At 49.6% G+C, this 69,265-nt stretch overlaps 4 protein-coding genes across 4 annotated transcripts in view; 2 read left to right on the top strand and 2 right to left on the bottom strand.

Annotated features, from left to right (window-relative positions):
- LOC100526784 (keratin 81) overlaps positions 1–4,279 on the bottom strand; it is a 5,908-nt gene extending 1,629 nt beyond the window's left edge. Inside the window, exons 1-6 of the mRNA XM_027967284.3 lie at positions 3,844–4,279; positions 2,423–2,631; positions 1,612–1,672; positions 761–856; positions 370–534; positions 1–110 (exon numbers count right to left, since the gene is read on the bottom strand). The exon at positions 1–110 is cut by the window's left edge and continues 16 nt beyond it. Coding sequence (XP_027823085.1) covers positions 1–110; positions 370–534; positions 761–856; positions 1,612–1,672; positions 2,423–2,631; positions 3,844–4,212 — 1,010 coding nt within the window. The 5' untranslated portion in view covers positions 4,213–4,279. The remainder of the gene's footprint in view (positions 111–369; positions 535–760; positions 857–1,611; positions 1,673–2,422; positions 2,632–3,843) is intronic.
- An 8,744-nt stretch (positions 4,280–13,023) lies between these two features.
- On the top strand, positions 13,024–19,905 carry KRT2.11 (hair keratin type II intermediate filament; the record flags this gene model as incomplete). Its single annotated transcript, NM_001199066.1, is given in 9 exon segments — positions 13,024–13,396; positions 14,140–14,348; positions 15,127–15,187; positions 15,974–16,069; positions 16,299–16,463; positions 16,713–16,838; positions 17,026–17,246; positions 18,998–19,029; positions 19,164–19,905. Coding segments are annotated over 9 exon segments (1,461 nt in total). The 3' UTR covers positions 19,346–19,905.
- Positions 19,906–26,834: 6,929 nt separating this feature from the next.
- Positions 26,835–33,724, bottom strand: LOC100526780 (keratin 83). The gene is made up of 9 exons (NM_001199069.1): positions 33,290–33,724; positions 31,478–31,686; positions 30,377–30,437; positions 30,160–30,255; positions 29,415–29,579; positions 29,021–29,146; positions 28,548–28,768; positions 27,820–27,851; positions 26,835–27,332 (listed from the first exon to the last, which is right to left on the bottom strand). The coding sequence occupies exons 1-9, from the start codon at positions 33,671–33,673 to the stop codon at positions 27,145–27,147; spliced, it is 1,482 nt and encodes a 493-aa protein (NP_001185998.1). The 5' UTR covers positions 33,674–33,724; the 3' UTR covers positions 26,835–27,144.
- Positions 33,725–48,575: 14,851 nt separating this feature from the next.
- LOC101112805 (keratin, type II cuticular Hb5-like) lies at positions 48,576–66,501 on the top strand. Its single transcript, XM_027967283.3, has 9 exons — positions 48,576–48,998; positions 51,600–51,808; positions 53,488–53,548; positions 54,456–54,551; positions 55,457–55,621; positions 55,852–55,977; positions 61,686–61,906; positions 64,946–64,977; positions 65,671–66,501. Exons 1-9 carry the CDS (start codon positions 48,576–48,578, stop codon positions 65,820–65,822), a joined length of 1,485 nt encoding a protein of 494 aa, XP_027823084.2. The 3' UTR covers positions 65,823–66,501.
- Positions 66,502–69,265: the final 2,764 nt, after the last annotated feature.

Raw genomic sequence — 69,265 nt, 5'->3', positions numbered from 1 at the left:
TCGACCTCAGCCGTCAGCCTCTGGATCACGCGATTCAGCTCATTGATCTCCTCCTTGGTGCGACGCAGGGTCTCCCCGTGCCGGATCACTGTGGCCTTGATCTCCTCACACTGGTGGGAAGCAGAGAGGCTCTTATAACTCAGGATGGGATGTACCACCCACTCAGAACAACACGGATGATTTTCAGGTTGCCAGTGCACAGCCTGTGAAACCGTAATGGCAGCCCTGTCCTCCCACTATAACCTGAGAGCGGTCTGTACTTCTTTCACCACCTCTAGGAATCAGAATCCCCAGACAAAAGAAATCTTGGTAATGTATACCTCCATCCCTTCCATAATGTCTAGAAGGCAGGTGTCCTGGACCACTCACCTTGCTGCGGTACCAGCTCTCAGCCTCAGCCCGGCTGCGGCTGGCAATGTCATCATACTGAGCCTTGATCTCAGCAACAATGTTGTCCATGTTCAGGTCCCGGCTGTTGTCCATCTTGACAATGACCGAGGTGTCTGAGATGTGGGCTTGGAGAACTCGGATCTCCTGCAGATGGTGGGGTGGGAGGGTGGAAGGGTCTTGTTTACACTTTGGCTCCCCCCACCACAGCGTGTACCCGCCTTCTCAGCCCTTCCTGGTCTCCAGCCCTGGCCCCCTCTGACAGCCTCATGGACTGTAGCTCCTGCCCCAACCCCTGTCCGACTCTGATCACAGAGCAATGCCCTCTCTTCCAGGCCAGCTGCTGCTTTCTGCCCAGACTACAATCACTCACCTCCTCATACAGTCGCCGAAGGAAGTCAGTCTCCTGAATCAGGGCCTCCACATTGGCCTCAAGGTCTGATTTGCGGAGGTAGGCACAGTCCACATCCTGAGAAGATGAGGAGTCTTTGAGCAAGAGGACCCCTGGTGATGATCACCTGAATTCCTCTCTCTCCTCACACAGTACTTGGAGGTGAGGGGGAAAGGATTCCCTGTGTTCCTCTTCCTGTCTTATCTCCATGCTGCCCTTCCCTGGAGGCATCTCACAACCTTCTCCCCTTTTAAGAACAAATGCCTTGTGCCTTGGAGGTGGACCACTAGCCTTCCACTCCACGTACCTGAGATCTCTTACCTCCCATGTCTCCTTTTACCCTAAGCTTGCCAGACTGGCTCCCTCGCTCAACCACCTTGACCCTTCCCTGTTTTCCTACAGTCCTCCAAAACTCCACCTGGCCACTGTTGGCTCTGCTCCATCCTCCCCCTAGACCCTGGGACTGTGCTCCCCGTCTTAACCAGACTCCTGAGACACTAGAAAGGACACCATCCCTCCAGAGGGAGACTGAAGCTTACAATGCCTCCATGGGACCCCAGGCACAGACTATCAGCTCTGAAGCAGCACAGAACGTCCAGAGATCAGTTCAGTCATTCCCCTGCATCAGGTCAGGGTGCTAGTGAATTTTACAAGGTTACTGCCCTTGTCAAAGCCTTGAATGTGCCTTTGGTGACCTGGTCTATGGGAATTTCCCATCCTGACTTGGCAAGGTCACTGCATCCCACAGGGAGGTTGAGAACATAGATCTCCCCAACAAGAGCATGTCATTCTGATATCCCTCATGTCTAGCTTCCCAATCCCATGTTACTCACCTTCTTCAGAGCCACAAACTCATTCTCGGCTGTTGCTCTCAGAGCAACTTCCTCCTCATACCTGTGGAAAGAGGGCAGAGGGAGGTCACCACCTTACAGGAGTGAAGGGGACAACACTAGGGACCTCCCCACATAGCCAGATCCCTGGCAGCCCTGCTGGGTCCTCTCTGGTTGGACTTGGGGTGTGTCTATGATTCTCTCTCCACTTGGAATTGAGGGATCCAGGGGGTGACTCTTCTGGAACCTCACAGCCCTGCTGCCCAAACTGCTCTGAGGTCACCTCTGGAGGAAAATAAGGACTCAGCACCGGCCAGGAGTGGACAACAGCCCCTCTGGGACACTGCAGCCCCAGCCTCTCCCCACCTGGGTGTCCAACCTAGCTCAGCAGGGGGAGGACCTATGAATCTCAGAGGCCATCAGCATTAGAGCAAGCTAGACAGTGGGACACCCAGAGACCCAGCACCTGGCAGCCCTGAGAGACGCTGAGACTCATATCACATCCAGGTGCTACAGGTGGGAGCCTGAAGGGCCAGGCCTGGGAGAATGCAGAAGCCTCCTCCCCACAGAGCACAGGGCACTGTTGCTGGGTGATCAGGCTTCCAGAAGAGAAGCCTGAAGGAGGAGAGCGCTCCTAGGGAATCATGGCCCTACTCACAGGCGTCTGAGCAATGACTGCCTGATGGGAAGGTCCTGCTGCATACCACCAGCTCGCCCTGCATGGTCACATCCCCTGTGAAATTCTCCAATCTCGTCCAGTGGGTTGAATCCATGTCCAGTTCCTGTGCCCAACATCACCCCCAGCCACACTCACCTCTTCTTGTAGCCCTCCAGCACCTCCTGCAGGCTGTTGAGCTCTGAGGACAGCCTCCCGCTGTCAGCCTCTGCGCACTCAGCCTCCCGCCTCAGCGTCTCGATGTAGCCACTGAACAGGGGCTCGAGGTTGCTCTCGCAGCACTGGCGGTTCTGGTAGAACTGCAGCTTGGTCTCCAGCAGCTTGTTCTGCTGCTCCAGGAAGCGCACCTGCCATTTGGGGTGGGAGAAGGGGTCAGATGGCTCCTACTGCCCCAAAGCCTATTTGGGGGATGGAGGGGCTTGGGGAGGGTCCTGATTGCTTCAAGGTAAACTCCAAAACCATTACTTTTTCTGACAAAGGTCCATATAGTCAAAGCTAAGGTTTTTCCAGTCATCATGTATATATGTGAGAGTTGGACCTTAAAGAAGTCTGAGTGCCAAAGAATTGATGCTTTCTAACTCTGGAGATGGAGACTCTTGAGAGTCCCTTGGACTGCAAGGAGATCAAACCAGTCAATCCTAAAGGAAATCAACCCTGAATATTTATTGGAATGACTGATGCTGAAGCTGAAGCTCCAATACTTTGGCCACTTGTTGTGAAGAGTTGACTCATTGGAAAAGACCCTGATGCTGGGAAAGACTGAGGGCAAGAGAAGGAGGAGACAAAAGATAAGATGGTCGGATTGCATCACTGACTCAATGGACATGAGTTTGAGCAAGCTCTGGGAGATGATGAAGGATAGGGAAGCTGGTTGCTGCAGTCCATGGGGTCGCAAAGAGTTGCACAGGACTGAGTGACTGAACAACAACCCAAACCAAGAGCTCAGCAGAGATTAGACAGAGGGGACTGTGAAAGACAAGGCTACTTCTGGGTTTCAAGATAGTAATCATGTTTGGATTTTCCATATTATTGTGAGAGCAAGGGGTTGGGAAAGATCATTTTCTCCGCAGGATAACTCAACTGAGTTATCCTGACCTGCTGAGTCTAGCTGGCATGCGGTCGGGAGCCAAGTAGAGCTCTTTTTGCATTTGACTGCCCCATCAGTGCCCCTTCCAAGTTTAGTATGGGTGGGTTCAGGAAAGGTGTGATCAAGGACTCCCACTCAAAGGCTGAACTGTGGTCCTGTTCCTGTATCTTAGGTGCATTTCTTGAGTCTTGTTTGCATGTATGCTTTCTTCTCTGACATGTGGTTCCAAGCCTTGTCCTTGTCTGTGGGGACCCTGCCTGTCTGGACAGAGGCTGCATATAATAACAGAACTCTATTCAGGAGCCCCTGCTCTAGACTCATCTCTCTGGTCTGTCTGTGCCCTGGATGTGTGTCCATCTCCTCCATCAGCCTGGGGGCTCACTTGGACCACATATTTCCTGCACCCTGACTAACCCTTGAGTGCCCACCCAGGAAGGGAAGGTTCAGGAAGGGTGTGATCAAGGAGACTCACCTTGTCGATGAAGGCAGCGAACCTGTTGTTGAGACACTTGATCTGCTCCTTCTCCTCTTGCTTCACGCACTGCGCATTGGGGTCGATCTCCAGGTTGAGGGGCGTGAGGAGGCTCTCATTGACTGACACGGTGGTGATGCAGGGAGGGCTGAGGCCGCCCACGCCGCCGGAGCGGTACCCGAAGCTGCGGCCGCAGGAGCCAGCACGGAAGCCCCCGCAGACGCTGCGGCTGCCGAAGCCCCCGGTGAGGCCGCGGTAACAGGAGATGCCGCGGTAGGGGGCGGCCGTGATGCAGCAGCGGCCCGGCCGGGGTCCGCAGGCGGAAACGCAGCTGAAGGCGCGGCCACGGAATCCTGATCCGCAGGTCATGATCCTTCTGGAGGTGTAGGTTGCAGAGTACAGGAGAGGTGAGCTGGAGTCTTGTGGAAACTCCAATGTCCTCCTCAGAGAGCCGGGGTCCTATTTATGCTCAGGTCGGAAGGGGCTTGGCTATGCAGATGCGGTTGTGGCAATGTGTGCTTTATGGGCTTGTGTGGCTAGCTGAGGACAACGCCTCTCTAGAATGTGCTTTAATAGTGGCCCGCACCCTCCTCTATGTAAAAGATGCCAGTCCCTGGGCTGTAAGGGACTCAGCATGTTTCATCTTCAAAGTGCCTTGCCAGCCGGGCATGCAGTCACCTGAGGAGACTGGAAAGAGAAGGGCAGGGCAGGAGAGTGGAGGGAGGAGAACGGAAACCAGAAGTGGTAGAAGCAGGTGACCTGTGTGTGTGCAGGTGTGAGTGGGGGGCCTAGAGAGACTGGGGTGTTAGCAAGTAACTTCTGGAAGTTTGCATCTCAGTAGTGGGCAAGGGTCTACTGTTACAGAAAGCTGTATTTTCCCAATCTCCAGCGAGTCCAGTTGGCTGCTGAAAAACATCTGACTTTTCCTGCCATGACAGCAGTCAGCAGATTATTAAATATTTGTGTTTTATGTTTTCTTTCACTTTTATTATGAGAATTTTCAAAATTAGGAAAGTTGAAGAAATGGTACCTGTATAACAAACACCCTGATGTGTGTTTCTAATTGTAAAGGTACCCAGGTACCCACATTCAAGAGTTATTAACATTATGCCGCATTTGCCTTCACATTTGCCCAGTTATCTGATGATTACAGAAAGCATAGCATGGAACCCTTAAATACTTTAGCATGCATTTCTTAAGAATAGAGACAGTACCATTTTTCACATGCAAGAAGAATAATTCCAAAAAATCATTTACTATCCACTCATATTAAAATTTCCTAACTGTCCTATGATTTTTAAAAATAGGTTTTCTTGATTTAACTTATGGCTCTATCTCTTGTATTTTCTATACACTGAAAATTAACTCTTGAGCTGGGCTGTTCAACATGGTAGCCAACAGACACATGTGGCTATTTAAATTTAAATTAGTTAAAATTAAATAAATTAAAAATCTAATCTTTCAGTCACATGCCATGCATGACTAGAAGCTACATTATTGACAGCACAGAAACAGAGCATTTCCACCATCACACCAGCGTCTTTCGGATAGTGCTGGTCTGGAGGCTTGATTGGGTTTAACTGAAACATTTTTGGGCAGCATACATCATAAACAATGCTTTATAACTCTTACTGTATCACCCCAGAAAGCACAATCAAGTTGTCCTATTACTGGTGATGCTAAATCAGATCACTTGAGTATGTTTTCCCCTTTACAATTAGAAAGATCTCTGTAGGGCAATAGAGGTTCTGTTTTCTTTTTACTGGCCACCTACTCTGTTACCAATACTATATGCCATAAATGATCTCTGATTCTCACGTCCACCATATGAAGTAGGTATCATTATCCCTATTTTACAGATGAGGAAACTGAGGCTTGGAGAGGTTAAATAACTTGCCCCAAACCTCCCAGCTATTAAGAAGTGGAACTGAGGAGATGCCAAGCCTTCCCACCTATAGTTTATGACAACCCTTGGATTTCCTAGTCCTTGGAGACTTTCAAGAGGGTGGAGAAACTTATTGGGAGAGGGTTTCTGTGGAGATAGGGCTCCTCTGGTGGCTCAGTGGTAAGAATCCTCCTGCCAAGGCAGGAGACCTGGGTTCAATTCCTGGGTCAGGAAGATCGCCTGAAGAAGGAATTGGCAACTTACTCCAGTTTTCCTGACTGCAAAACCCAATGGACAGAGGAGCCCTGACGAGTTACAGTTCATGGTGTCACAAAAGAATCGAAAATGACTTAGCAATTAAATAACAACAGCAATCTGTGGATATAGGATTGAGGAGAGTCAGTCTAAGAAAAATAGGCAGAGTCAGGGGGTGCTAGAATGGTCGGAACCAGGAGGGCCAATGGGCATGCATGTGACACAGGGCAATGAGAGGCAGAGGAGAGGAGGTCTGCAGGATCTTGTGGCTGAGAATTGAAGGAAAGGGATGGAGAATAGCAGTTTTAGCTATTTGCTTGCATCTGGTATATTGTAAGTACCTTGATAAGATGATACTGTGTTCTACATACATGAAACACCCCATTCCAATAGAGCAAGACTAGAAAAATGATCCCATAAAAGTACAGGGGTTTGTTTTAAATGGATGGGAAGAAAAGAGAAGAGAAACACTGTAGCTGGCAGCCCCTGGTAGCTGGTGTGCTGTGGGGGAAAGGGCAGGCAAAGCAGCTTAGGGCAAGAGGTGAGGGGTTGGTAGGAAAGAGGAGGAAGGAGGAGAAGAGAATAGTATGTCCATGTAGAACATTCAGGAATGGGGACTTGCAATAGGATGAACATGGGGTCACGGACCATGTCGGCAATCTGGCCATCCCTGAGGAGGGTGTGGCTCCTGATGTCACTTTATGTGTTTGGGGACCTGGGCCGGCTCTTCTGAGGCCCTTTATGCCCTCATCCGCCACTCTGGGCACTGCCCACAATGGAGTTGCGGTGCTTCCAGCCAGCCAGCTGGCTGGGTATTCCAAGGAGAAGCCCTGTGAGTCAGAGTGCAGCTCACACACACTTTGCCTTTTCTACTAGTGTAACTCCCCATAAAAACGACACGCATAAACATAAGCTAATTACTAATGGCTGGTCTTTGCTAAGCAATTTGAAAGAAGCAATTTAAACCAGGATATAAAAAAATTCAAATGTGACACCATTTCATTTAACTCAGGTATTACTAATGGCTGCTAATTTTGAAGACCTAAAAAGACATTGTATCTGTAGGTTTTCTTGGAGTGAAAACAGCTCTTGGTGAGGGAAGGGGAGGGGGGAGGGCAGAACGGTTACTGCGTGGTCTTGGCTCTGGCAACAGGAGATTTTGACCTTTTGGACTGTAGTTCGCCCGGCTCCTCTGTCCATGGAATTTTTTCAGGCAAGGTTACTGGAGTGGGTTGCCATTCCCTTCTTCAGGGGATCTCCCTGACCCAGGGATTGAACCCATATCTCCTGCATCTCCCGAATTGCAGACTGATTCTTTCCCTGCTGAGCCATCAGGAAAGTTAACATTGCTTTTATTGTGAAATATACCACCTCTACAAAAGAATGTATAGGTGGTATGCCTACCACCTGTGGGAAGAAATAGTACATATGTATAACTTAGGAACTTCCTCTGAACCTCATTTTTACTGCACCCCCTTCCTCTCTGAACCAGGATGGTTCTCTGGGATTTTGTGTTGAATGATTCCTTTGCTTTTCTTTAGTTTAAGGACCAAGGAATGCATCTCTAAACCATATATTCCAGTTTTTGAACTTCATATAAATGGAAGCACATTGTGTGTATTCCTTTGTTCAAAGTTGCTTCCTGTAGCTGTATTGTGTTCATGTTCACTGTGGATTGTACTCTCTGTAGGAATATGTCACAGTTTATTCATCTTTCCACCTCCAAGGCCTTGAGGCTGTTCCCAGAGTGTATTATGAACAGATCTGCCATGAACATTATTTCCCATGTCTTCTGGTATATCTGTACAAGTTTTTCTAGGGTATGTGGTTATTTAAAAAAAATTATTCAGGTAGCATATGCTTAGCATAGAAACCTATTTTATGAACAGTCTTCCAAACTTGTAACAACGTCTGTTGATGTTCAACTTATTTCACAGTAGATACTATACTGACTGCCCAACTTGCTTTAACGCATTTAATTTTTACAAATTGTCCTTTGATGCTAGTGTTATTATTCTTGTTTTACAGATGAGGACACTGAGGACTAGAGGGTCAAGAGATTTGCTCAGGTTGTAGTTAGAGGCAGAGCTGGCACTCGTAGCCTGGTGTATTTGATCGCAATGGAAAAGCTTGATTGTAGTCTTGTCCATCCACTGTCTTCCATCACTAAAGCATCACATGGTACATGGTACATTCACACACGCTCACTATTCCTCTCCCTCCAGTACCTCTTTTGGGTCCTTCAGCATGCTCTCAGGGTGCAGGACCAGAGGATGAGGAGAGCTCACTCTTATTTGTTGTGAGCTTCCAAGGGAAAAGCTATACATATACCCAGATCATGAACAAAAATGCAAACCCTGCAGCATACCGATGGGTACAAACATTTGGTTCATGGCTATATTCCAAGGACTTGGCACACAGTAGGTGCTCAGTAAATATTTGTTGCGTGAATGAAATGAATCACAGATGCACATTAGGTGCTGAGTAATGGAGCCATCAAAGCTTGATGTTAATTATGCAAAGCTTGTTCTGGTAAGATGGGGTGGGGACCAGATGAAGCAGACCGGATGGCGGCCATTCCTAAGGGTGGGGGTGGGGTGGGGAGAGGTTCTTGGCTGGGGCCTGAAGGAAAGATGAAGTGAGTGGATGTGTCCTTTACCAAAGCAAACTCCTCAACCTGAGTGATGATGGGAGTGGAAGGGAAAGGCAGACAACAAGGCAAGAATTCTGAAGGCCATGAGCCAGATTAGAGATGGGGTAGGGTTGAGGAGAGAGAAGTGGATGGAAGGTAGTTTTTTAGAGGAAAGGAGGAAGAAAGATGCTTGCTTTTAGATTATTACTCTCCAGGGCCACTTGGAAGAAGGATGGAGACTGACCGGGGTGAGGAGAATGGCATGGACGGAAGACTAGGGGAGACAGAGGGGAGAGGAGGGAAGTGGAGGACAGTGGAGGAAAAAGAAGGGCAAGACCATGGGAGAATAGTGGGGGGACACTCCATGGTGGAAGAGCAAAGGAGGTTCATGGGGGAAGGGGCACAGGTCTAGACCTACCTAAAGGGTAGGCTCCAGCTCTAAAGAAATGAGCCCTTATGGGGCATGGACATGGGCTGGAGGATGTATAGGGGCTCAGCCTGGTTGGTGGGAATGGACCTCACCAAGGATGGAGCTCCTGAGTCAGGCTTCCTCCTCTGCCAGATTCTCCAGGACTGCCTTTGGCCCTCCCTCCTCTGGTGAGCTCTCGTGGACAATTGGTCACTGTCCCAGGCTGTCTTGGCTGAGGGGCAGAGCTCTGGCACACCTCTTGGATACCTGCAAGCCTAGAGCTTTGGTATCTTCCAGATGCAGAGTTCACAGGCTGCTTCCCAGTCTGCAGCCATGCAGCAGAATGACATGGGCCCTGCTTCGGAGGTCTCTGTCTCCACTGGTTCTCCACTGTCACAGCATCTCATGATCCCTTCCTCTTCTGCAAGGGCCCTCAGATTGCCCCCACTGTCTACTCTCTGAAATACCTCCATGCACATCTTTTTACCAACACTGTCCCTCCTGCTGCTTTATGAAGCCTGTCCTCACCCTTTCTAGGGATCCATTCATACCTTTCTCATCAGACTAACTGTATTTCACACTGTCCCAGAATGGGCACTGTCAATAGGCATTGAGCTCCTGAGGATCTGATGGTATAGCTATAAACAAACTCTCTTCAGCCTTCTGCCTTTTCTCATGAACTTCTGAACTTCTGAGTCTGTCTTCCCTGTCAGATCAGGAGTTCCAGAATCCATAGTTCCTTCCTCCTCTTAGTTCTTTCCTCTCTCCTTCCAAACTTAAGATATGGTTCATCATATTGCAGGGATACATCAATCACAAAATTCTTGAATCTAACAACAAGATGTTACCTTGTCTAACCCACTGTCCATCTTGGGGCATCGGCTTTGCAACATCCTTCACAGGAGCAGGATGGACTAGAGGGAGTCTTGAAAAAGAACTTCTCAATGTTAAAATTACCGGATTTACCCCTTCTCTCCAGGCATCCCTTGAAACAAGATCCTCTTGGGCTAAAAGAAGAGGCTCTGATCTCCAGATATAAAGGTCTTTTGGTTCACCCTGTCTCCACAAACATGATGGCCATTCCAGAATAAAGAATGTTTCTCTTTTACATAAAGCTCCCCTAAATGGGAGACATAATGCAAGCTCCTTAGGAAGGCATGACTATTTGCCCTCCTTCTGGCAAGTTTTTCTTCAAATCCAACTTCCATCTGTCCAGCCACAGTGGAAGTCCTGCTCTCTTTAGAGTTCCATCATACTTGGATGGATTGTCAGCCTCAACCCCATGATATCCCTGGGCTACTGATCAATCAGGAGGTTTTGGAATTAGCCCCCCCCCCAAAAAAAAAATCACCATTAGACAAGGTGAATGAGCATGTCATTGATTTGTGGCTAAAGATTTCTGATGGTCTGTTATGGCCAAATAAGGAACACAAATTTATCAATTATAACAGATAAAAGACTTTTTGGACTGTACAAGCTTTTCTTTTCACCCAGTAGTGTAGTAATCTGAGGATTGGTGACACTTTCCCTTTGCCTAAGAAGAGAGATTCTCATTGGGCCTTCCCTCAGGTAGTTGGGCTTGAGGATGGACCTTTGATTTTGTGTTCTTTTTCAGGATAAAGGAAAGGTCTCCAGTTCTACTTGCCCCTAAGACTAACCACATGGTAGAATAAGAGTTGATAACATTTACTGAGCACTTGCTATGTGCCAGCTGTTAAGAATTATCCATGTATTTAAAAATTTAATCTGTCTATTCTGCCTGCAATGTGGGAGAGCTAGGTTTGATCCCTGGGGTGGGAAGATCCCCTGGAGAAGGGAAAAGCTACCTACTCCAGTATTCTGGCCTGGAGAATTCCATGGACTGTATAGACCATGGGGTCACAAAGAGTAGGACATGACTGAGAGACTTTCACTTCATTTCACTTCATTATTCCTTTAAGATAGGCATCATTACCGGGTATTTTACATATGTGGTTTAGTAATGTAGGTAGGTATAATCCATCAAACCTGCTGATATATCCACAGCAGCAGCAGTAGCAACTACAATAATAACACATATCTCTACCTCTCCATCAAACCTGACATTATAACCACAGCAGCAGCGACACCTACCACTAATATGATTACATCCTTAAGAGTGTGTCAGGCTCTATTTTAACTGCTTGACATGGATTAATTCTTTTAATCCTTATAAAAACTATATGAGGTAGGTAGCATTACCCCTGTTTTACAAATCATGAAATGAGATAGGGAGAGGTTAAGAAATTGCCTGAAGTTACATAGCTAGAAACTGGCAAAGGTGGACTTTGAAACTAGGCAGTTTGGACTCTGGGTCTGTATTCTTAACTGATAAGCCATGTATTTAAACTTTTTAGTTCCAATCATAGTAAGAAATAATTTTTCATAGTGATTAAGCGCACACATATGTACATATCACTATTGAAATAAAAGATCCTGAAATGTTTTTATTGCGCATGCTACACTCTGATGTTTCCTACTATATTCTGCTCTACTTGATTTTGTCCTAATCTGTTTCATTAAAACTCTGGTTGCTTCTATCTGTGGGTCATGATGTGAACTCTGAGAAAATGCAGTCCCAGAGCCTCTTGCTTCTTAATGATTACAACAAAGCACATCTGCACAGTGCTCTGGAGTTTACTGAGTGCATGAACATCTCTGTAATTCTCCAAGGCATCCCTGGGAAGAAGACGCTTAATCCATTTCCCGGAGGAGTGAACTACCTTGCCCCCCTAGATCACATAGAGCTAATCATGGAAGAGTCCTGGTTCCTACCCTGCCTTTTAGGGTTCAAGGACCAATCTAACTATGTTGGATGGATGGCTCACACCAATATGGATTTGTTCTGACAATATGGATTAGCATCTTCCAATGCTATTGACAAATTGCTGTAAAGGGAAGGATGTTGCAGGGTTGTTAGAACATGGAAAGCAATACAGGATCGGGGGGTGATGGCAGGGGGCTGGATGCTCCCCCTATATGGTTCTGTCTAGAAAGATTCCCTTGTATTCTGAGCCAAAAGCTATAAAGACGTATAATAGCTGTGTCTACCCCAGTCCTTCTGGGCCCTGGAGAAACCATGGAGCCTGGAGGTGAAATCGAGACAGGCTATCCTTGCTTGGGGCCTTGTTGGAAATGGTTGGGCATTCTTAAGACCACTGAGCCAAGGTGTGCCCCCTTAGGCCTCACGGAAGATCTGTGGGAGGGCATGCCTCCTCTCAGCGCAGGCTGACAAATAAGGTCTAAGAAGCGGACTTGTCAGGTGCAAGTGGAGGTGGATGCAGGTGTGTATGAGCACGTATGAGTATCTGTGAGATTGTTGATGGGAAATCCAGCATGTGTGTGTGTACGTGTGTGTGAGAGAGAAACAGAGAGAGAGACAAGATACAGAGAGGTGGCTGATGGGTGCAGGTGAGGAATCTGGGAGCAGGTGTGTGAGGCTTTGCTGCTGTAAAAACAGCCATCCCTGTGAAGGAAATCACGGAACGATCTCAAGTTGATCTCTGTTGATCTTACGCTCTCCCAGTGTTGCAGTGCCGATGTGATCAGCACCACGGACAGCGGCATGAGCACATCAAATGGGTGGTACGAAAGAAGCCGCAGCCCCGCCTTTCCCCGCCCTCTTTTCCAACGTGAGTCACCGCTCCCCTATCATCAGAAACCTTTCGCCACCTGTGTGTGAGGAGTTTGGGGTGGGGTGAGGAGAGGTGAGCTGGCCCTTTGAGGACAAAAATTGTGCAGTTTAGGGTAAAAGGCCATAAACATCTGGCAGCATCTGGCACCCAATTAAGCACATTAAGGAAGGAGCAACAGCAGCTAAACAACCCAAGCCCATAAACACGTCTAATTGCTGCTAACACGTGGATACATCAGGCTCCAAACATATATAAAGGCCCAATGATGTCCAAGAAGTGAACTCCTCGTCCACTAGCCCTCCATTAGGCCATCTGCCTCCTGAGAGCCTCCTGTGCCCCAAAGCAGCACCATGACTTGTGGATCTTACCGTGCTGTCCCAGCATTCAGCTGCGTCTCCGCCTGCGGACCCCGGCCCGGCCGCTGCTGCATCACGGCCGCCCCCTACCGCGGCATCTCCTGCTACCGCGGCCTCACCGGGGGCTTCGGCAGCCGCAGCGTCTGCGGGGGCTTCCGTGCCGGCTCCTGCGGCCGCAGCTTCGGGTACCGCTCCGGCGGCGTGGGCGGCCTCAGCCCTCCCTGCATCACCACCGTGTCAGTCAATGAGAGCCTCCTCACGCCCCTCAACCTGGAGATCGACCCCAATGCGCAGTGCGTGAAGCAAGAAGAGAAGGAGCAGATCAAGTGTCTCAACAACAGGTTCGCTGCCTTCATCGACAAGGTGGGTGTCCTTGATCACACCCTTCCTGAACCTTCCCTTCCTGGGTGGGCACTCAAGGGTTAGTCAGGGTGCAGGAGATATGTGGTCCAAGTGAGCCCCCAGGCTGATGGAGGAGATGGACACACATCCAGGGCACAGACAGACCAGAGAGATGAGTCTAGAGCAGGGGCTCCTGAATAGAGTCCTGTTATTATATGCAGCCTCTGTCCAGACAGGCAGGGTCCCCAAAGACAAGGACAAGGCTTGGAACCACATGTCAGAGAAGAAAGCATACATGCAAACAAGACTCAAGAAATGCACCTAAGATACAGGAACAGGACCACAGTTCAGCCTTCAAATATTTGTCCTTTATTACACCTGTTCTGAACCTCCACCCCCACACCCCATGCCCAAGTCCCAGCTGGGCACTGATGAGGCAGTCAAATGCAAAAAGAGCTCTACTTAGCTCCTGATCACATGCCATCTAGACTCAGCAGGTCAGGATAACTCAGTTCACCTGAGAAGTGAATGATCTTTCCAAACACCTTGCTCTCACCCTAATATAGAAAATACAAACATGATCACTATCTTGAAATCCAGAAATTGCCTTGTCTCCCACTGCCCCCTCTGTCTAATTTCTGCTGAACTCCTGGTTTTGGAGTTTACTATAAAGCAATCAGCACACTCCCCAATCCCCTCTATCCCCCAAATAGGCTTTGGGGCAGTAGGAGCCATCTGACCCCTTCTCCCACCCCAAATGGCAGGTGCGCTTCCTGGAGCAGCAGAACAAGCTGCTGGAGACCAAGCTGCAGTTCTACCAGAACCGCCAGTGCTGCGAGAGCAACCTCGAGCCCCTGTTCAGTGGCTACATCGAGACGCTGAGGCGGGAGGCTGAGTGCGCAGAGGCTGACAGCGGGAGGCTGTCCTCAGAGCTCAACAGCCTGCAGGAGGTGCTGGAGGGCTACAAGAAGAGGTGAGTGTGGCTGGGGGTGATGTTGGGCACAGGAACTGGACATGGATTCAACCCACTGGACGAGATTGGAGAATTTCACAGGGGATGTGACCATGCAGGGCGAGCTGGTGGTATGCAGCAGGATCTTCCCATCAGGCAGTCATTGCTCAGACGCCTGTGAGTAGGGCCATGATTCCCTAGGAACGCTCTCCTCCTTCAGGCTTCTCTTCTGGAAGCCTGATCACCCAGCAACAGTGCCCTGTGCTCTGTGGGGAGGAGGCTTCTGCATTCTCCCAGGCCTGGCCCTTCAGGCTCCCACCTGTAGCACCTGGATGTGATGAGTCTCAGCGTCTCTCAGGGCTGCCAGGTGCTGGGTCTCTGGGTGTCCCACTGTCTAGCTTGCTCTAATGCTGATGGCCTCTGAGATTCATAGGTCCTCCCCCCGCTGAGCTAGGTTGGACACCCAGGTGGGGAGAGGCTGGGGCTGCAGTGTCCCAGAGGGGCTGTTGTCCACTCCTGGCCGGTGCTGAGTCCTTATTTTCCTCCAGAGGTGACCTCAGAGCAGTTTGGGCAGCAGGGCTGTGAGGTTCTAGAAGAGTCACCCCCTGGATCCCTCAATTCCAAGTGGAGAGAGAATCATAGACACACCCCAAGTCCAACCAGAGAGGACCCAGCAGGGCTGCCAGGGATCTGGCTGTGTGGGAAGGTCCCTAGTGTTGTCCCCTTCACTGGTAAAATGTGGAGGGGGCTCTGGGGAGACCTGCCCTGTCATGATTCCCCTCTCTGCCCTCTTCTCCAGGTACGAGGAGGAAATTGCTTTGAGAGCAACAGCCGAGAATGAGTTTGTGGCTCTGAAGAAGGTGAGTAACATGGGATCAGGAAGCAGAGCCATGAAGGATATCAGAATGACAGGCTCTCATTGTGGAGAACAATGGTCTCATCTTCTTTGGGGAGCAGTGACTTTGCCAAGTCAGGATGGGAAATTCCCATAGACCAGGTCATGAAAGGCACATCCAAGGCTTTGGCCAGGGCAGTAACCTTGGACAATCCACTAACACCTTGCCCTGAAGCCAGGGTATAGCTGAATTGACCTCTGGATGTTCTGTGGTGTTTCAGAAGTAGTAGTCTGTGGCTGGGATTCCGTGGAGGCATGGTAGCTTCAGACTCTCTGTAGCTCACCCCTCTCTCTGAGGGATGGTGTCCTTTCTAGTGTTTCAGGAGTCTGGTTAAGAGGAGGGGCACAGTCCCAGGATCTAAGGGAGGATGGAGCAGAGCCAACAGTGGCCAGGTGGAGTCTTGGTGAACTATAGGGAAACAGGGAAAGGTCAAGGTGGTTGAGCGAGGGAGCCAGTCTGGCAGGCTTTTTGGTGCAGTGAAGGGGAAAAGGAGAGCTGGAAAGTGAGAGGTCTCAGGAAGGAAGGGTGAAAGGTTGGTGGTTCATCTCCAAGGCACAAGGCATTTGTTCTTAGAAGGGGAGGAGGTTATGAGATGCCTTCAGGGAAGGGCAGCATGGAGATGGGACAGGAAGAGGAACACAGGGAATCCTTTCCTCCTCACCTCCTTGTAATGGGTGAGAAGAGAGAGGAATTTGGGGTGATGATGATCACCAGGGGACCCCTTTGCTCAAAGACTCCCCATCTTCCCAGGATGTGGACTGTGCCTACCTCCGCAAATCAGACCTTGAGGCCAATGTGGAGGCCTTGATTCAGGAGACCGACTTCCTTCGGCGACTGTATGAGGAGGTGAGTGATTGTAGCCCTGGCAGAAACCAGGATCCGGAAGAGAGGGTGTTGGTTTGGGGTCGGAGTTGGACAGGAGTTTGAGCAGGAGCTACAGTCCATGAGGCTGTCACAGGGGGGCCTCTGGGAGGCCCAGGGAGATCAGGAGAGCTGAGAAGGCTTGTACACACTGTGGTGGGGGAAGCCAAGGTGTAAACAAGACCCTTCCACCCTCCCGCCCCACCATCTGCAGGAGATCCGAGTTCTCCAAGCCCACATCTCAGACACCTCGGTCATCGTCAAGATGGACAACAGCCGGGATCTGAACATGGACAACATTGTGGCTGAGATCAAGGCTCACTATGATGACATTGCCAGCCGCAGCCGGGCCGAGGCTGAGAGCTGGTACCGCAGCAAGGTGAGTGGTCCAGGACACCTGCCTTCTAGACATGATGGAAGGGATGTGAGGCATACAATAACAAGGCTTCTTTTGTCTGGCAATTTGGATTTCTAGAGATTCTGACAGAAGTGCAGACAGTTCTCAGGTTATAGTGGGAGGACAGGGCTGCATATATGGTTTCACAGGCTGTGCACTGGACATCTGTAGTGTCTTGAATGGGTGGAATGTCCTGTCCTGAGCTTCACAAGCCTCTCTGCTTCCCACCAGTGTGAGGAGATCAAGGCTACAGTGATCCGACATGGGGAGACCTTGCGTCGCACCAAGGAGGAGATCAATGAGCTGAACCGCGTGATCCAGAGGCTGACAGCTGAGGTCGAGAATGCCAAGTGCCAGGTAGGAGCTGTTTGAGGCCCACCCAGGTTCCCACAGGCCCAGCTGGATCTCACCATCGATGTTCCAGTCCATTTGCACGACTTGAGACCAAGGCTGTGGTCACTCTGGGTGATCCAGGTGATGAAGGGGAGAGATTCCTGCTGTGTGGAGAGACCATAACCCACCTTGTTCTCTCCTGGGCCCTTAGAACTCCAAGCTGGAGGCTGCAGTCACCCAGGCTGAGCAGCAGGGCGAGGCAGCCCTCGCTGATGCCAAGTGCAAGCTGGCCGGGCTGGAGGAGGCCCTGCAGAAGGCCAAGCAGGACATGGCCTGCCTGCTCAAGGAGTACCAGGAGGTGATGAACTCCAAGCTGGGCCTGGACATCGAGATCGCCACCTACAGGCGCCTGCTGGAGGGCGAGGAGCAGAGGTGGGTACTGTAGGCAAATTTCTCTCCCAGCCCTGCCTGGGTTCTCATCATGTGGTGTCCCTGACTTTCCTACTTGACAAAGCTCCCCATCCTGCAACTGGACAGGTAATTTGAGTAATTTCTTTAGGTATGTTTCTAGCCCCATTTCAGTTTCTCATGCCCACTTAGGTGCTGATCTGGGATTGGTGCTTTTGCAAATCTGTTTCTCACAGCCCAGAGTCAAGGGCATAGTAATTGCTGTTCCTGAGGAGCCCTGTCTGGGCTAGGTCGCCTTCCTTCAATAGTGATTCTTCTCTCCTGGCCCTCACTGCACATGCCCCTCAGGGTTCCAACTCTATTCTCAAACTTGGCCTTGGCTCCAGCCCTGGGAGTTCAGATTTCCTCCCAATGACAGCGTCAATAGATGATTTTATCAACACACACTTATATATTCTAACTATATAGTGCCTTTGCCTAAGTGTTTGTTCATTGCAGCAAGTGAAATTAAGGGTAGACAGATAACAGGGACTGGTCCCTTGAAGCAGCTGTAGCCTGCTCTGGGCATTTTTCTTGTCGCTTCTTTTGAGCACAAAGGGAGACCCACTGGTCATTAGAAGTCTATGTTCAGGTGGAGGGCGGCTGAACCGCTTCTGGGAGGACAACAGTCACAGGCTGTGCCCTTTGGTTCTTCCCCTGGAAACAGAAGGGTCCATCCCTCTGCCCCAGACACTCTTGGAATGAGCTCAGGAGCTCTGCTGTGGATTCCCTAGGAAACATGGGCCTGGGAAGGTAGATTGTGAGCGGCAGACTGTCCTTGTTTCTGAAGCTGATTAAGACAACCCTTTGCTTTGGTCTCTCAGAGGGTCTTTGTTTTCCTTAAGGAGACAGCATCGCGTAGGAAGGAAACCCAGGTTGGATGGAGTTAGGTGGCTGGAGTGGCACTGGTTATTTCCTCTTTCTGGGCCTCAGTTTATCCATTTGTTAAGTGAGGGACTAGATGTAGCTAATCTCAGAGTCTGCTCTCAATGGGTTCTAACATCCCATTCATTCATGCAAGTTATTTATTGAGCCAAGCATCACCTGGGGGCACTTTCGATTCTGCAGCGGGGGGAAAAAGAATAGACAAAAAAATTCTGTCCTCTGGAAGCCCATGCTTTAGTGATACCAGTCAGACCAGATTCAGGAATTTAAATCTGCTGCTCCTCGAATCCATTTGCAAGTCAATTAGAACGGAAAGAAACAGTAGGAGCTACCATTTCCGAAGCACTACCGTTCCTGATGGCAGGAATCAGGCACTTACAGGCACAGTTTGAGTTCATCCCCGCAAAGTTCAGGGAGTAGATTTTCCCCACGAGGCTGGCTGTGTGTGTGCTAAGTTGCTTCAGTCCTGTCCGACTGTTTCCTACCCAATGGACTGTAGCCTGCCAGGCTTCTCTGTCCATGGGATTCTCCAGGCAAGAATACTGGAGTGGATGGCCATGCCCTGCTTCAGGGCATCTTCCCGACTTAGGGATCGAACCCTCAGCTCTTATGTCTCTTGCATTGGCAGGCAGGTAATTTACTACTAGCACCACCTGGGAAGCCCCTAAATCCGAGGTTGCTCAGCTAATAAGGGCTAGAGAGAACCCATACAGTGACCCGGGGCTACCGCTTAATGGCGCCTTTCCGGGGCAAGTGCTCAGAATGAGGGCGGGGGACCTCACCTTTCACCTTGGCTGTGTGGACCGGCGGCTTTTCAGGGCGCTGACCTTTCTCTTTTCCTTTGCCCGCAGGCTGTGCGAGGGCGTCGGGGCTGTGAATGTCTGTAAGTAGCCCGCCCCTCCCCATTCTCCAGCCGGGTGGTCACAATGCCTTTAGGGAGGGGGCACGTTCGCCGCCCCACGCCGCCTGGCTGGGGCAGTGTCTGACCGCGTCTCTGCCTGTTCTCCCCGCATTCAGGCGTCAGCAGCTCCCGCGGTGGCGTCGTCTGTGGCGATCTCTGCGCCTCCGGTGCTGCCCCTGCCGTCACCACCAGCGTCTGCAGCGCCCCCTGCAGCGGCAACGTGGTGGTGGGCACCTCTGACGTCTGCAGCCCCTGCTCTAGGGTGGGCGGCAGCATCCTGGGCTGTAAGAAGTGCTAAGGTCGCCTTCCGGCCCAGCCAGGACCTCGCTCCACCGGAACGCCCCTCCCGTTGCACCCCCGCCCCCCCGCCCCGGGGCCGCCCGCGGGCCTGCAGGGTCCTTCTTCCCTGCTCCCTCTCTGCTTCCTTTGCGTGCCATCTGCCAGGCCCCTGAGCCCCGGGGAGGCTGGGGCGCACCCTGACCTCTTTCTGTAGCCTTTCCTAGTAGTCCTTTTGCTGTCTTGAGGATTCATGCCTTCTTCTGCCTTCTGGGTTTTGCTGGATTCTTTGGTCCTGCCTGATCCCCTTCACCTAATCTTGGAGGAACGGGGTCGGGGGGGGGGGACAGGCCCCGGAAACTCCAGATCTGCACATCGTGGGGTACCTGCGGCATGGACGTGCGGAACACTGGCGGTGGTTTTCCTGTAACTCTTTGAGGGCCGTGCCCTGTGGGAGGGGAGACCATCACCTTTCAAGGATGCCCGCGAAGGCTTCTACGAAGCTAATGAGTCAACTGCCTGCACGCTCTCTTTTGTCTGTCTCACTCTTTGTTTCCAATAAACTAATTGTGGCTGATCAGACCTGGTGCCTCAGAGCCTCATAAATGCCAGGGCCCTCCTGAGATAGGTGCTTCCTGCCAGAGATGTCCTCAGGACCTCTCATGCACTCAGTTATTTTTCATTAGGTGAAAACGATGTGGTAGAAGCTGCCCACCTGGCCTTGAGCCACCGGAGCCTTGAGAGAACGAGAGAAGACCCCTGGAGATGGAGAATCCCTCCCTGCCTTGTGTGGTCATGGGTTTCTCTAGACCAAGGATTCTCGACTTCAACACTACTGACATTTTGGGCTAGAGACTTCCTTATTGGGGGGGCAAGTATCCTGTGCATTGGAGGATCAGTGATTTGCTCACAGTTACTGAACTAGTAAATGACTGAATCAACATTCAAACGTAGGTTTAACCAACTCTTTAATACATCATTTTACTTAGGGAGCCAGAAGGGCAATAGACAGCTGAAACCTCTCTATAATCCAGTAGGTATCATTATTCCACTTTACAGATGAAGAAGCTAAAATTTAGTGAGGATCAGTGACTTGCCCACTGGCCTCTACCCACTACATGGCAGTAGTAGTCCACCCTCCCCCAGCTGTGACAACCAAAGCTGTCCCTAGACACGGCCAGATGTGCCCTACGGCTTCTCACCCAGCGTGATCCTTCTGCCAACCTGCCAAGGACATTCCTGGAGGGGAAAAGTATGTGGGTGAGGGCAAGAATGAAAGGAAGGCATGAGGGACAACAGTGTGAGGGAGAGGAAGAGCTCCAGGTTGAGGGTCAGGAGAACCAGGCTTCTAATTCAGAGTCCTGACTCTGCCATTTCCTAGCTGGGTGACTTTGGGCAAGTCGCTTCTGCCCTCTGAGCCTCAGTTTCTTTGGCTAGAGAATGAGGGATGGTGGACACTATTCCTAAGGCTCCTTCTGGCTCCCTAAGTAAGATTGTGTATTTAAAGGAGTTTGGTTAATACAAGCCTATGTTTGAATGTTGGTTCAGCCATTTCCTAGTTCTGTAATTGTTGGCAAGACACTGATTGTCACTGAACTTTATAGTTTATTCATCTGTAAAATGGAATAATGACACCTACTGGGTTGTAGGGAGGTTTCAGGTATCTATTGCACATAACATACCACTCCAAAATTTAGAGGCTTGAACCATAATGCTTTATTTTTTCTAGTGATTCAATAGGCTTACTGGGCAGTTCTTCTACTTTATGTGATGTTGTTTGGGATGCTAGGATGTCTGGAAGGTCCAAAATGGCCTCATTTCACATGGGTGGATTTGGTGCTGGATGTCATGGACAGAGGAGCTTGGCAGGCTACAGTCTATGGGGTCACACAGAGTCGGACACGACTGAATGACTAGCTAGGAGTTCAGCTGGAGCTGTTGGCCAGGACCATATCAGTCAGGAGACAATCATTTGAACAGATGAGGTTTAATATAAAGAATTATTAACTGTACCAGGTGATTGAGTCATGAGAGTTTGGCTAGTAAGAAGCAAGAAATCTAAGCATACAGGGGCTGCAGTTATAAGGAGCAGCCCCTACCTCTAGACCTAAGGGAGCGCACCCAAGGAAGTGGACCCCAATGCCAAGATCCGGACCTCAGATCCAGGGAAAACTAGGGAGACCTGTTTGTGAAGACGTGTCTCCACCTCAAAACCACCCAAAGGGGATACTGGAAACTGCTGACCACTGTGCACTGCAGGAGAAAAGCCTTGGCAACACAGGAGAAGTTCTGGAGAAACTGTGGGTGCTGCAGGAGTCTGCCAGGAGGAACCTGGAGCCAGGAAGGAAAGCCCCTTCCTCTTGCGCTCTCTCTCCATCACCCTCTACTGACAAAGCTCAATCTTGTTCCAGTAAACAAAGGAAGGTATTTAAAGGGCCCCTCTAAATTTTCACAGAGCAGGCCATGGCAGGTGAATCTGGAGCTGACAGACAATGCATTGATAACTGGAGTCCAGGGGCTTGCTTCTCCTCCATATGAGCCTTTCTCATATAGCTGCTTGGGTTCTAAGAAGGAAGGTAGGGAGCAGAAGCAGCCAGGCCTCTTTAGGATTGAGCTCAGAAGTTCACTTCCACCATATTCTACTGGCCAGAGCAGTCACAGGGTCAGCTCAGGCTCAAGGGGAGGGGAAGTAGACTCCACCTTGTTCTGGCTTATATGTGGACAGAAGAACAGAACGGCCAAGTCTTCCTGTGGACACCAGACCCCACAGTATGCCCTCTGGTCACAACAATTCATGTCCCTTCCACAAACAGCATATGCTAACTCCTGCAAAGATCCCCCCAAATTTCATCCAATTATTACATCAGCTGGAAATTCAGGATCTCACTGGTTGGATTAGATCCATTAACACATGAGACTCTTGGGATATGGTTCTTTTATTGTAGCTCCTCCATTATTATCTACCTCAGGCTGAAGTCTTGTGAATTAAATGACAATTATTTATGTCCACCACACCTATCATGCAATCACCGTTGCATTCAGTTATTACAGAATCCTAACTCCCTGGGAAGGAGGTGTTACAATCCCAGAGCAGAGTCCAGAGTCACTTCCCCAAAAGGTCAGAACTGAAAAGGCCCTTGTAGAGCCTCTGGGCAGGCCTCAAGTTTTAAATATTGATTTTTATGGCATATAGTTGTTTTACAATGTTGTATTAGCTTCTAGGGAAGAGGAAAATGAATCAGCCACACGTAATACATACATATATGTCGTCCCTTTTAGATTTCCCTCCCATTTAGGACATTGCAATGCATGGAGTGCGGTTCCCTGTGCTATACAGTATGTTCCCATCAGCTGGCTATTTTATACACAGTATCAATAGTGTATATGTGTCAATCCAATCTCTCAGCTCCTCCCATCCAACCCCTTTCCCCCTTGGAAGCCATTCATTTGTTGTCTACATCTGTGTCTCTATTTCTGCTTTGCAAATACGATTATCTATACCACTTTTTTAGATCCACATGTATGCATTGATATACAATATTTGTTTTTCTCTTTTGGGCTTACTTCACTCTGTATGACAGTCTTTAGGTTCATCCTAAAAGATGATGCTGTTAAAGTCCTACACTCAATATGCCAGCAAATTTGGAAAACTCAGCAGTGGCCACAGGTCTGGAAAAGGTCAGTTTTCATTCCAGTCCCAAAGAAAGGCAATGCCAAAATATGTTCAAATTACTGCACAGTTGCACTGATTTCACACGCCTGTGAAGTAATGCTCAAAATTCTCCAAGCCAGGCTTCCAGAGTACGTGAACTGTGAACTTCTAGATGTCCAAGCTGGATTTAGAAAAGGCAGAGGAACCAGAGATCAAATTGCCAACATCCACTGGATCACAGAAAAAGCAAAAGAATTTCAGAAAAACATCTACTTCTGCTTCATTGACTATGCCAAAGCCTTTGACTCTGTGAATCACAACAAACTATGGAAAATTCTTAAAGAGATGGGACTACCAGACAGCCTTACCTGCCTCCTGAGAAATCTGTATGCAGGTCAAGCAGCAACAGCTAGAATGGGACATGGAACAATGGACTGGTTCCAAATCTGGAAAGGAGTACCTCAAGGCTGTATATTGTCACCTTGCTTATTTAACTTATATGCAGAGCACATCATGCAAAATGCTGGGCTGGAAGAAGCACAAGCTGGAATCAAGATTGCTGGGAGAAATATCAATAACCTCAGATATGCAGATGATACAACCCTTATGGCAGAAAGCGAAGAGGAACTAAAGAGCCTCTTGATGAAAGTGAAAGAGGAGAGTGAAAAAGTTGGCTTAAAACTCAACATTCAAAAAATGAAGATCATGGCATCCAGTCCCATCACTTCATGGGAAATAGATGGGGAAACAATGGAAACAGTGACAGATTTTATTTTCTTGGTCTCTAAAATCACTGCAGATGGTGATTACAGCCATGAAATTAAAAGATACTGGCTCCTTGGAAGAAAAGCTATGACCAACCTAGACAGCATATTAAAAAGCAGAGACATTACTTTGCCAACAAAGGTCCATCTAGTCAAAGCTATGGTTTTTCCAGTAGTCATGTATGGATGTGAGAGTTGGGCCATTAAGAAAGCTGAGCACTGAAGAACTGATTCTTTTGAACTGTGGTATTGGAGAAGACTCTTGAGAGTCCCTTGGACTGCAAGGAGATCCAACCAGTCAATCCAAAAGGAATTCACTCCTGAATATTCATTGGAAGGACTGATGCTGAAGTTGAAGCTCCAATACTTTGGCCACCTGATGCGAAGAACTGACTCATTGGAAAAGACCCTGATGTTGGGGAAGATTGAAGGCAGGAGGAGAATGGGAAGACAGAGGATGAGATAGTTGGGTGACATTACTGACTCAATGGACATGAGTCTGAGTGAACTCCGGGAGTTGGTGATGGACAGGGAGGCCTGGTGTGCTGCAGTCCATGGGGTTGCAAAGAGTCGGATATGACTGAGAGACTGAACTGAAAGGCCCATCCATGCCTCTAGAAATGACCCAATTTTGTTCCTTTTTATGGCTGAGTAATATTCCATGATATATTTGTGCTGTATCTTTATCCATGTCCCTGTTGGTGGGCATCTAGGCTGTTTCCATGCTCTGGCTATTATAAACAGTGCTGCTATGGATACTGAGGTGCGTGTCATTTTGAGCTGCTGTTTTCTCTGGTTATATGCCCAGTGGTGGGATTGCTAGGTCATATGGTAGCTCTATTTTTAATTTTGTTAAGGGGCCTCCATATTGTTTTCTATAGTGTCTATATCAACTTACATTCCCACCAACAGTATAGGAGGGTTCCCTTTTCTCTACCTCCTGTCCAGCATTTATTGTTTGCAGATTTTTAAATGATGGCCTTTCTGACCCATTTGAGGTGATACCTCATTACAGGTTTGATTTGCATTTCTCTAATGATTAATAATGTTGAGCATCTTTCCATATATTTTTGTTGGCCATACGTATGTCTTCTTTGGAGAAATGTCTATGTGGATCTTCCACCCATTTTTTAACTGGGTTGTCTATTTTTTTTTATATTGAACTGTATGGGCTGCTTATATGTTTTGGAGATTAATTCTTTGTTACTGCTTCGTCTGCAAATATTTTCTCCTATTCTGAGGGCTGGCTTTTCATTTTGTTTATGGTTTCCTTTGCTGTGCAAAAGCCAGCTCTCAGTTAAGAGGTGTTCAGGGCTCCCAAGTCAGAGCAGGGGAATGATGAGAGACACTGAGAGATGGGTCACAGCCAGATTCACAGGACTGGCACGTCATGGTCGAAAGTCTTGACTTCATCCACTGTCAGATCTGTGTTTTGGAAAGATGCCTCTGGCTGCCACACAGTGTAGACTGGAAGGGAAGACCAGCAGGTCTCCAACCAAGATGGTGACGGCCAAAATGTGGATGGTAGCAGCAGCAGAGAGAGGAAAAAGATGGATGAGAGGAATACTTAGGAGGTACAAAGGAGAGCACTTAGGGGTTATTTGGTTTTGAAGGGGAGAGTTCAGGCCTGGACAGATCACAGAGGCTCAGATTTGGGCAGCTGTGATGATGATCTTGACAGGTGAGGCAGGAGGAGACCCCAGTGCAGGGAATGAGGAATAGTCAGTTCATCTCGAAGGTCTGTTGGGTTGGAAGAGTCTCCAAGACAGCCAAGTGGAGAGGTCTTGGAGGAACTGGGGCTAGTAGGTCTGAAGCTGGGGAGTGAGGTCAGGGCAGGGGAGAGCCACGGGGACTTGGGCTGAAGGATTTGAACCTGGGAGGATGTTAACCGTGGTGGTAACGGAAGACAAGGGGTGGAGGTAATTGTCCAGGGAGTGTGCTCAGAGTGGTGAGGGAAGGGCCCTGAGGCATTTTCATGCTTGAGGGTGAGTTTGCCTGGGTGAGGGAGGTGAGCCAGGGAAGAGCTGATAGCCTGGACTGCAGAGCAAGGAAGTGAAAGGCCAGAGACTCAGAGTTCAAGAGAGGGGAAGGGGTGAGGGTGATGGGGAGCAGAAGGGGCTTGCGTGAGGAGCCAAGGAACCCTAGACTCCAGGAGGGAGTGAGGAAGGTTCTGGGTCCTCCAGGGAGAGTGTGGTAAGCTGGGTAGGAAGGTCAGGGCCTGAGGAAGGACCAGCACTGGGCTCTGGGATAAGGCAAGGCAAAGGCAGACAAGGAGAGGGCCAGTGGGAGGGAAATGGGCGACACAGGAGAGGGGTTACTACAGGCCTGGTGCTTCCAGAATGGGGCTGGGGCTCCTCAAGGTCTTCCTCCTAAGACCCCCCAGACACTTCCTGAACAGAGGACATACAAGGTCAGGCCACACAGGGGCAGGATGGAAGCTCTGAGGTATGTGGGGGTGAGGGCAGCGAGTGGGGCGGTTGGGAGAGTCAGTAGCCAGTACCCCCTTACCAGCTACAGGGCTTTTCCGGGAGGCTGTTCCAGGTGCTGGGGAGGGGTGCGGAACGGGGAGGGGCCAGTGTCAAGGGTCTCATCTCCCCTTGTTTGGTGGGCAGCAGTGGGGATGAGGTGGGATGGGGTCTGGGCTGACACAGGGTGGCCCCCTGAGGTGGCTGTTGGCACTTGTGACTGTTACTGCTGTGGTGCATTGTGTGGTGGAGGTGGGGCAGCAGCGTGAAGGTGTGCCCAGCAAGCACGGTGGGTGGGAAGGGGGCTAAAAGTGTGCACACAAGTGTGCGCACACACACACACTAACACACATACATAGCCTTCCAGCGGATTCCTGTGCTCTCCTTTGGGTCCCTCCGAAACCAGTCAGAGGAATAAGTCCCCAGCTACCCCAGACCCAGAGGTGAGACTGAGGAAGGTCAGCACTGCCGGGCCAGGGGGAGGCCGGCATTGTTCGGGGACAGGCCCTGCAGGAGCACAGGCTGAGGGCAGGCCAGAAGCACTCCAGTCCTCAGGCCTTCTCCCTGGGCTGGGGTGCTCACCGGTGCGTGGGGCTCACTCCCAGAAAGCCAGACATCACAGCACAGAAAGCGGGTCCACCGGTTTATTAGAGAAACGGCGGGGACAAGAGGCCAGAGAGTCAGGGGACATGGGAAGGAGCGCTCTTCTTCCTGGGTGAGGCCAGAGGCCAAGACAGCGGAAGGGAGGAGTCCCTCCCCAGGCTGCATCCCCTTCAGGTGCGACAAGATGAGCAGAGCAGAGGCTGAGGGGAAGGAGGGTGTGGTGTATTCTCAGAACACAGGGGGCCAGCTACCGAGGCGCTGCTGTTCTCAGCCAGCAGTGGCGGCGGTGGCACGTCTGGCAGGCCGAGGGGCCTCTCTGGCTCTCCCTGGGGGCCGCCTAGCACCTCCCCAGGCTGCAGGAACCCCCTCCGCAGGTGGTGTTGAGCTGGCCGCAGGGCGCGCACAGGCCGGTGCTCACCGCCAGGTTCCCGCTGCAGGGGGCGCTGCAGACGCTGCCCGTCACCGGCCGGGAGCCCGACACGCAGAGGTCTCCGCAGACAACCCCGCCGCGGGAGCTGCTGACACCTGCGGGGATGAGGGCTGTGTCAGGAGGCCTGCTAGTGGCCACCGCATCTGGCCACCTTCCTCTGGCCTCTCTTATCTGTTCAGCCCTCCCAGGAAGGACACAAAGGGCCTTCAGTTGGTGTTCTGAAGGTGTGGACGGAAACTTAGCCTGCAAATCAGGAGCCCTGGCTTCTGGCCCTGGATCTCCTTTGTGGCCTTGGGCAAGTCCCTTCCTTGCTCTGGGCCTTAGTGTCCTCACTAGACAAGGTGAGGGTTGTACTGCGTGACATCTGAGGTCCCTTCCTGCGGTGATCTTTTTCTGATCTCATTCATACTGTGAGGTTCTTCCTGTTAGCTAACCTCAGTCTCTCCTACTGTATGACCAACCTACTCCCATTTACTGAGGGAATTCTTTGAAACACTCCTCCTGGTATCTCTATACACTCATAGCCAGGACACTCTTATTGCCCAATCTAGAATTTTCCTATTCATGGCTCAGAATACTTACAGACATTCACAGCTCCAACGCCTTCACACAGCCTGAGTGGGGAAAAGGTGAATAAGGGAAAGAGAAAACAGGTTAGAATAAGATCCTCAAGTTTCCTCTGGGTGCCAGGATGGGTCAAATGGGCTATTTCTGGCCTATATTTATGCCCTTGTGTTAACATTTATAAAGTGATGTTCTGGCAGTTGCAGCAATGCCAGGGCACACTATTTAGCAAACAGAGTATATATTGAATTTCATCCTCACTTGCCCCTCAGTTGGCTGCTTTTGTGCAGTGCACAGCTGGAGCAACAATACCTGGCATACCTGGCTGGGCTCAGCTTTAGGAAGAGGAAGTTTCTTTTGGGGAGTCACATGAGGCCAGGATCAGAGTTTGGCCAGCATCTCCACACTAGGGCAGGATGACTGCCAAGAAACCTGGCAGGGAGTAGATCTCGCAAGAGCTGAGGATGGAATAATTTGAGGATGTTCTGAACTTGGAGGCAGGGCACCTAGGTTCTAAATCTAGGAAGGCCCTGGGCTCTCTGGGACTCTGGACATTGCAGTGGCCCTGGCCCTCATTTCCTCTCTGTATGCTATTGACCGTATTCTAGTCCTTCGAGATACAGGTTTCAAAGAGCTCAGAGTCTGGCTTGGGACCAGTTCTTAGGACTGAGACTAGGATGAGGAAAAATCAGAAGTGGGCAGACCTATGCAAGTGGAACTCATGCGGCAACCGAGATGATCCTTACCTCTGCTCCTCGCCCTCCAGCAGGCGCCTGTAGGTGGCGATCTCGATGTCCAGGCCCAGCTTGGAGTTCATCACCTCCTGGTACTCCTTGAGCAGGCAGGCCATGTCCTGCTTGGCCTTCTGCAGGGCCTCCTCCAGCCCGGCCAGCTTGCAGCGGGCATCGTTAAGGGCCACCTCGCCCTGCTGCTCAGCCTGGGTGACTGCAGCCTCCAGCTTGGAGTTCTAAGGGCCCAGGAGAGAATAAGGTGGGTTATGGCCTCTGGGTCTCTGTGTCCATTTCCTGGATGTGTCCAGTCCCTCCACCCAGATGAGATCACCCCAGGAATAGACCTCTCCCTCTTATCACCTAGGGCTCCCTGGACGGCCATAACCAAGGACTCAGGTCATCCAGATGGGCTGAAGAGTGAATGGTGAGATCCAGCTGGGCACACACACTGCCGGTGGGACCCTGGGTGGGCCTCAAACACTCCTTACCTGGCACTTGGCATTCTCAACCTCAGCTGTCAGCCTCTGGATCACGCGGTTCAGCTCATTGATCTCCTCCTTGGTGCGGCGCAGGGTCTCCCCATGCCGGATCACCGTGGCCTTGATCTCCTCACACTGGAGGAAAGCAGAAAGGCTCGTGAAGCTCAGCATATGACATTCCACCCACTCAGGACAACGTGGATGATTTTCAGGTGTACAGTGCTCAGCCTGTGCAACCATACATGGCAACTCAGTCCTGCCACTGTAACCTGAGAACCGTCTGCCCCTCTGTTATCATCTCTAGGGATCAGAATCCCTGGGAAAAAAGAGGTTTTTCTAATTATATATACCTCAAGTCCCTACCACTGCTGTGTCTAGGAGGCAGCTGTCCTGGAGCACTCACCTTGCTGCGGTACCAGCTCTCGGCCTCGGCCCGGCTGCGGCTGGCGATGTCATCATACTGGGCCTTGATCTCAGCCACAATGCAGTCCATGTTCAGGTCCCGGCTGTTGTCCATCTTGACGATGACTGAGGTGTCCGAGATGTTGGCTTGGAGAACTCGGATCTCCTGTGGATCGGGAGTCAGGAGAAACGAAGTATAAGCAAGTTATCTGAGCTTTTCCTCACCCGCCAATGGCTGTAATCTCTTAGGTCCATCTGGAGCCAAAGTCTCGTTTGGAGTAGACAATTCCCTGATGAAATTGCATCGCTTTCCATACAGATAGGAAATCCCATTTAGAAAAAAGTGCAATTACTTCTCAAATGTTTGCTTTGGGGATTTTTCAGGCCCCTGTAAATCTTGTCCCTGCAGCCAGCATGCTGGGGACACTTCCTTGGGGTCCAGGCCCCTGTGTGGAGACCCATTTCTTGTTCTCATGGACCATCCACAGGCTCCTGGCTGCCAGAGAAAATCTGAGCTAGAGAAAATGCGGTCAAGGTGTTTGCCTGGGCTTTGGTTTCCCAAGGCACAGCTGTCCTAGAGGTCGTCACCCTTACTAATTCCGTGCCCCTTACTAATTCTGTCCCGTTTTGCTTCTCCATTCCTCTGCCTAACCCTTCAGTCTCATCCTGTATTTCTGCATCAGTCGGCCAGTGGGAGGGCTGGACAGGGGCTCAGGAATGCCCACCAGGATCAAGAACCCTCTCACCTCTTCATACAACCGCCGCAGGAAATCGATCTCCTGGATCAGGGCCTCCGAGTTGGCCTCTAGGTCTGACTTGCGGACGTAGGCGCAATCCACATCCTGTGTAGGGTTCAAGGGGCCGTGAGATGCAAGGTCACTCTGCGGGCTTGGCTGCAGCGTCGCAGGGCAGACAGGACAGGGTGGCCAGGGGCTCAGGGAGGGGCTTGGCTCACGCACTTACCTTCTTTAGAGCCACAAACTCGTTCTCCGCTGTGGCCCGAAGAGCAACTTCTTCTTCATACCTGAGGGGTATGGGGAAAACAGGGCCCCTTCTGAGCAACTCTAAACTTGACCATGAAGCATGTAAGCAAACAAGCCTGATTCCCAGCTCCCCCCTCCACTCGTTTCCCCACCTCCAAAAGAAATGGGGTGGGACCAGGGAGGAATCAGGTGGTTGGTCCAGGCCTCCTGGGATACACGGGACTATTGAAACACCCACCTTCACATCACCTCTGGGCTCCTCAGTGGGGTGGGGGTGGAGGCGGGGCCGGGGCAGGATCTAGAAGCTGTGTGTGCATGTGCGTGTGTGCACGTGTGTGTGTGCGTGTGTGTGGCTGGGGCTGGGAGGTGCCTTCTTTTCTCACCCAGGTCTGCATTCCCCTTTCCTCTGACTCCTCCCCTTGCCCCTGGCTACAGGTGGTAGGAGCTCCCCTCTGTCATCCTCCTCCTGGCTCAGCCAAGAGATGTGGAGCCTGCTGCTTCCTGCTGCTCTGTGGGCAGAGCCAGAGGCAGGGAGCACGGTGGCCTGGCAGCACCCAGTGTGTGCCTTCGTATTCCGTGTCACTCTTTGTCATCGGAGGTCTCTGTCTGTGACTCTGCCATCTCTGCCTACCAGGGGACTGCAAGCCCCACAAAAACACGAGCTGGGTCTATCACTCGCCCCTGGATTGCTATCACCCTGTCCAGATCTGCCTGGTGCCTGGTAGGTGCTCAGAAAGTGTTAGCTGAGTGAAGGGGTGAACTTCAAAAGAAGGTCCAGGACTTTGAAAGCTAGACTCAAAAGGATCAGCCATGTTAGTTTTTCTGGGGTCCTAAGAGAAGAATCTATGGGTAGAAGAAAGGGAGAGAACATCATTTCCCTGACCTGCTGGTAGGAAGTCAGGCTGAGCTCCATCCCCAGGGGGCCAGGACCCACCCATGGAACCCATGTGCCTCGAGGAGGGGCAGAGGGCACAGGCTCTTCCTGATCATCAGGCAGAGACCCAGCCACAGGTCTGGACGCTCCCCTGTGCCTGGAGCCACTTTCAAGCCCTTCCCGGAGCCGGTGCCTTCCCACACTCACTTCTTCTTGTAGCCCTCCAGCACCTCCTGCACGTGGTTGAGCTCCGAGGACAGCCTTCCACTGTCAGCCTCCACGCACTCGGCCTCCCGCCTCAGTGTCTCGATGTAGCCCTCGAACAGGGGCTCAAGGTTGCTCTCGCAGCACTGGCGGTTCTGGAAGAACTGCAGCTTGGTCTCCAGTAGTTTGTTCTGCTGCTCCAGGAAGCGCACCTGCCGCACAGAGGCAGAGCCTCAGAACCTCTTCTTGTAGGACCAGAGGGCAAGAGGCAGGAGGGTCCCAGCACCAAGACCCAGGATCCCTAACTCTCTGACCCAGAGTCCTCAGAAGCATTATGTCCCCTCTCTTTAAACCATGTTAGGGCTTCAGTGGCTCTCCTGGAATTCCTTCCTTGGAGCTAATGTCAGTCTCTTCTAAGGCAGTATACCTACTGTCATGGAAAGCACTAAAGCCATGCAGAGTCCAGACCCTGCTGCTCTTGTTAATAATGTGTCCTTGGGCCCAGCACTTAACCCTTGTCCTGAGTGCCTGCCTTGCTGAGAGTTTAATGAGCCCTGTTGCAGAAAAGCACACGAATGCAGAATGTCTGCTATTCCAAGACAGGTGTAACTGTCAGCGTGCGAATGAACAGGTCAACCTTTTTAGAAAAACCAGCTGTAAAAGTTACCAAATAAAGTATGTGCCAATAATCAAAATCCTATGACAACAATGCAATTAGAATAATAGTCACCTGGACTATTAGTGCAGGGGTGTGGTGTGTGCCAACCCCCTTGTTTTACAGATGAGGAAGTTTTATAGGATTGAGAGGTTCCCTAACTGCCTGAGATCTCATAGTGGCAGAAGAATTCCAACTTTGATCTTCTGCCCTGCGGGGTGGGGGTGGGGTGGGGGGAGCTTGCTTCTCTTACTACAATAATTGCTGACAATTGTGCCCAAGAGAAATTTCACATCCATTCTTCTTCCATGAGGTTGGCCCACCACCCCATTCAGATCCTTTTCTGTAATAACTTTGCCACTTTCCTGTAAGTCCTTTCTTGCGCTACTCTTGGTCTCTCATGCTCTTAAGAGCTCCAGATCCTTTTGGCCCTTCCTGGTGGGTATCTCTGTAGTATGAATTCTCACAAGTTTGGCTCTGGATAACCTTCGCTGGCCCCAGAACTTTTTCCTCAATGAAGCCTTCTCCCCTGGCCCCTTGAACCACTGCCTCAGGGCAGTTGCCTGGATTCAGTGGAGAAGACTTGAGCTGGACACTGACATCTGCAGATGGTTTCAACCAGACCACGTACTACCTTCCTCTCCACAAGGCCAAGGAGAGTGGGGACCAAGTCTGTTGCTCATTCCTGGATCCCAGGCACAGAGGCATGGACAAGCCACTCTGGGCCCTGCTCAGTGGCCAAGTAACTACTGTTATATCAAGGGCTCTGTGTGAACCAGGAGATTCCTTCTGGGCAGTCTTCCAGTATCACAGTCACCAGCCCTGCTTGGACACGGGGAGTACCTCCTTGCCAAATAAGCAGCTGCTGGTCCTCAAATGCATTGAACACCCACACAGCAGCCCTTTGCTCACAAGATGTTATCTCTCAGCACTAGAGTTTCTGCCCTTAGCTCTGCTTCTGTGTTTTCCGTTTGTCTCCCCTATTAGACGAGGCAGCTTCTGAGCATATTCTTGTCTTTCTGTCTGTGTTCAAGAGGCATGACTTCCTCTCCCTTTGGCCTGAGGGTTTCTGTGGGCATGTCTCTGCCTCCTTCCTCAGTGCCCAGCTGGGGTTCTGAGCATGGGTGGGATTCAGGAAAGGCATGATCAAGGAGACTCACCTTGTCGATGAAGGCAGCGAACCTGTTGTTGAGACACTTGATCTGCTCCTTCTCTTCTTGCTTCACGCACTGCGCATTGGGGTCGATCTCCAGGTTGAGGGGCGTGAGGAGGCTCTCATTGACTGACACGGTGGTGATGCAGGGAGGGCTGGGGCCACACACACCACCAGAGCGGTACCCGAAGCTGCGGCCGCAGGAGCCGGCACGGAAGCCCCCGCAGACGCTGCGGCTGCCGAAGCCCCCGGTGAGGCCGCGGTAGCAGGAGATGCCGCGGTAGGGGGCGGCCGTGATGCAGCAGCGGCCGGGCCGGGGTCCGCAGGCGGAGACGCAGCTGAAGGCGCGACTGCCGAATCCAGAGCCCACAGTGCTGAAGCCACAGGTCATGTTGGAGACAGGGAGGTGTCTGGACAGTGGAGAAGCTGGCAGAGGACTGAGCCAAAGGCCTGTGCTCCCTGAGCTGTGGCAGGCCCTTTTATGCACCAGGATAGCTGGCAGTAAAAGGGGCAGCAAAGAGACAACAGCTGCATTTTATTGGCTTGGCATCACCCTGGCCTCTTAAGAGCCAACTGTTTGCCTATTCAGTAGAGCTGTGTCAACAATCTCGGCCTCAGGCCTGTTTCATCTTCAAAGCCGTTTACGAGCTTCTTCTCCCCCTCCCATTGCTACTGGAAGTGGAGACCTCCTAGAAGTATCTAGTTGGACTCCATGCTCTGAGTGCAGGCGATAGTTGCAGTGACCTGGGGTAGAGCCTGGTCCCCAAATCCTTTTCTGGAAGGCACAGGGCTGGACCATGGGCCCTGGACCTATGACCTGGCCTTGGGGTAGAGTGGTTGGCCTGTCCCATGAGGGGGTTGGCTTGTCCTGAACAACCTCTCGTTATGGGCCTCTTTGCCTTTATCTCTTAAAGTATGTCCCATCCTTCACCGTCAAAATGAGCTTCTCTTAAGCTGTTCCTACCCAGAGCCTATTCCGTGATGGGGGTTGGGGGAGAGATTTGGGAGAGAGCATGACCCCTGCACTTTGGATATTCCTAGGAGGGCAGGAGCCATGGGGCATCCACTGGGACATGGGAGAACCTGAGTCAGAGAGTTCAGGAGAGAACCAAGGTTGTTCTTCAGAGTTCTAGGCATCACTACTGGTGGGCTTCCCAGGAGGCACTAGTGGTAAAGAACCTGCCTGCCAATGCAGGAGACTTAAGAGATGCAGGTTTGACTGCTGGGTCAGGAAGCTCCCCTGGAGAAGGGGATGACAACGCACTCCAGCATTCTTGCCTGGAGAATCCCCATGGACAGAGGAACTTGGTGGGTCCATAGTGTCCAAAGGGTCACAAAGAGTCGGACACGACTGAAGCAACTGAGCACACACTGGTGGGCCAGGGGCAGGAGTGAGAGCAGAACACCCCAGAGCTGCAGGATTAATCCAGGGAGCCTCCTTGGAGGTGTGTTTAAGGAGGACCAGGGTGGGGTAAGGCTAGGGTTGGTGGGAGACGAGGAAGGAGTTCAGTTCTGATTTGGAAACCGTGCCATCACTAGTTCTTTCATTCATTCGGTACATTCTTATCCAGTGCCAGCCACGCACCTTGCTAGGTCCTGGGAATCCAGCAGAGACTGGAGGTATGTGGAGGTAGGAGAGGGTTGGCGTGGACCCAGGGATGCCAAGGCTTGTTCACTGTGGGAAGGGGAGAGGTCACAGGTAGGAGGAAGCCCCTAATGCCCAGGTTGAGCTGGGGTCAGATGTTGGTGGGGTGGAAGTCCTTCAGTTTCCTAGCAGGGAAGCTGAGTGATGACTGTCGGTGTGTATGCGCCCACTTGGAAGAGTGAAAGGTGTTGGAGGTAGGGGAGGTCACCAGAGTCCTGAAGTGGTGTCACCAGAGTCCTGAAGTGGTCCTCCCTCAGAGGATCCTTGGGTGAGCAGAGGTGGGGGTTCATATGGCTGTCCTGAAAGCCAAATTCCCTTATTTTGCCCCCCTCCTTTTGCACCTGGGCCACTGATGACTTTGATGGGTGGACTATGGGACTGAGACAGGAGGTTTCCCTAATCTGAGAATGTGAGCCTATAAACCCTTCCGAGCGTATGTCTCTTGAGCAGCTTTGTACTTGAGGATGACTCCTCTGATGAACCTGTTTCCTGACCCACTGCCACCAAATGCTGACCCAGTCTGGGCTAAAAATAGCCTTCCAAGCATTCTCCCAGAGCCTCACCTTTTGCCCTCCCTACCACCTCTCAGGTGAGTGGTCAGTTATGTCCCAGGGTGAGGGAGGGGCCATCTATTCTGGGAGGGCAGGGAATGGGTGAACTGTGGAGATCTGGCAGGGAGCTGGGCAACATACACTCGGAGCTGAAAATAGACCTTCGCAGCCCCTCCTCTTGAGCCCTAGGCACAGATTTCCACAGACTCCTGTGCCTGGAGTGGGTTCTGTGGGATAGGGGCATCAGCTGTGAGAGACACACAGGAGGCAGCCTAGGAGTTTGGGGGTGACTGAATCCAGCTGAATGCCCAGTGGGACTTTGGGGGTGATTCGGTGGGAGGTGTGCTGGTTGGTACTTTCTTGCTCAGCCCTTGCTGACTCAAACATCTGCCAAGAGAGAACCAGATATTTCTCTCCTCTTGTCTCAGCTGGAACTGGTGAGCTTCTGGAAGTTTCTCACTGTATGTCCAATGGTTATGTGAGATTAATTCTTGGTCAAATGCTGAGGGATGGAAGACGGTGGATCCTCCATCTGTCGCCACACTCCTAATTGCCTCTGTCCTCTGATCCTGCTCATCTACCTGGATCCAGTGGGCTCGGTATCCAAACTGTACTCTTCACTGAGGGTCTCTGTGTAGACACACCCATCTCCTTGGGTTGGGGGAGCCGTGAGTGTACCCAGGTCCCGGTCCTGATGGGAGCGTAGACTCTGGAGATGAAAAGCACTGTTGGCAGCTTGGCTCTGCCACTTACTAGCTTTGTGACCTGTGATAAGTTATGCTTCCCAGATTCCTTATCTGTAAAATATGAATGCAATCCAGACTTTGCTGGAATATTGGGAGGATGAGGAGCATGCTTGGAGGCAGGAGGTGCTCCCCCCTACACTGTATACTAACAGGGACCAGCAGGACCTTGCCAAGGGTCAGTGAGCATTGGCTGTGAAGTATCATCCTCGTGTGAGCAGAAAATAGCCCGACAGCTTTATGAGGCAATCAAGGCCGCCTCAGCAAGCTTTAATTAAAGCACTTATGTGTAAGTGGTCCAGAACAAAGAGAACTGAGCCCTGGTGACCCCCTTAGAGAGGAAGCTGACAAAGGGACAGCAGCATTCTGCCAGGCGGCTTCCACCTGGGCTCCAGGCTGGACTGGGCCCTGCCCTCATCCTGGGCTATAAAGGTTCTGGCCGCGTCCCAGGATGGTTTGGTCTCCAAGGCCTGTGCCCTGTGTCTCTCCTTCACACAGCTGGCCTGGGTCCACCTGGGGACTGATCTGCTTCTGCTGTCTGGACTTGCAGCTCACCCTGTAGCTCTGATTCCTGCCTACCACCCTGGGATGCCTAGCGTCACCCAGCCTTATTCATAACTGTGCAGTTTTCTGGTGGTCACCTGCCTGTCTGCCTGGCATTTGACCCATGGGTGCCCAGACTTTGGTCATTTCTTCTTGCCTTTATACCCATGAGTCCTTTAATTCTTACTTTAGGTAAAATCACTAGGTGCAAGAGGACCACCCTGGCTCGGGCTGTGCCTGTGTGCTGCCTGTCCGGAAGAGACGAGGCTGTTTCAGTGAAGCCTGTGAGAGGAGGTGAGAGTCCAGAGATGTGGATACAAATCCCGTTTCTGCCTCTGACTAGCTGTGTGACGAGTAAGGCCATCTCTGTGTGCCTCGTTTCTTCGTCTGTAAAGTGAGGATTGGAACGCTGGCCTCCTAGGCCTCCCTAAGGATGAAACGAGCCGGTCTCTGTGAAAGCCCCTGAGGCTAAGCCTGCTTTGCCTGCGATCTAGGGGAACTGCGTCCCCTCCCCTTTCCTACTTTGTTCTCCAATCTTGCCGCCTCCAGTTTTGCCTTCGGCCTTGAACTTGCAATACACTGAGGCACAGCGGCTGGAGCTGATAAATCGTGGCACTGTCACCTACTCCACAACTGTTTATTCAGCGAGTACTATGTCCTGTAAGAGATGAGGAGACATTTTCCATACTTCCCTGTCTTCCAAAAGCTGACTGTTTAATCAGGTAGGTTTGGAAACAAGTACATGTTAAAGATAGTAGATATAGTCCTTTTTTCTAAGGCAGTTTGAGATTGATTATGCTTGATTGTCAATTGCCTGATAAAGTGCATCTGTTTCAGGGACTCACTGTAGGCTGGTGCAATCAGGGAGGCTCTGTGGGAAAGGCCAGACTTGAGCTGGGATTTGAAGGGTGGGTAGGGCTTGGAGAAGTCAGAATGGTAGAAAAGGGCAGAACAGCACAGAAATATTCAAAGAGTACTGGTGGATCTCAAAGGGTGTCATACCTAAAGGGTGAACTTTGGGCTCATTCCAATGAAGGTTGGGAACAAGACAAAGACACGGGCTCTCAAAGCCATGCTTGCTTGACATACTGGAGTTACTGGTCAAGAAAATAAATATATGCAATTAATGTAGGAGAGAAAGGACTGGTATTATCTGTAGACAGTGGGATCAGCTGCATAGAAAACTCAACAAAAATCAACCAAAAAACTCTAGAAATGACAGGATACATTGAGCAGTGTTGCTGGTTACAAGATCAACTTACAAAAATTAAAAGTGTGTTGCTATATCAGTGTCACCAATGAGAAAATAAGTAGAAAAATAAAGATACCATTCCTAAGAGTGATCAAAACAGCGCAATAGTTGCCATGTAACAATAAACTATTCATACAATCTTTATGAAAGAGGTTAGACTCTTATAAAAGAATACAAGAAAATCTAAGTAGAATTATATCATATTCAGAAATAATCTGACCTAATATTTTAAAGATATCAATTCTCTCTAAATTAATTTTAAGTATAATGCAATATAATTCCAGCTGAATTTCTTTTGAGGGGCTTGATAAAATCAATCTAATTTTTATGCAAAAGAATAAAGTCCCTTTACAGTAAAGTTGGTTGTGAAAAAAGGAAAGCAAAGAGAATATCTGAGGATAGAGAGTCACAGTAATTAAGAAGCCTAGTACCTGTGTAGGGGCAGGTAAATGCCATTGGAACAGAAGAGAGAGCTCAAAACAGGCCCTTTAATGTAAGATAAATTTGGTATTTGATGATGGTGGCAACAAGAGTTATTTATTCAGCTGGTGAGATAAGTAAACATAGACCCACTACATGGAAAGCATAGAGCTGGTGTCCAGTCTGTAGCCTGTGCCATGGGAGACCTCAGTGAATGCAAGGTCTGGACATGAAACATGCAAGTATAAAGCAAACAAGATATAAAAGCAAACCCTTGTAACTTAGGGGTGGGAAAAGACTTCTCAAGCAAACTTTAGAAGTCAAAATCATACTCACACAAAGAAAAAAATCAAAACAACAGGAAAAAGATAGATTGACATAATTAAATCACAATTAAGAATTCTACTTCAATGAAAGACTATAGAGAAAAAAAAAAAAAAAGAAAGAAAGACTATAGAGAAAAAGCAGAGAGCCTGGGAAAAGCTTAATATCTGCAGTATATAAGGAGCCCTACAGAACAACAAGTGAAGGACAGGAAATCCAGTGGAAAGCTAGCCAGAGTCTGCACAGACAGCCCCCCAAAGGGAAAGACCAAATGGCTTTGAGGATGCTCCTGCCAGTCCTTAGAGGATGCAGACCCGAACCATGAGATATCCTTCTACCATCAGAATGGCAAGGGTTGAAAAACAGGCACTACCAACAATGAGTGGAGAGTTGGGAGAATGGGGACCCTAGGGCACTGGGGTGGAATAAGAGCTGGTGCAGGCATTCTGGAAAGCAGGGTAGCATTGTGCATGTATTTAGGCATGTGTAAAGCCTAGGACCCAGCAACCCCACTTCTGAGGGAAGTCCAGCCCCACATCTGAGAGCAGCCCTTCTGCCGGCACCAGACAATTCATGATGGCCTTGTTTGTAGCAGAGGGAAGTGGGAGTCAGCCTAGATAACATAAAAGGTGATAAAGGTGTATTATGGAAGTTTGAAGCAACAGAACTGATGTACTTACAGACAACACAGTGTTGAGTTAAACAGTGTCAAAACCATACCGTTTATGCAAATAAAATATACACTGTCCAGAAGCATTGCTACTTACTTCACAATGTGTGTGTGTATGCTCAGTTGCTCAGTCATGTCCAACTCTTTGTGACCCCATGGACTGTAGCCCACCAGGCTCCTCTGTCCATGGGATTCTCTAGGCAAGAATATTGGAGAGGGTAGCCATTCCCTTCTCCAGGGGATCTTCCCAACTCAAGGAGCAAACCCAAGTCTCTGGCAACACAGGCAGATTCTTTATAATCTGAGCCACCAGGAAAGCCCTGCTTTATGCTGATAAGGCTATAATACTTTATACAATTTGGAGACATCATCACATGCATTACAGTGGGTGCCTTTGGTGAGGAAAGTGAGAGGAGGGATAAGAAATGAGGTGGAACAGATGAGTAAAGGAGGGAAGAGCCTTCTATGGGCTGGTGAAGACACTGTGCCAAGAACTGGGAAGTGTGATGGACTCAACTCTGGCCAAGTGGTCTAAAGGAAAGACCAGAAATGAAGCAAAGAAAGTGGGAAAGACCTAGGAGATGAGAAAGAGGGCTTCCTTGGGGCCAACCTGAGCTGGGCTGAGGAGCCTTCAGACATCTTCTGCTGAGCCTTTGGTGCCTGGGTAGATGTGTCTTGGAAGCAGATTTTTAAGGAGCTGAAATTGACAAGGCATAGGAAGGACCAGAGGAAGGAGGCCTGGTACACAAGGTCTGTTAGAAAGTTAACATGTAGGGGTGATGACTGTGGGTTGTCCAAGGAGGTTATACCAAGAGGTACTGAGCACTCAGAGGGAAGCTTCTGGGAGAGTGAAAAAAATCCAGGCTGGGAAGAGTCAGGGAAGCTGCACTTTATGCCCATCAACCTTTGAAGGCTTCATGGAGGAAATGGTTTTTCCCCAATCACGGTATTGGGTGCGTTTGGTAGCCAGACTAGGATGCCCTCTAGTGGGGAAGCATTGCAGTGCCGGCAGTCCAGGAGCATCTTCTCTAAGGCACCTCAGGTCCCAGAGTGGGACTCATGCATCTCTGTCGGATGGTCTGAACCACAGAGCTTGGAGCTGTGAAATGGATTGCACATCAGGCTGATATGATGCAGCTGGATGAGAGCCTGGAGCTAGATAGGAAAGGGCTAGTTATAAGTGTTTCTGGGCCTTTTTTTTTTTTTTTTTTCCTGTTTGGCTCCTATTTCTCCTCTGGCAAGCCTCCTGAGCTGTTGGGGTTGGGGAACTCCAGAGGACATTGAGTCCCACCACACCCTCCAGGCAGCTAGCTGCCTCCCTGTCTCATGACCAGCCTGAGCAACCCTGGAAGGGACCCCTAAGTGGAACCTGAAGCTGAGTCCCCTGTCACTGCAGCCCCCTGGGTGTCCTCACCTCTTCGGGAACCAAAGCATCAGTCCTGTCCCCTAGCAGCCTGACAGCATTTGTGGGTACAGCTGCCTCTCATGTCCCCATCAACTTTCCCTCACCACAACACAGACACCAAACCTCTTCTTCTTCAGGACTCCTCAGTTGCCCTCGACCCCCAGGGGCTGCTGTCTTGACCACCACTATTCCTCCAGAAGCAGCGAGGGGGCTGAGACTGGGCACTCTTCCTCCTGTGTGGTTTGAGCAGCAGAGGGCAAGGATGGCTGCCACTTTGGGCTCAGAGCATCCGTGGGTACTGCCTGAGAATTCGGGAGCTCCTTGAGGCAGAACGTGAGCTGACCCTGCTGATTACTGCCCAGACCACAGATTCATAAGTAAAACAAATGTTGGCTTTTAAAACTGCTGCGTGTTAGACCCACTGACTTTGCGTACAAGCTTATGGTTGCTGGGGGTGGGGAGGATGGAGGAAGGGATAGGTAGGGAGTTTGGGATGGACATGTACACACTGCTATGTTTAAAATGGAAAACCAGCAGGGACCTACTGTATAGCATGTGAACTTTGCTCAACGTTAAGTGGCAGCCTAGATGGGAGGGGAGTTTTGGGGAGAATGGATATAGGTATTAATATAAGTAAGGCTGAATCCCTTTGCCGTTCAACTGAAACTATCACAACACTGCTTGTTAACTGGCTATACCTCAATACAAAATAGAAAGTTTTTTAAAGAGCTGCTATGTTTTGGCCTGGATCCCGTAATTTGCAACCACTCTTTGTTAGAATCATCTCATTTCAGAATTTAAGACATTTTAAATTCATTTTAAGATTTCAGTTTTAAGCTCTGCTCAAACCTATTCTCTCACCCCACTTTTAAACCACCTCCCCAGGGCCCAGCCGGTCTGCTTACAGCTATAAAGGCTTGGCTGACTGGGCCAGGTCTCTCATAACACACCTCCACCACCTTCTTTGAGGAGATTTTCAATGTGTTGCATCAAGGGGAAGCATTGTTGAGCAGGCCTCTGCCTAGGTGACAGCTGGTGGGGGTGCGGGCTCCATGGTTGCCTACAGCTGAGCAGCGGTCCCACAAGCTCGTTGAAGGTTGATTCCTGTGAGGTCCCCCAGTACTGGTGCTGCCTGAAAACATTTGGCCACATTTTGCCTTCCATGCTGCTGGGCACTGGCAAGACTGTGGTCCTTCCACCTCAGCTTTCTCCCAGAACATCTCTGGGGCCTATGACCATGAGGAGTAACAGGCAGGTTCAATATGTGGCTCTCTTAGACCTTGGGGACTAACATCCTTTGGTGCTGAGCTTTGGGACTTGGCTGCTATTCTGGGGTCTCTGGAAAAATCTCCTGAATCTCCATTCCTCATGCAAAACCGTAATGGATAACTCAGGTTTTTGTACATCTGAATCATAGTTTTTTAGCAGCTATTTCACCCCAGAAATCAGAACAGCCTCTTTCTCCCTCTGGCATCCGATACAGGAGACTCAAAGCTGTTCCCCCAGGTCCTCTCCTGTTTTCCCCAGTGATATGATGTTCTTCTGATAACCCCGCACCTCAGAAACCCTGCTTCTGCCTTCCACCTGCCTAGGGCACAAGCGGGCCTTGCCCTTCTTGTCCTGGCTCCAGGCTCTTATTCTGTGCCCGTCTGCTTGTCATTGCCCCATCTCAGCACATCTCACTTAGCTTGAAAGCCTCTTAGAAATAGGGATCTAATCCGCAGGCAGGAACCTTCTGCTGATCTGGGATTGTGAGGGGAGGAGGTGTTACACTTAGTAAAACTCTAAATACTTGAGGGTTGACCCAAAGCTTCTGCATGTATGGAAGGATTTCTAAGTCTGTTACATTAAAGTCTGTCTAAGGTGATGTGAGGTTGACTCAGCCCAAGGCCAAGATGGAACTGGAAATGCCAGCCCCCTGCAGGCTGTGAGGTCAGGCCACCTCATTTCACATCGGGCAGCAGGAGTGACTAGTGACTGTATTCCTTGGTGATTAATCCAGCATCCAACACCTACATGTCTCAGCCAGGCGAGAACTACAACACTGATCAGAGCCTGGGTCTCTGAATTCCTGTGTGGATGGCTATCCTACTGACCGGTTTATACCCTCAATTGTGCTAAGCGATCAAGGAATCAACTCTTACTGTATTTGAGCCACTTGGTGATGTATGGGGTGGGGTGAAGGATACAATGAGACTGATGTTCCCTGGGTGTAGGCCATAGGGGGCATTTTTTGGTAAGGATATTAAAAACCAATAGTAAAATTGAGTAAAAATCAGTTTGTTCTTATTATCACCAAGTGCGAGCAATTCTAAACATTGTCAGTGACAAAATACTCTTCCCCACCAGAGTACACCGCTGCCACTCACCGCCCCCCATCCCCCACCGTGGGGACACATCACTGGTATGATTACACACATTTCCCCTCAGCCCCGGAAGCTAACCTTCTTTACAATACAGGAATACAGGAATGCACCCAGTAATCCTTCAAGTTCTGCCTTCCCTGCCCTTAGGTCCTTCTGGGGCAAGAAGGCTCATCTCTGTGCCCTTTGGCTGCAAGACTAACAAGATTAGGTCAGAATTTGTAATTGGGCCAAAGGTATCATATATGAGGGAGCAAGCCAGGCTCCACAAGAAACTCCACCCAAGGGATGCTGCATGTGAGATGCTGAGGAATTAGCCTAATCTTCTCTACCTTTGAGAGTAAACGCATGAGGCCCCCTGAGAGAAGGCAGCAGGGACCACTTCTGAGATGCCATCACGCCTGGGTCACCACTGGTCCTGAACAGTGGGACGCCTTCTGCCCCAAGTCCCTGCACACCCCGGAGCGACTCGGTGCCACTGCTGACGTGCAGCCTGTTCCCCTCTAACATCCTCCTAGGAAGCCACCATTGGCCAGACCGCCAGGACACGCATTTTCCTTAAATCCTGAACGAGCGCAACAGATACAGATAGATGGAATGTTAACAAAAGGAGATAATTGTGAGTCCACCAATTGTTGGGATGGAATTCAGGAGTTAAAGGGCAGTTGACTTTATATGGAAGAAACAGCTTTAATGTAAAGGGAGGAAGTCACACTGTGCATAAAGCATTAAAAAACTCCTTGGAGTTAAGGAAGGATGTATTTCAGTGAAAAGGAAAGAGGAGAAGAAGCAAAGCTGGATGGAACCAGCCATTTCCTCAGATGGTGGAGATGATGCTTTAAAAACACAGATGGTAAGACTTGAATATTGTTGAGTGAAGAATTTCATGTGTTGGACACCAGCCAGGTGCATGAACACAGACGCTAAGATCAGAGCATCTGTGAATTTGGGGTCCTTCCTCAACAGTTCTGTCTCCAGAGGGTAGAGGAAACCATAAGGCTTAGTTTTCTTGGTCTGGGAAGCCCTGGTTTGTGTGTGAACAAAGCTGGCAGGAAGAGATCTTGTCCCTTGCCAGTCCATGATAGCAATGGAAGGACTTTTTTTTTTTTTTAACACACTCATCATTTAACAAGGCTCTAGAAAAGTATATTGTAAAATTAAATTTCAAGAAATTATTGGTATGAATACATACTCAGAGCCCTAAGAAGGAATAGAAAATGAAATTCTGACAATATTGTTACAAATAATGTTAATGAAAAGAGACAGAGCTAGGCATTCAAAGAAGTCAGTGTCGCTAAAGAGAGAGGTATTTTAACTCAGATTTTTTCATGTTTGTGTTATTTATTTTGTGCATGAGATCAGCTGTTTTTCAAAGAAACACTTTTTATTTTGTATTGAGGTACAGCCGATTAACAAACAATACTGTGATCATTTCAGGTGAAACTTAGAATTTAAAAGATTAACTTCACAAGGGTTTAAGGGCAGGTCACATGGCTTCAGTTCCAAAGACAACAAAGCAGGTTTGCTCTTGTTTCTCCCATGCAATGCTTGGGACCAGAAGCAGCTCACTTTCACACAGGTAACGGATGGGACACAGCGAGAAACAGGCCTGTTGGCTGGAGAAGAGAGTTCAGCATCTGTCTATCTATCTGTCTATCATCTACCTATCTCTAAGTATTCATTATCTACCTATTTATCTATCATCTGTCCAGTGTACTTAGCACAGGCCCTGTGGAATGATGAACTCTAATGGATTCCCACCAAAACTGAGATACCATGGCTTCCCTAGGAAATGTTGACGGCCATCCAGTCTGACCCTGGCATGCTCTTGGGAACACGGGGGACCAGATAGGGTGGGTGACTTGTGCCAGGCTATAGCGTCAGCAGAGCCAGGCTGAGTGTCTGGGGCACTGATCTTGGCATTTTTCTCACTGCTTCACTGCTTTTCTTTGTTGTGGAGACAGGTTTGCGTGCACATGAGCTCAGTCACCTCAGTCGTGTCCGACTCTTTGCGAACCTATAGACTGTAGCCCGCCTGGTTCCTCTCTCCTTGGGATTCCCCAGGCAAGAATATAGGAGTGGGATGCCATGCCCTCCTCCACGGGCTCTTCCTGACCGAGGAATCAAATGCATGCCTCCTACACTATGGGTAGATTCTTTACTGCTTAACCACAGGGGAAGACCAGGGACAGGTTTACCCCACCCGAAAACATGGAGACATCCTTGACTCTTCCCTTTCTCTCACATCCTGAATCCAATCTGTCAAGAAATGTGGTTGGCTCTTTCTTCAGATTCCACCGAAAGCTGGCCACTTGCACACCCTCTGGGGCTTCCTCCCTGGCACGAGGCTCTGCTGTCTCCCGGGGTTCCCACTGACCCTTCACCCTGCTTCCTCCGTTGCCTCCCCCTGCAGTCTGTTTTCCAGGCTACTGACATGTCATGGAGGTCATCTAACACTTCAGCTCATGCCATCAAGCCCCCCGGCCCCACACTGCCCTCAGTGGGAGCCTACTGGCTCCATGATTGGAGTGGAACCCTCCGCTCCCTGTGTCTACTAGACTTGCCCACACTCCGAACTTGCTCCTGCCCCTCAAACCACACTGGCCTCCTTGTTCCTGGAGGGAACCAGCCAGGCCTGTTTGCACCTTGAGCAGCTGCCCTGGCTCTTCCTCTGCCCTCGTGGCTCATCCCCTTACCTCCTCAAAACCCTGGCTCAAAGTCACCTTCTCAGTGCAGCCCAGTCAGACCACCCTGCTACGAACAGCTCTATCTTTCTTCCTACTCTCCTGATTCCTCTTGTCTTGTTCTGTTTATTCTTTCCATAAGACTTATCATCATCTAGGGTAGTTATTCAGTCGTGTCCGACTCTGCAACCCTATGAACTGTGCCCCACCAGGCTCCTCTGTTCCTGGAATTCTTCAGGTAAGAATACTGAGGTGGGTTGCTATTCCCTTCTCCGGGGGATCTTTCCGACCCAAGGATTCAACCCGGGTCCCCCACATTACAGGCAGATTCTTTACCATCTGAGCCACCAAGTTTATTGTCAATCTCTTTCCGCAGAATGGAAACTTTAAAAAAATACATGTTGTTGTGTGCTTTATTCAAGGGTGTAACCCAAGTTCAAAGAATGGTGACTGGCACTGGTGCTCAATGAATTCTTGCTGAATGTGAGAAACATACAGAGACCAGCCTGAGACCCTTCCAGAGCGCCCGCGTTGTACTGCAGTTTCTATTTTGTTTCCCTTAATCAGCGAGTCCACGTGGAGGAGCAGCCTGGCCTTCAGGCCCAGGCAAGTCTCCTCCCACCAGTCAGGGTTGGTGCGGAAACTGCGCCAGCAAGGGGGGAAGGGGAGGCAGTCTTGTGACCACAAGAGCAAAAGACTGGAGTCGGTTGTTTCTGTAGGAATTCAGTTTGCAGGGTCTCCTTATCCCATCACTGACTGGGTTCACCTGGGGACTCTGCACCTTTGCTCCTGGGGCATGAACTGCTCCCTCTGGATAGATCCCTGTGCTCCCCACAAAGAGTAGGACTCTACTTCCTGCTGTGGGCGGCGGTGTGTGTGTGTGTGTGTGTGTGTGTGTGAGAGAGAGAGAGAGAGAGAGAGAGACAGAGACAGAGAGAGAGAGGGAGAGAGGGAGAGAAAGAGAGCACAGAGGACTCCCCGCTTATTCTCCTTGTCCTGTTTCTCTTATGCCCCTTCCCCAAGCCTGCTTCCTGCAGAGGGCGTTCTGGAAGGTTAGCCCTTGTTCTTGGCTTTGTGCATAGAGATTCTTGTAATGAGTGTTTTACTCAAGACCCTGGCGAGCTGAGGGCTTTGGCAACATAGCAGTCAGGGCCGCCGTTGGCACTTGATCCAAGAGGCAGGCACTTCCCCACTGGGTCCATTTCCCCACTGTTCTTCTGGGAGGTGGCATCTTATAAGGTGGGGGCGGGAGGCCAGGGCTGAGGGCCTTGGTTTGTCGAGGGGCCTCAAGTACTGGGCAATTTCTCTGGGTGTCTGGCTTGCCCAGTGCCTCTGCCTGGCACCCCTGCCTCTGTTCTCTCTGCCAGATCTTATTGTCTTCCAGGACCTGCCTTGGCTCCCACCTCCTTTGTGATCCCCCCACCCGACCCCAGCCTACCATAAGTAAATGGTCCTCCTCAGAACGCCAGGAGCACCCCCTTTGCCTGATCGGTCATCTTTCCCTCTCTTGCCATCGGTCTTTCCTGCCTCTGTCTGGTCTTCCCATGGGAATGAGCAAACTCTGTCTACTCTCATTTCCCACGGCATCTAGACCAGGGTCCTTCTCGGGTGGGACATCAGCACTCACCCCCAAGAATGAAGGCACCTCCTCCAGGCTGTCTCCCAGGCGAGGCACACAGTGGAGGGTCAGCCAGTGTCTGTGGACTAGATGGAGGAGCTCTCCACACATTGGCCCTTCCCTCTTGTGTCTGTGCTATTCAAGCAGTGCTTCCTGAGGAGCTAGTATGTGCTGGTTGCCATGAGGGCTATAAAAGTGGATAAGGCATGTTTCTGAATCGAGAGGCCACTACTAGCTTCAGTAACTCTACTATAAGACCGGATGTGCACTGGATGACCTGCATGACCCCGCAGTTGTCTTCCTTGTGCCAATGGAAGGGATTAGTGGCTGGCCAGCCAGCAGCATGTAAGAAGAGAGGCCAGCACCTTCATCCATGCCGGGCTTCCCTGGTGGCTTAGCTGGTAAAGAATCCACCTGCAATGCAGGAGACCTGAGTTCTATCTCGCTAGGTTGGGAAGATCTGGAGAAGGGAATGGCTACCCACTCCAGTATTCTGGCCTGGAGGATTCCATGGACTGTATAGTCCATGGGGTCACAAAGATTCGGACATGACTGAGAGACTTTCACTTTCATCCATGCCAGGGAAAAGCTCGAAGATGACCTCTCACCCACGCTCACCCAGAAGGATGCTCCAGGCATTGCATGCTCTGCTGGGAAGGACAGGCCCAGGGACCTTAGTGGGACATGGGACCCTTTGAGTCTCAAGAATGCAGTGGTACAAGCCTCTACTCGCCCCATGTGGGATCATGATGTCAGGTCTGATCCCAGGGCTGCAGGGGAATTAGGGGCTTCATGGATGTGTCTAGGCCTGTGGGGCTGAAAAGGCAGGGTCAGGTTTACTGTGATGCAGGGTCTCCTTGATACATCTATTAAGGGAGGCAAGTTTCAGCTTTCCTCTCAGCCTGCCTAGCGGGAGATTCCCACGCTCATAAATGATGTTAATGACTTTCTCCTGACTATTACATTGTCTGGAGGCCTGCTGTCCGCCTGATAAAAGGCAGGAGAGCTAGCGGGTCCTGGCATCCTTGGATTCTCCCCACCTCTCCTTCCTGGCTCTGGCCTGGCGAGCAGAGGCATGGCGAGCCATTCCTACCACAACAGCTCCAGCTCCAGGGTCAGGGACTTCAGCTCCTGCTCAGCCGTTGTGCCCAAGCCTGGGGTGCGTGGCTTTGCCAACGGCCTGGCCTTCCACGGGGGCAGCCCCAGGGGCCCCGGCTACCGGCGTCTTGGGGGCTTTGGCAGCCGGAGCCTGTGTGCAGTGGGGTCCCCGCGGATCTCAGTGAGTTACGCGTGGCCCCTCCGAGGAGGGGGCAGCTTTGGCTACCGGGTAGGGGGCCTCTGTGGGCCTACCCCACCCTGTATCACCACCGTGTCGGTCAACGAGAGCCTCCTCACGCCCCTCAACCTGGAGATCGACCCCAAGGCGCAATGCGTGAAGCAAGAGGAGAAGGAACAGATCAAGTGTCTCAACAACAGGTTCGCTGCCTTCATCGACAAGGTGGGTGTCTGGGTTGTGGGCTGCTGCTTAGGAAGGGAAAGGTACTTGGAACCTGGTGACAGACTGGGTTCAAATACTTGGGGACTGCCCTGTTCTGAATTAGCACATGGCCCTGAGAACATGACTGAATCACGGTCTCAGTTTTCAAATGTTGCCGTGAGACTCCAGTGTGATCATGGATGTGAAACCACCAATCAGAAAAGGAAGGTTTATTGCTGCTGCTCACCGTGCCCAGCAGGAGCTGACTGTGTGTCTGCGGCCCCATATTCTGGATCTCAGCCATCAAGGGGGTTGGGTGGGGTGGGCCTCTCTACTGAGGCTGGTGTCTCACCCTCTCCTAGAGGAGATGCTGCCATCTCCCTCGTGGACAGGGGAGCTATGACAGAGAGAGAGGCCAGAAGCTCCTGTTCTGCTCCTGTCTGGTGGGCACCTTGTGGGAAGGCTGGGAATTTCTAGGACTGCAGGCCCCTACTCAAAACATACACGGATTAAAGACAGTGAGGTGAGGAACAGGAGATTGATGGGGGCCAGCTTGGGGGATGCAGCACGGTGCTGTTCTGATGTTGCAATCTCCAAGCCGGCCCTCTGGCTGGGTATATAGCTCTGGTTTCCCGTGTTCCAGTGAAGCTCCCTCTGTGTCTGATGGCTCTGGGAAGGACAGCCACCCATGTCCATTGGGGGAAAGCCTCCCTTTCCAGGGTGATTCCTGTGCACATCTGCACCTTGGACTTTGTAGTAAGGTGCATTCCAAGGGGATGGGGGCGGGAGGGGTGGAAACTTTGTTCTTAGATAAATGCTCTCATCAGGAATAGGCATGCCAGTAAGCAAAAGTGCGGGACACCCCCCTTTTTTTTTTTTTTTACTTTATTTTGCTTTACAATACTGTATTGGTTTTGCCATACCTTGACATGAATCAGCCACAGGTGTACATGAGTTCCCAATCTTGAACCCCCCTGCCACCTCCCTGGACACCCATTCTTAACATGCTGTTGGCTGTCCAAACCATTTTTTCCTCACATCGGCAAAATGAAGGTGACATTGGATCATGCAGGTCACTCCTTGCTCAAGGCCACCCACCAGGGGTTGGGCGAGGTTGAAATCCAGCTCATACCCAGCATCATCCAAGTTTCAGTCTTGTTAAGGTGAGGGAAAGCCAGATTCTTGACCCAAATCACTCTCTTATTAGATGCTGGCGATGAATCGAATTTTTATAAAACAGTGTGAAGGCCAAATAAAACATGCCTCTGGGTCCGATTGCTCCTGGGGGCTGCCAGTGTGCCACATCAGCAATGTGTTCTCACTGCCTCAGTTTAAAATGAGGCTCAGAGGACTTCCCTGGTGATCCAGTGGTTAAGAACCCGCCTGCCAGTCCTGGGGACAGAGGTTCGATCCCTGGTCCAGGAAAATTTCACATGCCTCGGCACAACTAAGCCCGTGTGCCATAACTACTGAGCTCAGACTGTGGAGCCCACGCTTTGCAACAAGAGAAGCCACCACAAGGAGAAACCCACACACCGCAATTAGAAAGAAGCCTCTGCTCACCACAACTAGACAAAGTCCTCAAGTGGCAGCAAAGACTGAAGGCAGCCATAAATAAATAAATAAAAATAAATAAAAATAAATTGAGGCTCAGAAAAAATGAGGCACAATGACATGGTGAGTGGCAGAGTTAGGCAATGAGAAATCTTCAAATTCCTGGTCCAGTCCCTCTGGACCCCTTGCCTTGGGGTCAGAGTGAAGGAGAGTCACGGTGGGTGCAATTTTGAATCACTGCCATAAAAATGCCCACGAACTTAGCAGCTTAAAAGAACACAAGCCTATTACCTAATGAGGCCAAAATCAGGGGGCCAGCAGGGTTGTACTTCCTCTGGAGGTCCTGGGAAAACTTACTTTCAGGCCATGCAGATGTTGTACAGAATTGAGGTCTGTGACTGGAGGACTGGAGTCCCTGATCCTTGCTGGCTGACTGCCAGAGGTTGGTCTCAGTGTCTAGGGGCCGCCATATTCCTTGACTCAAGGCCTGATCTCGATCACTATCATCATTCTCAATGATAGTGGTCCAGAGCTTCTCATGGTTCAAATCTCTTCTCTGCTTCCTTCTTTTGAGGGTATCTTTTACTCTTCTGCCTTCCAGTTTAAAAGGCCTGTGTGGCTATCTTGGGGCCACCTGGATAATTCAGGCTAATCTCTTGATCTTCAGTTTCATAACCTTAACTCCACCTGCAAGGTCCTCTTACACGTAATGTGACCTATTTACAGGTTCTGAGGATTGAGACATAAACATCTTTGAGGGGCCATTTTTGTCTTGCCACATGAGGTCTGGGATATTTTTGCAGGATTAGAAGTTATTTCATTCTGTGCAGAATAAATGTCACAAATAAATTGTGTATTCTTTCTGGAAGGAGGGATGGAGTGAAGGGAAGTTTTTTGGGGAAACAATTGCGTCTTGCATTTTCTGACTTGGCCAGATCATTTGGCCTCTGGGGGAAGGTCATGGGCTGCTGCGGGTCAGGGATCATCCCCAAGGGCAGAGGGAGCTCTAGGGGACCAGTCACCTCCTGGGGCTCTTCCTGAGTCTCTTTCTACCACTCTGGATGGCAGGTGCGCTTCCTGGAGCAGCAGAACAAGCTTCTGGAGACCAAGCTACAGTTCTACCAGAATCGCCAGTGCTGTGAGAGCAACCTGGAGCCCCTGTTCAATGGCTACATTGAGACACTGAGGCGGGAGGCCGAGTGCATGGAGGCTGACAGTGGGAGGCTGGCCTCAGAGCTCAACCACGTGGAGGAAGTTCTGGAGGGCTACAAGAAGAAGTGAGTGTGGCCAGGCTGGGAGTGGTTATAGGTGTGCAGTGGGTCTTGACTGAGTTCATACAACCTTCCCGGAGATGGAGGTGGCTGAAGATTAGGGTCATCCCAGCCTACTTACCAAGATGGTTCTGCTTTATTAGTCTGCTCTGTCTTGTCTCAGCTCTCAACACTTGCAGCCCCATTCTGGGAAAGGGGGAAAGCTTTGCAGGGAAGAAGAGCTCCCAGCCTGGGAGAGGTGGGCACACATCCAGAGCACAGACTGACCCAGAGGTGGAGAAAGTGACAGTGAAAGGGTTAGTCACTCAGTCGTGTCCAATTCTGTGTGACCCCTGGGCTGTAGCCCGCCAGGATTCTCTGTCCATGGAATTCTTCAAGCAAGAATCCTGGACTGCGTAGCCATTCCTTTCTCCAGGGGATCTTCCTGACCCAGGGATTGAACCCTGGCCTTCTGCGCTGCAGACAGATTCCTTACCATCTGAGCCACCAGGGAAGCCCAAGAGAGATGGAGAGTGAGGAACAAAGGAAGCAGGAGGATGGAGAACAGACACTTGGGAGCAGTCAGCGCCAGGGGGGAGGAAAGGAGAGGTCTCTGGGGAGTTACCTTGACAATGACTTGGCAGATACCATCCAAGTGTCTGATGAACTTGGATCATTCTTCTATTTACTCAGCAGATAAGTTATCAGGCTCTTGTTCTGCCAGGCTCCACAATTCAAAGGTCCGTGTACATCTTTTGTTTTAATTCGATTTATTTAGTCTGGCCATTACCTTGTTTAAACTTACTGGGTCACTGTTAACTTGCTCTTCTTTACTTGGTAGATACGGACAGAGTGATGGGTGATTTTGACATAATCAGTGCTGGTAATTTCACTGGGAAGTAGTTGAAATTCTGGTCTTGGAAGATCAGGCTCTACCATCCAGATGGATCCAGCAATGGGGTTTTAAACTTTGCCTGGGGTGATGCAAAGGCAGACACAATTGTGTTTGCAGGTGTCAGGGTCTGTCTCCCCTCTGGGGGTGTGAGGGCTGGTAATTATAGGGCTCAGAGTTTATAGCAGTCCAATTACCCTGTCATTAAAAAGTTGTGAAAACCATGTTCTGGGAACTCTGGTGCTCCTTGTCAGGTTGAGGCAGGACTGCTCCAGTGATAAACCTCACAGGCAAGAGAGAGAGACTAGACCAAGCTGGCAGAGGAAGGCTGTGGAAAAGCTCCCAGCAATCTGGGCACCATAGGTGGCTTCTCTGATTTCAAGGTCTTGGATGTTGGGGGAGGGGGGAGAGAATGGCTTCCTGGGTCGCTACATTTTTTACAGTTTTAGAGTTGAAAGGCCCCCTGGAGCATCTTTCATTCATTTGAAATGAACAAATAATTACTGAGTACCTGATCACACACCGGGCAATTTAACCCAAGATGCAGAGAGATTCAGTGACTTGCCTGAGGTTTTGCAGCAACTTCAGCCCAAACTTGGACCAGAAATCAGTATCTGGACTCCATATCTGGTGTCCTTTGGTGGGTTCTTTGTGGCTGAGAAACAGAAGCATAGAGAGGCCAAGACGCTTCTCCTAAGACACACAGAAAGTCCAGGGCAGGACCAGGGAGTTTTGATAACCTAGGACTCAGCTGGCTAGCTCAAGGCCCTTACCCCTTGGGTGGGGCCTCTCCAACTGTGCTGTCTCTCCTCAGGTATGAAGAAGAGGTGGCTCTCAAGACTACAGCCGAGAATGAGTTTGTGGTGTTGAAGAAGGTGAGTGACTCGTTGCGCGTGGAGAGGAATTAAATACTGGATGCTGCATGCTCGGAGACTGGGCATCTTGCTAATTTCGAGTCAGTCCAGTTGTGGTGGTCAGACCAGGTTCCTCGGCAAACGGAGACTTGTCGGTGGGTCAGGCTGCCAAAGCCATCTTGGTGCTGTGCAGGAACCCAGCCTGTGCTGATGGAAGCTTCTTAAAAAGAGACTTCATCATGCTGCTGTTTGGCTTTTTGTAAACTTCCTGAAAGCTGAAATGGTCGCTTTCAAATCAGTTTCACTCTCCTCTGGCCTTTGCTTCCCAGATTGGGAGGTATTAGTTCTCAGCTTGCTAGTGACTATGGGAGCTGTGGATCTTATTCAATGCAAGTGGAGATGGTGGAAAAACCAGGGGAGAAAACTATTAATGATTTCTCTTTGATTTCAAATTGGTGAGTTGCAGTGTATGCTAATGCTCTTCATAAATACTGTGCTTACCGTATACACCTCATTTGTTAGCAATCAGGGAATGGAGAGAGGGCTGGTAGAAAATCTGCCAGGACAGGTGTGGCCTTGGTTTTCAGATGGAGAGCCAGCTGCTCGGGTGTTGAGTGGTGCCTGGACCACCCCTGGCTCTGCGCTCACCACACGGCCATACTCTATGGACCGGTTTGGCTTGGCGGCTGCAGCCTGGCACGTTGGGTTGCCATCTTAGGCTACCTGCTTCTGCGGGAACCCTAGTTCTGGAGGAAGTGGAAAGAAGGCTCTAGGAGTCTGATTCCTCCCCACTTCTATCCCAGGGGGTCCCACTGATGTTTATGTGATGGGCAAGGGGTGGGCTGGGAGATGGCCTCAGGGCCTCCGCAGAGGCTGAAGGCTCCCCCGGCCCACTCTCCTGTCCCACCCTCCTGTGTGTCTCCACCAGGACACTGACTGTGCCTATCTGCGCAAGGCTGACCTGGAGGCCAACGTGGAGGCCCTGCGGGAGGAGCTGAGCTTCCTGCAGTCCCTGTACGATGAGGTGAGCCTCTTCCCATCTCCAGAAGGGCAAGGGAAGCAGAGGGTGGAGGGGGGTTTTCTAGGTTTTCTGTCGCGGTTCCTCGGCTCTAGGAAAAGTTACGCATTCCTTATTCTTCTAGGGCCTCAACATCCTTTCCTTTTATGACGAGATTTTTCTCTTGCTCAGATCTTTCAAAATAGAAATGAGTAACGCCCTTCCTTTTTGGAGTGAACAGATATACACTATTATATCTAAAATAGATAACCAACAAAGACCTACCATAGAGTGCAGGGAACTAAACTCAGCATTTTGTAATAACCTATAAGAAAAAAAAATCTGAAAAAAGATATATGTGTATGTATAACTGAATCAGTTTTCTATACATATGAAGTGATCATAACATTATAGATGAACTATACTGCAATTAAAAAAGATAAGAAGCAAAAAATAATTTGAAAGACTGTGATTCATTGCCTATCTACACAGCATAAATGGAGATTTGACACTGTAAGTTTAGGTATATGAATATAATAATCATATTTTATTAATTCAAATAGTGTGAAAACCCAATTAGAAAATTCAGGACTCTGAATCTATCTGTTATCTGGTGGATTAGGTTTGTTCAGTCACAGCTGATATGGGTAGTTGAGGACCCAAGTGGAGTGACCCAATTTGACTTTATCCACAGAAATCTACCTCTTTGATCCAGGCATTAATGAAATTCCACCTTACTCACTGCCTTGATATTATGATACAAATTCTAGCCTTTTATTCTTAAAGCAGCACTTAAAAATTTCCTGACTTGTCAGAAGTTTTCTAATTAATTTTCTAAAATTTCAGAGTTGGGTTTGTGTTTTGAATTACCTGCGGAGAGGAGAATTGGAGAGGGCTTTGGAGATGAGGGCACTGGTTGTTGTCTCCTACAGGAAATCTATCTTCTTCAGTCACAAATCTCTGACACCTCAGTGGTGGTCAAGATGGACAACAGCCGGGAGCTCAACATGGACTCGGTTGTGGCTGAGATCAAGGCTCAGTATGATGGCATCGCCAGCCGCAGCCGGGCAGAGGTTGAGTCCTGGTACCAAACCAAGGTGAGCTGGAGGGCAGACTGCCCCACCGGGCAGAGAGGACCACTGGAGCTGCACCTTCCCTGGAAAATGCATCCATGCACTCAGAGGGGCTATGGTGGAGGTCCATGCAGAGCAGGGCAGGAGGTGGGACAATCCAAGAAGAAATGTGGGTTGACTCTGCATGACAGCATCTCAGTACCTGCAGCCACCTTGCAGTCATTGGTCCTTTCCTCCTGTCTTCCAACCTGCAGTGCGAGGAGATAAAGGTCATGGTAACACAGCAGGGTGAGAACCTCCGCAGAACCAGGGAGGAGATCAATGAGCTGAACCGCGTGATCCAGAGGCTGACAGCCGAGGTGGAGAATGCCAAGCAGCAGGTCAGTGGGCTGCTGCTCGGGTCTGCTCTCTGCTTTCCTCCCGCTGCTGCTAACTTTGGAGGGGCATAAGCATATATATAGGCTTTCCAGGTGGTGCTAGTGGTAAAGAACTCACCTGCCAAAGCAGGAGACATAAGGGATATGGGCTCGATCCCTGGGTTGTTAAGATCCCCTGGAGGAGGGCATGGAAACCCACTCCAGAATCCTTGCCTGGAGAATCCCATGGACAGAGGAACCTGGCAGGCTATAGTCCATAGGGTCGCAAAAGAGTTGAACTGAAGCAATTTAGCTCACATGCACAAGCATATATATTTCATTTCCATTATGATTTATTAAAGAATATTGAGTTTCCTGCACTATATGGTAGGACCTTGGTGTTTATCTATTTTATATATAGTTATTTATATCTGCTAATCCCAAACTCCTAATTTATCCCCTTCCCCATCCTCTTCCTTTTTTGGTGACCATAGTTTGCTCTCTATGTCTGTGACTCTTTTGTAGATAAGTTCACTTGTGCCGTATGTTAGATTCCACATGTAAGGGATATCATATGGTATTTGTTTTTGTCTGACTGACTTCACTCAGTACATAGCCTCTAAGTCCATTCATGTTGCTACAGGTATTATTTTACTCTTTTTTAAGGCTGAGTACTATTCCTCTCTCTCTCTCTCTCTCTCTTTCTCTCTCTGTGCGCCACATCTTTATCCACTCATCTGTCGATGGACATTGAGGTTGCTTCCACGTCTCGGCAGTTGTAAATAGTGCTGCAGTGAACACTGGGGTGCATGTATCTTTTCAGATTAGGGTTTTCTCCAGATATATACCCAGGACTGGGATTGCTGGATCATATGGTAACTCTATGTTTAGTTTTTTAAAGGAATCTGCATACTATTTTGGGCTTCCCTGTTGGCTCAGCTGGTAAAGAATCTGCCTGCAATGCAGGGGACCTGGGTTTAATCTCTGGGTTGGGAAGATCCCCTGGAGAAGGGGATGGCTACCCACTCCAGTATTCTGGCCAGGAGAATTCCATGGACTGTTTAGTCCATGGGTTGCAAAGAGTTGGACACAACTGAGCAACTTTCACTTTGCATACTGTGTTCCATAATGGCTGCACCAATTCATATTCCCACCAACAGTGTAGGAGTGTTCCTTTTGAAGAGGCTTGTGTTTTAACAACCTGCATCTGAATGACCAAGAGTGCACAAGACATTCAAAGAGAGGATGCTTGGTCTCCCTCCTCCGAATTCTGTTCTCATTGCCCTCTGTATCCCTTCACAGTTCCTCTCCTCGAAACACACCTCAGACAACAGAATCCAGTGCTGTGCTTGTCTCCTGCTTTCTCTCTCTCTCCCCCCGCTTCTCTTGTTGGACTTGGGGTGCACAGGCCTGAACTAGTGACACACCACTCTGTTCAAACGGAGCACTACCACCCTCTGTGCATTCCTCTCATTTAAAACTGTCCATCCTTCATCTTCAGTTCCATTCCCCTTCATCCCAGCACTCACTCTCATGCGTTTAATATAGTTCTTTATAGTCTCTCTTTCATCGATATATTTCGTATGTATATTAGATTCATTTAAACCTCTTAGTGTTTTAAGTTTACAAAATGTTATTATACCATAAAGCTCATTCAAATTCTGCCCCTTGCCAGTTGGAAGTCTTTGAAATCCATGCTGCTGCTGCTGCTGCTGCGTCATTTCAGTCGTGTCCAACTCTAAATTGTCTGTTTCATTGTTTCTGTCCTATTTATAAACCATGGTTTCCTATCCATTCCCTTATGATGGATGCTTGCTTAGTTTGCCTCCAAGACTTCGCTGTTACAATCAGTTGTATCATGAACATTTAATACATATCTCTACGGGTTTCCATGTGTAACCACATGAGGGATGTTTTGAAGATATAAAGCAAGAAGTGGAATTGTTGAGTTGTAAGATATTCACTAATTTACTTTCCATAAGTGCCCTCGGAGCTCTGAGCTAGAGTGTGCTCCCAGCATGGGCAAGCGAAGACTTCTGTTTCAGCATTTGCTGTTACCAGACTTTGGAACTCTTGTGGCTCTAATAACGTGTAAATGGCATCTAACTGTTACTATAATTTTCATTTCTGTCGTTAACTAGAATGTCTGTCTCTTCATTCACTTACTACTCCTTTGCATTTTCCTTTCTGAGAGCTGCCTGTTCAGATCATCTGCCCATTTTCTTATTGTGATTCTTTTCTTTCCTCCGTGATTTCCAGTATTTCCTTGCCCATTCTGTGTAGGAGTTAACCCTTTATATTTATACACCTTGCAGTTAATCTTCTCTCAACCTGTCACTTGTCTGTTTTGCTCTGATTTCCTTCACTGAATAGAAATCTTTAAACTGGATGTAGCCAAATCCATCACTTTTGCTTCAACAGTTAAGACTTACAAAGGTCTGAGGTCATAGAGATCTGCTGTTCCGATTTTGTCTTCTACTGATGTTATACTTTTACCTCTCAGATTTAGGTCTTTAATCCATCTGGCCTTTATTTTTGGTAGATACAAGGAGTAGGTTTTTAATCAAATTTCTCTACATATAGTAAGAACATGTTATGTAATCCATTTCTTTACTCACTGATTTGTGATATCACCTCTATCATAATACTGAGTTTCCACATATACCTGGTTTAAATTCTGTCCTTTCCCCTTGCTTTAGCTGTTCTCAGCCACTGTGTAAGAGGTATCAGAAGTAATTTGTCACTACTAGTAGCCAAATAATGGAATATGAGAATGATTTACTTTCCAGAAGTTGGAGAAAGTTAGAAGTTTTCCTCACTTGCATTCTGATATGCTTTTAAAAAAATTTATTTTAATGTGGTTAGAATAAAAACTTATAGGTTTCCTGAAGGCTCAGATGGTAAAGAATCACCTGAAATGCGGGAGACCCTATCTTGACTCCTGGGTGGGGAAAATCCCCTGGAGAAGGGAATGGCCAGCCGCTCCAGTATTCCTGCCTGGAGAGTTCCATGGACAGAGGAGCCTGGTGAGCTACAGTCCATGGGGTCGCAAGAATTGGACATGGCTGAGTGACTAACAACAAGAACACTTAACATGAGATATATCCTCTTCACAACATTTTAAAGTGTACAATACATTATTGTTGATTCTAGGGACAATGTTTTATAATGGATCTCTAGAGCTTATTTGTCCTGCTTTATGCCCTGCTACTGCTAAGTCACTTCAGTCGTGTCCGACTCTGTGCGACCCCAAAGACAGCAGCCCACCAGGCTCTGCCGCCCCTGGGATTCTCCAGGCAAGAACACTGGAGTGGGTTGCCATTTCCTTCTCCAATGCGTGAAAGTGAAAAGTGAAAGTGAAGTCGTTCAGTTGTGTCCGACCCTCAGTGACCCCATGGACTGCAGCCTTCCAGGCTCCTCCGTCCGTGGGATTTTCCAGACAAGAGTACTGGAGTGGGGTGTGATTGCCTTCTATGCCCACTGATTTGTAACTCCCTGTTTCCTCCTCCTCCTAGCCCCTGGCAACCATCACTCCACTCTTTCTTTTCTTTTCTTTTTTTTAATATGTATTTATTTGACTGCTTCAGGCCTTAGTTGCCACATGTGGAATCTTCGTTGCCTCATTCAGGGTCTTTAGTTGCGCTGTATGGACTCTCTAGTGTGTTTTGCAGGCTTAGTTGCTCGAGACAGCTGGGGTCTTAATTCCCTGACGAGGGATTGAACTTGCTTCCCTTGCATTATAAGGTGGATTCTTAACCCCTAGACCACCAGGGAAATCCCCACTCCACTCTAATTCTATGATTTTGACTATTTTAAATACGTCATATAAGCTGAATTGTGCAGTGTTTGTCTTTCTGTGTCTGGCTTATTCAGTTCAGTTCAGTCACTCAGTTGCATCCGACTCTTTGTGATCCCATGAACTGTAGCACACCAGGCCTCCCTGTCCATCACCAACTCCCAGAGTCCATCCAAACTCATGTCCATTGAGTCAGTGATACCATCCAGCCATCTCATCCTCTATCGTCCCCTTCTCCTCCTGCCCTCAATCTTTCCCAGCATCAGGGTCTTTGCAAATGAGTCAGTTCTTCGCATCAGGTGGCCAAAGTATTGGAGTTTCAGCCTCAACATCAGTCCTTCCAATGAACACCCAGGACTGATCTCCTTTAGGATGGACTGGTTGGATCTCCTTGCAGTCCAAGGGTCTCTCAAGAGTCTTCTCCAACACCGCAGTTCAAAAGCATCAATTCTTCAGGGCTCATTACACTTAGCATAATGTCCTCAGGGTTCATCCACATTGTCACACATTGGAGAATTTCCTTCTTTTAAAAGGCTCAAAAATATCCCATTGTATGTATACACCACGATTTCTTTATCCATTCACCTGTTGATGAACATTACACTGTTTTCATTCTTGGCTATTGTGAATAATACAAACATGGGAGAACTAATATCTCTTTGAGATTCTGCTTTAGATTCTTTGGGATGAAATACCCAGAAGCGCAATTGCTGGATCATATGATAATCCTAGTTTTTAAAGTTTTTGAGAAACCTTTAAACTGTTTTCCAGAGCAGCTACACTATTTTGCATTCCCACCTAAAGTGTACCAGAGGTTCAATTTCTCTGCATCCTCATTAACACTTGTCTTGCTTTTCTGATAATAGCCAAACTGACAGGTGTGAGGTGATTCTCACTATGGAGTGGTTTGCATTTTCTTGATGATGGGTGATGTTGAATGTCTTTTTCATGTATCTATTAGCTATTTATTAATCTTGTCTGGAGAGATGTCTCTTTATGTCCTTAGCCCATTTAAAAACTTGGGCTAATTTTGTTTTCTGCTGTTGTGTTGTAGAAGTTCCTTATACCTTCTTAAGTTGGACAAAAGGAAGGTGCTATAGTTAGTGGACAAAAGCACTGGAACGGGAGCTTCTTCCAGCATGCTGATCTCAGGGAACCAAAGAATGAGATTCCCACACAGCAGCCTCTGAAAATCTGGGCTGCTGCTTCAGTTGTGTCCGACTCTGTGCAACCCCATAGACGGCAGCCCACCAGGCTCCTCCGTCCCTGGGATTCTCCAGGCAAGAACACTGGAGTGGGTTGCCATTTCCTTCTCCAATGCATGAAAGTGAAAAGTGAAAGAGAAGTCGCTCAGTCGTGTCCCACTCATAGCGACCCCATGAACTGCAGCCCACCAGGCTCCTCCATCCATGGGATTTTCTAGGCAAGAGTACCGGAGTGGGTTGCCATTGCATTCTCCGGAAAATCTGGGCTTGGCCCTCACTAATCGGGTAGCTCAGAACAAGTCGCAGCCTCTCCGACTGAGGTTCAATGTCTTCATCTGAATAATGGAAATAACCACACCTGTTCTGACAAGCTCAGGAGTAACTTCAAGGTCAAATTAGATACCATCTGTGAAAGTGACTTGTGAACTAACAGCAGTATAAAAATGTGAGATAATTATCTAATATTAGCATTAGTCTGATTCTAGTGCCAACATTTCCTTCCCCCGACAGCTCACCATGGACTTGAGTCTTACAAGTTAGTTTTAAAAAATGAAGGGAGAAAGCTCCAAATGGCTGTGATTTTTCCCTGCCTAGTTAATTTAAAAACTGACCATTTTGAATGGAGGTAAACTAGGAATAACCAAGGCCACGGGAGACCTTAGTCCCCACAGAAACCCAGAGTCCCCACAGCCTACACTCTTCTTAGCCCCTTTTCTCCTTTCCTCCCCCAGCGCTGCAAGCTGGAGGCCGCCCTGGCCGAGGCGGAGCAGCAGGGTGAGGCGGCCCAGAACGATGCCAAGTGCAAGCTGGCGGGGCTGGAGGAGGCCCTGCAGAAGGCCAAGCAGGACATGGCCTGCCTGCTCAAGGAGTACCAGGAGGTGATGAACTCCAAGCTGGGCCTGGATGTGGAGATCGCCACTTATCGCAAACTGCTGGAGGGCGAGGAGAGCCGGTGAGGACGGGCCCAAGGCCACTTCATATCCCCACGTCGGGCCAGAAGAGTGTCTTACTGACTCACCTCCAGGCAGAGAGCGTTCAAACTGGCCAAGTCTCTAGAGACCTAGACAGGCCAGCCATTGCCCTATTCTCAGATAGGAAAACTGAAGCTCAGAGAGGAGAATGGCTTGTCCAAGACCACAGTTTGTTGTTGAGTCGCTCAGTCGTGTCTGACTCTTTGCGACCCCCATGGACTGCAGTACACCAGGCTTCCCTGTCCTTTACCATCTCCCGGAGTTTGCTCAAACTCATGTCCATTGAGTCGGTGACGTCATCCAACCGTCTCATCCTCCATCATCCCCTCTCCTCCTGCCTTCAATCTTTCCCAGCATCAGGGTTTTCTCTAATGACTCGGCTCTTTGCATCAAGTGACCAAAGTATTGGAGCTTCAGCTTCAGCATCAGATTGCAGCTAGTTAATGGCTAAGCTAGAACTACACCAGCCTCCTGGCTAGCACTCCAGTGATCTCCCTCCCTTCCTGTGCTGTCCCTCCAGTGCACCTACAGCTCGTTCCCAGGCAACTACTTTACCCTGTTCTCTGAAAGCATGTTTTTGCAGTCATATCTCTGCTGCTGCTGCTGCTGCTAAGTCGCTTCAGTTGTGTCCGACTCTGTGTGACCCCATAGATGGCAGGCCACCAGGCTCCTCCGTCCCTGGGATTCTCCAGGCAAGAATACTGGAGTGGGTTGCCATTCCCTTCTCCAAGTCATATATCAGTGGGTTGTGAAAGCTGGAATCATTCAGAAGCTTTGTTAAAGGCCATTCCATTCAATTTGGGATTCACAGAATGCAAGGAATTCTCTTAGCCCAGAGAGTCTGGTGTTTAGAACAGCGAATAGACAGAAGCAGCACTGTGTCCTTGCCCAGCAGAGAAGACAAGCGCAGGCATGGATCCACCCATCCTCTAGGTGACCAGGCTTAGTGTCCCAGGAAGACTGTCACAGGCTTCTCAGGGGAGGAGGCAGAGGAGCCGAGGGGGGCGGGAAAAGGATAGGTCACTTCAGGCAGTGCTGACAGTGTGAGCCAAGAATTGGGGCCAGGGGATGTCAGCATGGGAGGGAGCAATGCAGGTGTACTTCTCGGGTGGTACAAGGGTCTCTAGCCTTGAGATGGCCACCATTGCCTCTGAGCTGGGTCCCATCGTGGGGAGCACGCCAGACTGGGGAATAGAGTGTAGAGATTACGATAACAGGCTGTGAGCCAGTTCACCCGGGTTTGGATCCCAGCACTACACGCACTAGCTTCAAGGTAATGTCCTAACCTGTAAAACAGATAATCATAAAATCCACTGCTTCAGGCTATTGCAAAGATTCAACAGGTAATGGAATGTAGTAAGTTTGTGCAGGAAGAAGTTATTATCAGAATTAGAATAACTCTATGGTGGGGTGGCCCGACAGGGCTGCACCCACGGAGAGACTCCATATTAACACTGTTAGTGTTAGAAATCTGACAAGAGTGGCACCCAAGGCATCTGGCCATGCCTGACCAAAGCTGGTTAATTTCCTATCCATTTCTCAGGCCTTTGGGTGAAGCCAACTGTGCTATCACCTCCTGCAGTCCCTAACCCACTTGTTAGCACTCAACGTGCAATGTGAAACTTACTTTCATTATGGTAACCATCAACCATCATTAGTGTGTTGATAACTCAGTCATAATAAATGATGCACTGTTCCCTACACGTGAGCTTTTAAAAGGTTGTTTAGTGTATTTGCATATGGTGGCCGTTGCCCTTTTGATAGACTTTCTTCCCTTACATATGGGGCTGCCTTGATAGCTCAGATGGTAAAGAATCCGCCTGCAACGTGAGAGGCCCGGGTTCAATCCCTGGGTTGGAAAGATCCTCTGGAGAAGGGAATGGCAACCCATTCCAGTATTCTTGCCTGGAGAATTCCCAGGACAGAGGGGCCTGGTGAGGTACAGTTCATGGGGTTGCAAAGAGTTAGACATGACTGACCAACTAGCGCTTTCCCTTTCCTCTTACATATAACATATGTAATTAGATTATATGCTCACTCATTGCAGAAAGCACAGAAAATAAGAAAATAAAAGCAGGCCTAATTACTCAACTTGGAGATAGCTGCGGATGGGCATTGGCTAGAATCTTCTGGAAGGGCACAATTTTGAGACTGTAGCAAAGCCAGGTTCATGTAGCAGGAAGGTGAGCTGGAAGCATATATCCCCTGAGAAGACGAGGAGTCAGGCAGAATGAATCAGAGTAGAACATTCCTGGAGAAAAAGTTTTGAAGTTGGGAGTTTAAAAAAGGTGAGGGAGACACAGAACAGAAAGTACAGGTGTTTATGAAGCATGCAAGGTCCTGGTATAATGACTCATCATAACGAGTTGTTTATAGTGTTCAGCAAAGGGTACCGAAAACCCTTACATCAGGTTTACTGTGTGCCAGGCTCTGTCTGCAGACACTTTACACACAGAACTTAGAGCAGTCTTGTTAGAGCTGAGGAAACAGGCTTGGAAAGAGGAGGTGACTTGCCCAAGGTCATCCAGCTAGTAACTGGTTCAGCCGGCTCTAGGGTCCAGGCTCTTAACTACATACCCTCCAGCCTCTCTCTGAGTTTGTCAAGTCAGGTGCGTGTCTGGGGTAGCTTTTAAGAGTGTGAGATGAAAATGGGCCCATCCGGATGCTAGGCAAGCTTTTTCCCACCCAGAGGTGTCCAGTTAGGCAGCAGCTGCCCCCATCACCTATTTTTTGGCTTTGCTGGAATTTTAGCAGAGGGACAAGAAGGGTCACCCCACCCCTACTTTTCAGTATCCCAAGTTTCCATAGCCTAGAAGCAAACAGGGAATAAAGTGGCCTTTTGGATCCTGCAAAGTAACCTCCCCCTGTCCTTTCGGGAACCCAGGGAACAGCGCTAGCACGGATGCCTCTGCGGAAGGCCCCGCCCCTCATCTCTCCTCCCTGCCTTCAGGATGGAGAGCAGGCATGCCGCAAGAGCAGAGCAACCAGGTTCTAACTGCCTCCTCTCCTCTCCCCTGCAGGTTGTGTGAAGGTGTGGGCTCCATCAACATCTGTGAGTTTGAGGGCATGGGTGGGCATGCTTCTGTGGGTGTCTGTGGTCTTCGTGGATTGCTTCGTAGGTTGCTTGTGATGGGGGACTGAGCCTCTGTGCATCGTACACTGAGTGAGAGGGAGATAGGAGCTGAGAGGCATGGATAGCCCCAGACAGCTGACCACCACCCAAATATGGACCCGTCTGGAGCATCCACAAAGCTGAAGCTTACGCCTGTGGGAGATTCGGACCTGCTAATTGGTTCTTTAAAAATCACCCAAGTCTTTCAGCCACACAGAATACTCCTCAGGTGGTACAATGTTTTATGGGAAAACAAACCAACCAACCATGGGCTTACTGAAAACATCTCTTAAATCTGCATCCTTAACAATTCGACGTGTATGCCACCTCTAGCCTAGATGTCATCCGTTCCCCTCACCTTTCCAGCAGCATTATTTCTAGATGATTCTGTGCTCAATCAGTTTTTGCCTAAAGATTTCAGCATTGCAATGTAGTCAAGTAGAGTTCGGTGTCCAACTTACTAACCATACTCCTTCAGGAAGATGGCAATGGGTTTAGATTTTCCTGTAGTTTAAAAGGATTCATGTCACTAGTCCCTCAGTGTTTAAAGAGAGTTAATCATTGGTTCTAGAAAAATTCTGGGTCATGCCGTGTCTGAGATGGAGAGAATTCTGAGTTGGTATCTCCTTACAGGTGTGAGCCGTTCCCAGGGTGGCGTGATCTGCGGGGACCTCGGTTCCACCGTCCCTCGTGGCCTGGGCGGCCTGGCCATCAGCAGCAGTGCTCTTTGCTCCCCCTCGGTAGGGGGATTCTGTTCCAGTGCGAGATCTGTGAGGTTTGCGTAGTGGGGGTTAGGACTCTGGACAGATGGTGTCTGAGGGGGCCCGGGTAGAAAGTGGGGCACAGGGAAAGCTTTTCTGTCTCAGGCCCAAATGTCAGTTTAGTGATTGTCCCTTCCTGGGGAGCCAGAACTAACTCTCCAGATTCCTTCTCACTGGAGTTATGGTTTACTCTCTGAGTGTCAACCCTGGGTTTGGCATTCTTGCCACCTCCGTTGATTCTCCCCCCTCCCTGTGGTCCAAGAAAAGATGTAAAGACTTTTTGATATAAACTTTAGCCATTTTCTTCCCTAATTTCAGGTTAGTAGACATTTACTAAGAACTGACCATGTGCCAGGCCCTCTGGGCAGGGGCCCAGGTAGCAGGTGACAGGGCATGGATGTACCCTTGTGCTTTCTTTGCCCTTGGACAACGGACTGTTCATGGCCCATCAGCACTGAGGGGGCAGCAGAGGGAGTGGGGCTGGGGCTCTGGGAGTCCCCTCACTTGATCTGAGAGATTGTATGTTCCCAGAGCATCCCTCAACCATGTAGAGCTCAGGATGGAAAGACTGAGGCTAATCCCCCCAGGTTTTTATTATTGGTGGTTTGTAATTTTATTGTATTGGGGTGATTCCTGTAAGGCTTCTTCTCTCTTTTGGTGGGCATGATTCCATGTCATGGTAAACGTTTTCTCCTGTAACCAAGTCAATGCCTGTACCCTTCCTTGTTTCCCCGATTGTTTCAGTGGTTCTCCAAGTGTGGACCACGGACCACCATCTACATCACGATCCCTGAGGAGCGGGGGATGAGGGGGTTGTTAAATATGCAGATGTTGGGCTCCATCCAGAACCACTGAATCAAAAGTTCTGGAGGTGAGTCCAGGAATCTGAATTTAAGCAAGCTCCCAGGTGATTCCCATAAGAATTAAAGATCAAGAGTCACTGGCTTGTGTGGGTGGCTCAGATCATTCTGGCCGTGGAGGTGACTTTCCCTCTGATTTTCACGGGATCAGATTCATCTCTTTGCCTTTCTCCTCTGACTTTGTCAAAAGATCAGAGCCCGTCTGGGTCACCCACGGTGGGGGTGAGGGTGGGGGCAAAGGTAGAAAAGAGGAGGAGAGGGGAACCTGTGTTGATGAGCACTGGTTAGATGTCTGGAACATCATATATGTATTTCATTCATTGCTTACAGCAACAGTATTATACTGATATGGAAATTAAGGCCGTGAGACGTTGAGTAACTTCTCATACAGCTAGTCCAGGATCCAAACTGAGGGCTGTGTATGTTAGTCACTCAGTTGTGCCCGACTCTTCGAGAGCCCATGGTCTATCCATGGAATTCTCTAAGCAAGAAAACCAGAGTGGGTTGCCATTCCCTTCTCCAGGAGATCTTCCAAACCCAGGGTTCCAACTGGGGTCTCTGGCATTAAAGGCAGATTCTTTACCATCTGAGCCACAAGAGAAGCCCCAGTAGGGCATGTCAATGCTCATATACTTTCTGCTCCCTTGCCTCAGTTTTTCCTGAAGAATAAAATCATGGCCCATGCCGTTCTAACTGATCCTACCTTACTGACAGTACAGAGAAAAGAGAAGGAAGGTGACATAAACGAGCCTCCTGGAAGTGTTTGTAGGAACATCTCCTCACAGCTTCTGTTCTCTAAGACTCTGGGACAGACCTTAGTATGGGGCTGTTAACACAGGCCTCTTAGGTGGGGATCCAGAATGAAAACTCAGACCTCTGCTCACAGGACATCTGCCCTGATGGCCTGGACAGGGGCAGTGGGCTCTGTGGGGACCCCTGGTGTTGCTGTTGTTTAGTCACCAAGTCATGTCTGACTCTTTGTGACCTCATGGACTGTAGCCCACCAGGCTCCTCTGTCCTTGGGGTTCTCCAGGCAAGAACACTGGAGTGAGTTGCCATCTCCTTCTCCAGGGGATCTTCCCAACTGGGGATTGAACCCACGTCTCCTGCATTGGCAGGGTGATGCTTTACTGCTGAGCCACCTGGGACTCTCTCCCCAATGCTATTCTTGCACTGACAATCCCCAAGAAGTGCCCCCAGGGAAGTCGGTTCAGAGTCCCCTCAGATGCCAGGGTGTCCTCCCTGGATGTGATGAGATGGAGAGAGGGGTTTTAGTGGACAACTTTCTTTCACTTGTTTTACAGGAAGAACACATTTCTCCCACCTTACATTATTTGGGATTTATTTTTAAAAAAGGATTTAAAAGAAAGACCCAATTGGGTGAAAGATATCTTGCCCCAAGAATACATATTTGATCTCAACATGTACAGAAACCTTTGAGTCGTTCTCCCTGGCAGGGCCCTCCTGATGCCTTTCGGAATGTGTCCCCATGAGACTCACTGGTCCCTGGGAAACCTGGGAGGAACCAGATCTTTTTTAGTGTGGTGGCCCCCTGGTCTCTCCTCCTGGGCTTAAAGGGTCTTTCAGGGGCTTCATCCTGGGCACTTCCTTGGTCTAGATTCCACCAAGTCTGAGCAGGGGAGAAAATTGGGCTCAGAGAGTCACTAGATCGCCTCTGTGAAGGGAAAGGAGTAGTACCAGCCCCCTTCTGCCCCAGAATGGGGTGGAGGGGAAGGTGGCAGAAATGGGGGAAGGTCTGCCCTTCCTTTCTGATGGTGATGGGGGAGGGTGTGTATATGCAGATTTGTGCCTCCAGAGTTTCCTTCATTTTCAATGCAAATCTCATCCTCTGAGTGCTGCCTTGACCCGCTCCTCTCCCTGGCAACTGACCTCTCACCACTTCTGTCCACTGCCCACTACGGGAATAAGAGTGGGGCATCCAGACAAGGGGTGATTCCCAGAAATGGCCATTTCTAATGTCCATGTCCATTCCAAAGAGGGTTGGTTAGACCTTGTGATTTCCTTGGTCATGTGGTTAATCTGCTTTTCTCACCACGCTTGGCTTCAGTTTCTGTTTCCTGAGATCCCAAGGACTGAGGCAGAGAGCAGCTAGTGACACTGGGCTGGGAGGAGTGGCTTGGGCGTGGGTGTTTGTGGGGATGGCCCAAGGCAGAGAGGATTTGCGACTTGGTGAAGGAGCGCTTGTGGCCTCCAGAAGGGACAGAGAAGACCCCGAAGTCTAAGTATACCTGGTTTTTTTGAAAGCACCAAAACCTATGCATCCTCATCCTTTGGAGAGCCTGTGTACTTGAGGCAAGGGCATTGAATGTTTGAATAAGAGTAGAAAATGGACAGAAGGTCTGATTTTCTCTTGATGGAGCTCTTAGCTTTTGTGGAGTTTAAAAAAACAGGGAGGGAGATTCCAGGAAAGCCCTGGAACCAGCCACATGGGCCTGCTTTATAGTCTGGGCCCCTTGCTCTTCTGGCTTTTTCTTAATCAAGAGATTTAGATCACTTGACTTTGCCTTAAATTTTTTTTTGTAATGAAACTTTAATCCTCAGTTACTCTTGGAGTGTATCCTTGACTTTCTGCAAGGAATAGCTCCT

Source organism: Ovis aries, chromosome 3 (assembly GCF_016772045.2).
Source record: "Ovis aries strain OAR_USU_Benz2616 breed Rambouillet chromosome 3, ARS-UI_Ramb_v3.0, whole genome shotgun sequence".
Taxonomy (NCBI): Eukaryota; Metazoa; Chordata; class Mammalia; order Artiodactyla; family Bovidae; genus Ovis; species Ovis aries.
This window is presented reverse-complemented; position numbering and strand designations above follow the sequence as displayed.

What these genes read in the sequence shown, in the direction of transcription:
- LOC100526780 (NM_001199069.1), bottom strand. Translation starts at nt 33,673, where the DNA reads ATGACCTGTGGCTTCAGCACTGTGGGCTCTGGATTCGGCAGTCGCGCC. An exon ending in TGCGGCGGTTGTATGAAGAG is followed by an intron (nt 29,580 to 30,159) that starts GTGAGAGGGTTC and finishes CCCGATCCACAG; the next exon opens with GAGATCCGAGTTCTCCAAGC. An exon ending in TTGAGAATGCCAAGTGCCAG is followed by an intron (nt 28,769 to 29,020) that starts GTAAGGAGTGTT and finishes CTGGGCCCTTAG; the next exon opens with AACTCCAAGCTGGAGGCTGC.
- LOC101112805 (XM_027967283.3), top strand. Translation starts at nt 48,576, where the DNA reads ATGGCGAGCCATTCCTACCACAACAGCTCCAGCTCCAGGGTCAGGGAC. An exon ending in CTGGAGGGCTACAAGAAGAA is followed by an intron (nt 51,809 to 53,487) that starts GTGAGTGTGGCC and finishes GTCTCTCCTCAG; the next exon opens with GTATGAAGAAGAGGTGGCTC. An exon ending in AGTTTGTGGTGTTGAAGAAG is followed by an intron (nt 53,549 to 54,455) that starts GTGAGTGACTCG and finishes TGTCTCCACCAG; the next exon opens with GACACTGACTGTGCCTATCT.